Here is a 72,089-nt window from a genome sequence, read left to right as displayed (position 1 = left end):
TTTCCAAGCTGGCCTACCGGAGTTCAATCTTGTGATGAGATGTGCATTGTCCTGGTGAATAGAGAGAACGTTATTGTTCAGCATCCTTGACCGTAGCCAAAAGAGAGCTTGTTATCTTTTAATGTGGGGCGGTATGATATTGCTAAGTACTAGTAACCAGTGCACAGGAGTGTGGTGCAATGTGTCAGAGATCTGGATACGCATTGTCTGGAGGAATTGGACATCGACCCTATGGGCGTGGGTGCTATTAGGCCACAAGCAGACACAATAGTCAGCTGTAGAATAAACCTAAGCCAGGGGTGTTCAAACTTGGCCCTTTTATGACTTGTGGACTTCAACTCCCAGAATTCCTCAGCCAGCGTGTCTGGCTGAGGAATTCTGGGTGTTGAAGTTCACAAGTCATAAAAGGGCCAAGTTTGAATACCCCTGACCTAAGTCAAGGCTGTTGTACCTAGGGTGTTAGCATCAGCACCCCAAGATAGTCCAATCAGGCTGTTCAGTAAATTGTTGCGGCTTTTCAATTTTGCAGCTGTTTTTTCCAGATGTTGCCAAACGTTTAGTGATCTGTCCAGTGTAAACCCCAGGTACTTTGGAGAGTGATTACATTGTAAAATGCAATTCCGGAACTTCACTGGAGACTGGTAATTTGCACACCTGTTGCTGAGGTGGAATGAGGCTACTTCTGTTTTTGTTAGGCTTGTGTGGAGGCACCATTTTTTGAAGTAGTCATCCAACTTCTTGAGATCTTGAGAGAGGATGTCCTTTCATGCATCCCTGAAGTTAGTTCTTAGGACTGTGAGATTGATATCATCGGCATAAATACATTTCTGAGAAACAGTTTCAGTGTTGCAGCTAGCTGAATATTTTAAAATGAGCTTCCTTATACATATTTATTAAGACTTTCAGATAGAAATGCACATTCTGGGATAGTGTTATAACTGGAATTGTTGCCACCATTACAACAGCTGCAATCTGATTATTCAGCAACACAATTTGTTTATTCTTAGTGAAGTATTCGTAATACCAGAAAACCTTTCTTTTTCCTTTTTTCTCAATGATATAAATGCCACGATAAGTCTTTTCCCACTCATATTTTACATATGTAATAAAAATTAATAGCTCTCATATCCTTCCAAACTTTTGTCTGCTTATGGCTCATACAACCTCAATGGCTCAAAGAAAATGATAACCTTTGGGATATGAGTTTAGTTTGCCTTCTTGTAGTATAAAGTTTTTTCTTTTGCTTCTCACCAATAACCTCATTTAAAATTATTACCCAGAGGAAACTGGAATATAGTTTCCTTTCCAAAATACTCTTAAAGCTTGTGTAAAAAAAAAAAAAAAAGGAAGCTGACATATTCTAGAATGCCATAAATGTTCATGCACTGATACAGGATTACATCTAATCAGCAATTAAACATATTGCAATTCCCCACTTGGGAAACACTTTTTTTGCAGACTCCCTGCATCATGTACATTATGTAGAACACATATAAGCCTCTCTTAATCAGAAGCATTGAACTATGTAACTTCCATCCTTTCATTGGGACTGCCTTGACTAGGCATAACGGATACTGTATATGCAGTTTTACATACATTTATTTTGCTTTGCAAATCACAGGAGAGGGGAAGAAAAGCAAGCACAAACCTTCAGCTAGTAGAAATTAATTTATTTATGCACTTCTCATTGTTCAGACTCTATTCAGTTGGGATATGACTTAAGAATAGACTTCAACTTCGTTAGAAAGTTGAGGGAGAAGGACATAACATTATTCCTAGAAACACTAGAAACTCAGCGTTCCAATATCTCAGGGGCTGCCACAAAGAAGAGGGAGTCAAGCTATTTTCCAAAGCACCTGAAGGGAGGACAAGAAGTAACAGATGGAAACTAACCAAAGAGAGAAGCAACCTAGAACTAAGGAGAAACTTCCTGACAGTTAGAATAATTAACCAGTGGAACAACCTGCCTCCAGAAGCGGTGAATGCTCCAACACTGGAAGTTTTTAAGAAGAAACTGGACAGCCATTTGTCCGAAATGGTATAGGGTAGGGGATTGGACTTGATGACCTCGAAGGTCCCTTCCAACTTTATTATTATTATTACTTTCTGCCCCCACCTGTGAAAGTCCACCTTCCTATTTGCTTTTCTCCACTGTTGATTTCCTGATGCAGGTTGGCAGAATAAATCTGAAAAAGAGCAGCAAAAGCAATAAAATGGGTGTTTTAACAAAGATAGAAAGCCAGTCATAATGGGATCTCTCCACTGCAGCTCAGCTGTCAAAGCTGTAACTAATCAATCCTGCTTTTCTTTTTAAAAAAAGAAAAAAGAAATATCCTCCTTAGGAACAGTATTAAACTTGTTAGCATCTAACATGTATTTTTCCCCTTACAGATTTGCAAAATAAAAACAAACAAAAATAAACATATTAAAAATGTTGATTTATTCAAATATTCCTCTAAGGCTCATTAAACAGAGACTCTCCATTTTGTTGAACCCAACTCCTGGTAAGCACATAGACATGTCTGTATTATTTTCTTGGCAACGAGACATTTGCCACTGCTGTTTTTCAGGATGTTTTTGACTTCCCAGCCTAACACACAGCCCTGGGATTTCTTAGCCCTCTCTCATCAAAGTATTAACCAGCCCAGTATTGTTCATCTATTTGAAGAAAACTCAGGATCCGTGACATTTTTACGGGGACAGGGGTGGGGTGGGTGGGTGGGTGGCAAACACACTGACCCTGTTTTAGATGTTTCACAAGACCCTGCACATGTATGTAAGTGTGAAGCTTGCATTGCAAGATCACAACTCTAATTTTGCTACTTTAACAAAATATCAGAATTCAACAAATACTTCTGTTCTGGTTCAGCTAGAAGCTGGTGCTTAGTGTGATCTAAAGCCATTTAAAGCTTTCCCCAGTGCCTCTATCTCCTTTGTAATTGGGAAATTCAGCCATAATTTCCATTCTTTCACTTATCGCAGGGGTCCCCAACCCCAACTTGTGGACCGGCACTGGTCCGCAGCTTGCCAGAAACTGGTCCGTACAAACGAGCAAAGCCCCATTTGCTGGATGCAGGCAGCACACAAAACCACACCCCCTCTGGTCCATGGAAAAACCTCTCTCCACAGAACGGTTCCTGGTGCCCAAAAAGTTGGGGACCTCTGACTTATGGGGAGTTGAACATTCAGCGTGAATAAAGATACTACCTTCACGGTGAATGCTTGCACTCATTAAATAGTTTGAAAACAACTTATAGTTATCTTCACTTTCAACAACCTCAACGTTCAGAAAATAGACAGAGGGTATCATGATCCCATAAGTCAGGGGTATCAAACTTCCAGTCCGCAGGCCTGACGCATCATCCGGAAGCCGCGCCCACCCCATTGCAATGGCAAAACCATCCCAATATGTTGCGCGACGTTGCGAGTTTGACAAGTCTGCCGTAAGTGAGTATCCTCCAGTTAACTAATAGCAAAAAAATAGCCTTTGATCAGTGGCAGAAATAAAAACCACATCATCACCCCCATTCCATGTATTTATTGGAATAACACAGTTTTTACCATTACTGTGAAAGACAGTAACATGGGTGTCCACTGAACCTCTAGGGCAGGTTATTTAAAGTGGATCCAGTGCCCATGAAACTAGTGCTGTAGGGCTTTAGCACCTCATACCAGCCAGGAGATGGAGAGCTGTATTTCCCATCAATAGTAGTTTCTGCGTAATTTTCAAAGACAGACCCATGAAAAGTGCCTTGCAGTAAAATAACATGTGGTTGATAAAGTCATGAATTACTGAGACCAAAGCCTCCAGCATCAGCATCAGCATAATTCTATTCAGATTCTTTTTTCTTTTTCTTTTTTAAGGAGCTGCTAGAGGACCTTCATCTCCTATTTGGCTCAGGGTAGAGTCATCATATTGATGGTACCTTCTTTCAAATCCATGGATGAGCTTTTCCACCATTTTGACATAGATGTTAAAAAGCAGGAAAATGCCAGCTGGGCCCTGTAGCATCCTACAAGGAAGGTTGACCTTTCCTCCACCACAAACACCAGCTGGAATTGAGAAAGATGCAGAACTACTAAAAAAAACCAGTGGCTCCTGACACTAATACTTGTAGGCATCCCCATTACTGATCGTATCAAATGCATCTAAATGGATCAGAAAGCTGCATTCCTTCCTTCCAAGTTCCTATGGAGATCAAATGCCAATGCTATCAATGCAATTTCCTTTCCATGTCTGGACCTCAACCCTGACTGAAAAGGATCGAGATAAAAAGGTAATTTAGAAATTGCTGGTGCCTATCCCACTCAACTTTTCGAAATGAAACTGGGTACATTTGTCTGATCCTTTGCAAAAACACAGTTAGCCATACCACAAAGAGACAGTTGCAAATTCACAAGCTTCCACTCCTCTGTTGCATTTAAGAGCTTCTTCTTGCTAACTGTTATGGTGAAATAATAGAATGCTGGCAGCTTTGTAGTCAGGCACTTTGCCCAATAGCTGCATACCCATGGCTGCATATTGCTGAGATAACTGGAGTGATGGAGAAAGAGAGATGCAATTACTACTGAAAGAAACCAGGATCAGGATGCCAAAAGGGGGCAATTAAATTCTCTTTACCGCCTTCCACTCCCCACAAAAGAGAAATAAAAAGAAATTGCTAGCATCCCCCTTTTCCCAATCCACAAAGCAGTTGCTGAAACAAACAAAACTAGAAGTAAATAGATGTCCCCTATTGAAGATAGTCAATACTCTTTTCAGCTTTATATTCACACCCTTGACCTTGGTTGTTCGGCGAGGGAGAACAGTTGCAAAGAGTTGCAAAATCAAAATATTCATGATCATTTTAAAATGGAATCCACAGGATAAAACACAATTTCTGTTCAAATGTGGAGAAAAAAATAAGCAGGGAGGGTGGCATTAGGTGCTCTCATAAGCCCAATACATTTCTGAATGCCTTTGTTGGCCAATGATGTATCCCATTTTCAAGGAGGCTGGCACAGTCACCCCAGTGTGAATTTACAACAGGAAACCAAATTACTGGGAACAATGAACTGAAGCTTTTTGCTTTCCTCACCTCTGAAGCAGATAAGAATTCCTGCTTTGATGTCCTGCTGATAACACTTAAATTGGCAAGCCTATTTCTGAAATTCAGTTTTTCCCTATTGTGTCAAGATTTTCAGGTCTCACCCTATTCTTGTACTGCCTTCCTTGCATCTTATTTGGGAAATCATTTGTTTTCCTTTTCTGTCTTTTCTTGCTTGGTTATTGGTTATCATGTAGCATTTGTTTATTTACAATTAAAATATTTTTTCATGCTAAGTTTTATCAGTGTTTTTAAGTAATTCTCCCACTAAAACTGCCACGGTATATAATTTATCATGCTTCTCCCCAATATACTGATACCATCTTGGTAACATCCAAAGCACAATATTATATATTGGTTTCTGAAATCTCAAAGCAGCTGCCAACACAATTTCAAGTGTCTTTTCACAGCTTTAAAAATGATATGCATTTGAGGTTTATATATAAGCAGTCATTTTACTTGTTCCACTCATGTTATCCCTATATTTCCCACAGCCTCCCCAATCAGAAAAATACTTTTGCCTTTGTGCACAGTAAAAAATTGTTTTGATGAGTATGTGTGTGTAAGAGGGAGGGGGAGGGAGAGGGAGAGAGAGGGAGAGAGACAATATACCTGAGTACTGCGCCTGGTATTAAATTCCATCTTTATGTGATCCAAATTGGAATTGACAACACCCTGCTTTGTGGAAACTGCTTCTGTGCTAATACTTCTCACTTTGTTTTCTTATAGTTATTTAGCCGAGATTAATTATTTAATGAGCATAATTCTTTGGAAAAGGGCCCTTTAATTATTAAAAGACAAATGCTGTCTTGGGTAAATGTCACATGGCTCATTCACTTATATACATCTCAGCCATTTTGAAACAAATACATTTGGGTGTCCTTGTTCAAATAGCCAAGAGCAATTCATAAACTTACAAATCCTTGCCCAACAATTGGCAAGTTCTGAATACCATTTTAAAAAATCCTACTCTCCTTCTGTTATGAAACACAGATTTTGATAGGCAGCCAATTTTTTACATAGCGCTGTGGAAACAGAGGCATGGCTGCCTTGTGTAAGCCAAGCTTCTTGTTACATAAACCTTTCCTAGCAACTAAAATTGATCATCCCTACCTACATTCATTCATACAGGCGTACATACTCTCTCCATCCACAAAATAAGCACTGGATTTCCCCAGTGGCTGGAAAAGTTTAAAAAATGCAGCAAAAAATAAATAAGCTACTGAATCAGTCCTGTTTTCCAGGAATAACCAATGAAAAACAAAGAAGGATAGCAAAATGCTTCATTTGCATGCAGTGTTCAGTACAGGACTATAAACTAGATGCTTTCATGCTCAGAAATGAGAGAGAGAGAGAGAGAGAGAGAGAGAGAGAGAGAGAGAGAGAGAGAGAGAGAGAGAGAGAGAGAGAGTGAGAGAGAGAGAGAGAGAGAGAGAGAGATTCACTCATTTTAAATGTCCTGAGACTGCAGTGCATCTCTAGCACATAAAAACAGATCCCTTTCTCCTGGCCTCTCCCTCTGCTTCTAGTAGTACACTGATAAAAGGAAGTAAACACCACAGCAGGAAATATGTGCCAAAATGAAACAAACATGAAAATGGCAAGGAAAAGAAGATCTAAATGCTGCCAAAAAAAACCCCCTCCAAAATAAAATGTTACATTCACACATGGACGTGCACACACAAAAATACTTTGTTATATATAACCTGCATTCTATTTATACCTATTGATGGAAGCGATTTTTTCTTTTTCTTTTCTTTTTTCTTTTTTGTAGAAGAGGGAGGAATGAATATTTATTGCCAAAAGAAAGGGTTCTGGCAGTTGGAGTAAAGGCTCATTTTTCTCCTCCCACAGAGACCCACTGTGCCTTGCAGGGAGTGAAAAAAAATCCTCCTAAATAAAACTGTTTGATCAATAGGCTGCTTAAGGTCAGGCAAGCTTGCCGCAATTCCATCGGTGTTGCCAAATCTCCATGGAGGGGAACTTCAGCCTATGCCATGGGGTCTTTCTTTCTTTCTTTCTTTTTTCTTGCAGTAACAAAACAAATACCAAAGCCTCTGTCTTCTGAAGGAATACTATTCTTTCAAAACATGGACATATCCTGCTCTGCAAAGAAAATCAATCATAGGATCAGGTTTTATTGATAGTCTTTGTACACTGCCGCTGAGATTCCTGTTCCTTCCTTCTTACTGAATGGTGGGAGGGGGAATGGGATGTCCTGTTATGAGCATGACTTGCAAAAAAAAAAAAAAAAAAAATCCCTCAGCTGGCTTGCGCCTCTGGCCTCTGACTAATTTGTGTGACTCTGAAGCTGATGAAATCAAAACCTTAAAGCTGGCCATAGGTTTTCCATATTGATTAGGTTCTGGAGAAAAAAGGACCACAAATGAATCAGAAGCAGTTAAGCGCAGAGAGGACAAATGCTGGCATGTCTCATTTTCTCTTTTAAAACTGCAATGCTGTTGTAATGATATATCCTGAAAGAAAATCGATAAGGAAGAAGACCGGCATCCTCCTGCTAATTTCATTTCAGCAGACATTTGGATCAGACCTTGAACATGGGGGGGAAAGGGGGGGGAAGTAGATTACGTAAAGAAAAGGAGCAATTATCTTTTGAATACTGCAGGAATGGACTATATGTTCTCTTAGGCTATAAACAGAAGATACTGAGGTACTTAACCCTGTGGAGAAATAAGGAAAGGGTAGAAATTAATGTGTAAAAGGAAAGGCAGAATTATGCCATTTAGCACTGCCACTCAATTTTGTCCTACAGAACAGAATATGTGGATCAAGGCCCATCTCAGCTTATTGCAACTTGGGAATGCTCTGTGCATTGGTCTTGTTAGGTACATTTGCAGCCTTTCCAAATAGGCTATTTCATATGCAGGTCTACATGATTAAGAGATGACGTAAGCAAGGATGACTACTCCCTTAATCCACACATCTGCTTGCACCTTGCTTGACAAAGTGTCCTAACCTTTGGCAGGCCACAATGCAACAAAAAGTTGCAAATATCAGGGAAGGATATTTTCCAGCCACACATACGTCGGAGCATTAAATGCGGCCTTCCCCAACCTGATGAATCCCAGGTATGCTGGGGAGCTACACAGATATGGAATAAAGTCTATGCAATGTGAGTAGCTGCTTATTAAACCTCTATGAACAAGGTTCAGCTTCTGGCATATGCATCAGAAGGGGCCTTTTTCTCCTGTAAACTAAATCTTATTGCATGAAGTTTCTTCCAAATGGATTGCTTCAGATAGTCTTCTCATTTTAATTCTGGCATAATATTTGCCCTGACCACTCTTTTACATTTAACAGGGTCTTGATCTGCAAAAAAATAAACACGTTAAGATGTTCGGAAAAGAAATACATTTTTTTCTAATAACTACTGCACAGAGTCAATGGCAGGAGGAAGTTGATAACTGTAACCCTTGGCATTTGGCTCACGTTGTGTCCCTCTGTGCAATCCTCCAGCTTCCTGACATCTCTGCAAACAGTGAAATAACAATTCCTGGCTGTCTACTGAAAAGATCAATGCCATGGCCCTCCCTACTCCAAAATGCAAAGTGATTCATTAATCTCAAGGCTCGTTTGTGAATCTGAAGGAAGGAAAAAAAGAGAAAAGGAAGAAGATAAAAAGATCGGCAGAAAACCTCCTTCTCTTTCTCAGAAATGCGGGCATTCGCCGCAGGTTTGTTCCTGACTCATACAGAGAGAAGCCAAGAAAAATTGAGGGAAGAGGGATGCTTTCTTAAAGAATGTGCTTGTCCAAGGTTTAAATTTCCTTTCAGCAACAGTAGCCTTACTCTCACTTCATCCACATCTCCTCTCAAGAATGTACAAGGAATTGGAACCGTATCAGCTTGCAAGCACAAATGTGCTTGTGTATGTTGGCCATACAAAAGGGGCCATGATAAAAGTATGAGTATATTCTCACATTCACAAACACAAGAGGAGGCTGTTAAAACCTGGCAGAGCTCAGTCTCCCTCCTGCCTACAAACGTTGTTGCCATACCTGTTTGCAAACATCCCCTGACTGGCACCCAAGGGGGCAAAGCAGCCAGGAGCTCTTCTATGCCACTACTTCAGGGGCAGATCTGCACCTAGAGAGTGCTGGGTGTGCCGATTTGTTTACCTCAGCCCACAAATTGGCTCTTTATATCTGGACCAAAGCTGAGATGATTTCTTTGTTAAGCTTCAACAGAAAGCACGCAGCGAGGCAATTGGAAGCCCCTGTTCTTCTGGGACTTATTACGGGCTGTTGAGGAAAATGAATTTCCTATATGTGTTTGTGTGTGTGTGTGTGTGTGTGTGTGTGTGTAGATAGAAAGGCAGATAGATATAGATAGATATACACAAACACACCAATCCTTCCTTGTGTAGGTGTAGAAATGCCCCATCCCCATTTGATTCCCCCTTTGTTTGACACCTGGGGGTTTTCTCTAAGTTTTCCATTAGCTGAGAGGAAATAAGCTAAAATACTAAAGGGCTTAGAGGAGGAGGAGGAGGAGGAGATGTCAAAGAGTGTAAAGGGAGCCAGAGTCACTCTGCTGGCAAATGAATGCAGCAGGGATGATGTCATTGGAACAGTTGGTGGAGAAAAGAGAAAAACAAGTCTGTGTGTGCTAATCCTGTTTGCTGCCCTAAAGGGAATGGAAAGCAGCCAAGGCAAGGAGTTCTGGGAAACCATATAAGGGTGCCAAACAAGCTTTGCCGCCAACATTAGGAACTGACATCTTTGTTCTTTGTAACTTGGCTGGCGGCCAGAGGCCTCATTTCAGCTCTGCAGCCTGATTACACTGGATGCCTGCCAGCTGAGCGCTCTGAGTTCCTTTTCTTCTTTGGGAGCTTTTTGCCAAACATGCGGCAGTTTCCATGGCACTGGGAAGGAAAGTTTAAAATTATACCTAACATGCACACTATATATATAATGTGCACATTTGGGAAGGCAGCCAGAGAGTTTGCATACACTGGGGTGTTTTATTCAGATGTACTCCTTTTCCTTGTCAACTACACAATTTACAGATTTATCCAAAAAACACATCCATGGCATTTAAGCAGAAAAGGGAGGATAGGAGATATGCATGTGTGTGTGTGTGTGTACATGTGACGTGCACACACACACACACACACACACACACATCAAAGGGCTGCGGCAACAAACGGCTTCCTTTTCTGCTAAATTAATTTAAAACAATGGGGTCTCTAGTTAAAAGCTAACTTCTAGATTTTCTGAAACAGTTAAGAGGCGAAAGAGTTATTTTTAAAATTGCCATGGAAGGTTGTTTAGGAAAGGGGAGTAGCGAGATATGATTGGGAGAAATAATACTATATGCCTGTGAAATTGCATAAGGCAACAACATTATTTTATGAGGGGGGTATGATTCACACATTCATAACAAATGGTTTGATTAACTAGGAAAGGGCTGCCAGAACCTGAATGGCCATTTTTATTTCTCACATAATAGGGAGAGGTGTGGTCCATCTCTGCTTCCTTCCTTTCTTTTACCCAGAAAAAACATACCCTAGTTTTAATTTTTGAATAGGAAAAGTTCTTTACTCAGGGATTTCAAACTGAGCCTGCAGCTATTTTTAACCAGCTACATTTTTCACCTGTTTAGAAAGTAGATCATCTGGGAGGCAGTAGAAATCTCAAAAAACAATTTCTTGACGTGCATACAATCAGCATGTTTTTGCAGTCAAGGTTATTTGAATCATTTTTGCCACTTGCAAGATCCAGTTTTCCTGAAATTCAATACCAGCCCAATGGAATCCCTGCCCTCTTTCTGCGTTGCCTTGCAATATGGGTATGAATTTCATAGCATTATGTCTCCATACACTGTATGGATATAAAATATGCAAGGAACTATTGCTGGGTAAGAGAAGGATGTGGCCCATAATGGTCATGAGGATGCATTTCAAAAGAGACATTTTTTAAATTCTCTTGATTTCAATAGAAAAGTTAAGTGCTTGTGTATCTTATCCAGTAACATCTGTGGGAAGCCTGAGGATGCTTTATGTGCAGTGTAATCATGATGTAATAAGTTATTCACAATCCCAGCTACTGGGGCTGGTCCAGAATGATACCATGGTCAATATTGAAAGCCATGGAGAGATACACCTCCTTCAAAAGCCTTCCAAAGGTTATCAGGAAGCATAACCAATGTGGTCTCACTGCCACACCCTGGCCTGAACCTAGACTGAAAAAGGTCAGATAATCCACTTCACCCAGGGCCCTTGGCAGCTAAGGACCAACTGCCTTTTCTTTCTGGACCGAAATTATCCAGTGCCTCTGGGTCCAAACATGACTTCTTGACCAGGCGGCACAGCAGTGCTCCTTTAAAGAGAGTGATACTATCCCCTCCAACAATGAGGCATTCGTATCACCACTCAGCTCCAACCACATGCGGTCTCCTGAGAGGCCTTGACTAACCAGGAGAGGCATGGGTCTGAGGTGGCTGAGTTGACAGCCAAGAGGACTCTATCCACTTCTTCATGATGAACCAACACAAACTATTTCCAGATAACAGAACTCAGATAGATCTCTGAAGAATCACACTCTTGAAATTGTGAAAACTTGGACTAGAATGTGCACGTTTATAAATCAGTTTTACAAGTATCTATTTAGAAATCATATTGCAGTGATTTGCAGTGGTTTTGTCCCCCACACCTTTTAAAATTAAAAGGAGAACCTCTTTTGCAGAACCTCAGTCCCCAAAAAATACTTGGTCCAGAACAGAATTATGGACTTTCCTGCTGAAAATCTTCCTTGGGCCCCATACTTTGTCATTCTTCCCAAAAGGGTAGAGGCAATTAATAGAAAACATTTAATCTATCTAACAGTCAGCCATTTTAAAAGAACCTAGAGCACAACAAGGATTAAAATACTGGGAAGACTTAGATAGATTCCAACTCTCTTTTCTCTAAAACACAGTCCTGATGCCACACACCCATAACAGGTCATTTGACTTCATTTCCAGTAATAGGTAGCAAACTGTAACAGATTTTGCACAACTTATGGACAGTGTCAGAATGATGGAAATTGCTTCTTCATTACTATGGCAACTTAAGCCTAGGCATTTAAGGCAATATTGTGAAAACAAGGCAGAAAATCTGTGCTATCAACATGCTATGCTAAAAGGCAAGTAGGGATGTGGCCTTAGAGATGAAGTAGCAGAAGAGCTCAAGAGGGATCAATAAAATAAAGCGAACCAGTAATATTGCCAATAATAATATAATTTCAGTGGTTATCAAATTTAAAACAAACTCCCTGCAATGTGAGGTTGAAAAGGGGGTCAACTTCTCCAAGCACCTGAGATACAAGAAGCAATGGGTGGAAGTTGGTTAAAGAGAGATTCAACCTGGAACTAAGGAGACATTTCCTGACAATGAGAACAATTAATCAATAGAACAGCTTGCATCTCAGAGTTTTGGGTGCTCCATTACTGGAGGTTTTCAGAAATAAACTGGATAGCTGTTTGTCCAGGATGGTATAAGGCAGGGATCTCCAAACTTGGCAACTTTAAGACTTGTGGACTTCAACTCCCAGAATTCCTCAGCCAGTGGGAGTTGAAGTCCACAAGTCTTAAAGTTGCCAAGTTTGGAGACCACTGGTATAAGGTGTCCTGCTTTGGGCAGGGGATTGGACTAGAATAGCAATCCCCAACCATTCTGGCTTGGCAGATGCATGGAAAAGAGGTACGTTGGTGCCCTTAATGTTTATGCAGAAAAAACAAACGTTGGCAGGTATTATTTGTCATCACCTAATACAGTATTGCAAGGATAAGAAAACCTGCACCTGCCATAATCCCCTCTTCTCTCTGACTGTTAAACATAGGATTTTTATTTTATTTTTTTTTGCACTAGGTCACCATCTTAAATATTCTGGCATAATCACTGAAGGACATTTGAGCTCCATTTCCTCTTGAGGAAAGAGGGGGACGTTATGGCCCTTGCTCATAGCAGGAAATGAATACAGCCTTCCAGATTCTTAGGGCCGCCCCATTTCCCTCCTAGGCTGCTCCTGGCTGTTTCTGAAGCTGATTTTAAAACTCCCAATTCCGTGCTTTGGCAACCAGTTGGGACTCGTTTGGACTATGGCCACCACAGATTCCGACTGCGTGTTCCTCTGCTTCTTGCCCTTCCCATCTGTGCAGGGAACATGAGCCCTGCTGTCTGGCCTCTGTGCTTGCTTTTTCCTTTTAGGGATTGTTCCATCCTCCCTTGTCCCCATCCTTTTCCTTTGCTTTCCCAGAAGTGTGTACACATGGATGCCTTCCCACCCTCTTCTTACACTGACAATAATGCAGCTCTCTTTCCCCCCCCTTCCTTTTATTGTACCCTCGTTGCTTTGATACTGTAATGATTAAAGCCAAAGGGAACAGGTTGCTGCTTTGTTCTTTTGTTCCAGTAGATCTGCGGACACTTTGTAGCGAGGTTCAAGCTTCACAGAAGCAAAGAGCCTTTTGTTAAACTTTGTACTCTCACTGCAGTTTAAAGATTTAGTTGTAGAGCATGTTTCAACTTAGTTGGGGATAAGAGAGACAAAAGAATCTTTGAATTTTTTTGGGGGGGGGAGGAGAAGGGGAATAAGAGGAGCATGTTTCATCCAAACTGAAATAATGTCTACCAGGGGATGTAAGGAGCAATAAACATGGAAAATGGGCATAGAAAGACACAGGGTGAAGAACAGGGATGCCTGTGGGGGGAGTCAAAAATTGTAAAGATTTATCTGCCCAGAAATGTTTGCAGAGAGAGGGGTAAAAAAAATCAAGATGTGCAGCCAAAACCATGCAACTGGAACCCCACCACTTCTGTACATGCATTGCCACACAGGTAAAAAGGGGGCGGACTTTGGTTGTGGCTACTCTCCATAGATCCCCCTGGCAGGAAAAGTTCATTGACTTAATGGGCCATCAATGGATCAAGCTCAAAAGAGTGGAAAATAGTAGCTGCTATCCATCAGAAAACAGGAATCAAGCAGCCCAAGAAGTGGCTGATCAGACCAGCGACCATCCAGAGGAGGGAAGACAACATGCCAGGCATTGTAGCCAATGCCACTAAATGAAAGGAAGCACTTCAGACCCTCTATCTGGAAGAGTTTAAGCTGACCCCTAAAATGTCAGTACACGTGGTCCTCAACTTACAACCGCCAATGGGACTGGAACTTAGTCGCTTAAGCAAAGTGATCCTTAAGTGAGTCCCCTCCAATTTTATGACCTTTTTTGCTGCAGTTGTTAAATGAATTATGCAGTTGTTTCCCACATTGACTTTGCTTGTTGAAAGACACTGGGGAAGGTTACAAATTGTAATCACATGACCACAGGATGCTGCAACCACTGTAAATATATGCTGGGTGCCAAGTGCCCAAATTTTGATCATATGATCATGAGGATGTTGAAACAGTCATACATCGTAAGTCTGAAAACTGGTTGTAAGCTACTTTTTCCTGCTTTGGTGTAACTTTGAATGATTGTTAAATGAATGATTGTAAGTCAAGGACTATCTGTAATTTTGAAGTGGAGCAAAGTTTCAAAACATTTGCAAAGGACTTCGAGTGGGTGTTGGATAACATAAATCTATTTCTGCATTTAAGTATGGAGGGTTGTCCGTATTGCAATGGAATGAGTAGAAAGTGCAGATCTACTCTTGGTTTGAAATCAGTTTCCAGCTAATTTTATAATGTGCTGGTCTTTGCCTTTGAAAAGAACTTGAGGTTCAGCCACTACCTAATTTAGATTTTCCTCCTTTCTTCCATCAGGGAAATCAAGGCAATTTCCATGGGATACAAAAGGGATCTCCCATTTGGGCGTGCAGAATCATGAAGATACCTTGATTTCTAGAAAGTGGCTTTGTCAGGTTTTGTCATGATGTGCATTGTTCATGCTTGGCAATGCATTAATCACTGGCTTTTGCATGATGTTCTGCACTTTAAGGAGCAGGAAAAAGCCAGGCTGTCATTGTGGTTGTATAACAACAAGTTGGGGAAGGGAGGAAGTGACTGGTTACCAAGGCAAGAAATCCATAGTGAACAATATTCAAATTAGACTCTTTATCAAGTGCTGACATTTCAGATTTCTTCCACGTCCCCTTTTCTGCTTCATTTTCTATTTTACTTGATACAGAGTTTCTGAGAACTGAAAAAAAGGATATATTACTTTTTGACCCCGAGCTGACCCAATAAAGGGATTATTTTAATAAAGTGCTATTGTTTTTTCTTACAGCCATTATGGTTATCCTTTTTCTTCTTGTTTATAACTGTTATGTTATGTTGTGTTTTGAAAGACAGATTGTATCACTTTCTGTGATTCACTTAAAGATGGCAAAAACTATTTTTTAAATAAAACCTGAGATCATTAATAAAAATATGCATTATTAATTTTCAAGGAGAGGCACACTTCAAGCCAGGGGAAGGAGAATTTTCTATTAACAAAAGGTAATTTAATAAGATCTTTCCTAACTTCAGATCCAAAAGTCCCATTACTAAGGTGATCAACTTTTTTACAATGAAAAGGAGGACACAAATAAATTGAAGAAAAAAATATTGTAAATAAAAGAAACATTTTATTCATTGCAACAATAATACAGACAACCTGCATGTGCAAAGTTTGCCAGCCGGGTGTTTTGGCACGCTCAGCAGCAATTCCTATTGGCTTTCGAAAGCCAATAGTGGGAGTAGCAAGCTCATGCAAAAGTTGAAAAAAAAAAACCATCAAAAAAAGGTGCCAGAATGCCGTTCTGAGCGTTCTATGAGGGGAAAAAAGCCCTGCAGATTAGTCTTCAAATATCGAAAAGGAGGACATGAAGGAGGACACTTTTTGAGGGAGGAAGAACTTACAAAAGGAGGACTGTCCTCCCTAAAGGAGGTCGGTTGGTCACCTTACCGTTACTATCTGAATACCACCCAAAAAATATATATCTCATTATAAATCTTGTTATACTCCAAAATGAATATAAATAGAACTGTGACACTACATTGGCAGGCCTCATATTTCTCTTGGTGCTTATTAAATGAGCCACTAAATTAGAACGTCCTTCTTTATAATCATCTTCTCAGGAGCTTAGCATTTCATATATTATGAAAGGACTATTACGGCATTGGAAAATTAACATGGGTGTTTTATTATGGAATAAGCACTTAGCTGCACATTAGTGTTAGAGGAGAGTGTGTTACAACAGAGAGAAAGTGGGCAATTTCATTATCCTTTCAATAATCTGTCATGGGAACTGGAAAGATCAACCAGGATTTTACAGTGTATTGTGCTGATGGAAGAGTTGCAAAAAGGAAAACAACAACAATGGCTAAGAACAGGAAAGTTGAAGAAAAAGACTCTAATTCTGGCTACACAAGACCAGGCCTTAAGAACAAATACACATAAAACCAGAAATGAGAAGACAGCAATGGATAGCAAGTGCTGACTCTGCAAAGAAGCTGAAGATACAGTGGACTGTCTCTAGTTAGCTACTGCAAGAAGATCACACAGATTTGTTACAAACAATGGCATGACAAAGTAGCAACAATGGTGCACTGAAATATCTGCAAGAAATGCCACTTGCCTGCAAGCAAGAACTGGTGGGACTATAAAAATAGGCAAAGTATAATAATAAAAAATGAAAAAGCAAAAATGCTCTGGCACTTTAGAATTCAAACAGACAAGCACCTGCCACATAACATTCCAGACTTAACAATTGTGAACAAGAAACACAAAAAAGTTTGGGTACTGGACACGGCTGTACCTGAGACAGTCGAATAGAAGAGAAAGAGTTGGAGAAAATAACAATATATAAAGACCTGCGAATAGAAGTAGAGCAACTATGATAAAATGAAAGATAATACCAATAATAAAAGGCTCCTTGGGTGCAATCCCAAAATATCTAGAGCACCACAAATACCATCAATATTAAACTCCTGAAAGAGATCTTAAGGTAAGGCCAAGATTGTATGAATCAAAAATAATCCTTCAAATCTGGGGACATGCTGGCACTTAGAACAGCCAGAGCAAATCTGAAAAGTGCAAAGCAAGCCCACTGCCAGAAAATTCAGACCCCAAAAATACCAGGTGAATGTGGCAAGGGATCCAGGACATTACGGATTACAAGGTGACTCCATCGAGATGCAAGGATGACACACACTTCCTAAACAAACTGAATACATTTTTTGGTAGATTTGAGGCATCAAATAGCACTCCTGCTAGGAAAGCTGTTCCCCATCCTGATGAGCAAGTGCTAAACTTTGATGTCACCTCTGTCCGGAAAACACTGCAGAAAGTTAACATTCAGAAAGCAGCAGGCCCAGATAACATCCCTGGACATGTCCTCAGGGAATGCGCAGAGCAGCTGGCTTGTATTCTCACAGATATTTTCAATCTCTCATTGCAGCAGGAAGTGGTCCCGTCGTGTTTTAAGACGGCCATCATCTTGCCAGTGCCAAAAAAGTCCACAATTACAGGCCTCAATGATTACCATCCGGTTGCACTGACATCCACCATTATGAAATGCTTTGAGAAGCTGATAAATGACATTATTGTATCTAGCTTCCCGCCAGCATTTGACCCGCTTCAGTTTGCCTACCGACCAAATCGTTCTATGGAGGATGCTATTTCTTCTGTTCTCCATCTGAGCTTGAAGCACTTAGAGACAAGAAATACTCACGTGTCTTTGTTGTTTGTCGACTTCAGTTTGGTGTTTAACACAATCATTCCCCAGCATCTATTAGAGAAACTGGGCCTTTTAGGCTTAAACACTCCTTTGTGCAACTGGATTCTTGGTTTGCTTACCAACAGGCCCCCATATGTGCAAGTTGAAACAAATACCTCTAATACCATTTTCTTAAGCACAGGCTCTCCTCAGGGCTGTGTCTTAAGTCACTGCTGTTCACACTGTTGACCCATGACTGTTGTGCTAGGTTTGCCACCAACCATATTGTGAAGTTCGCAGATGATACAACAGTAGTGGACCTTATTCAGGATGACAAAGTGGAAGCTTACAGCAGGGAGGTTGAGGGGTTGGTGAACTGGTGTAAGGAAAACAGCCTAGGTTTAAATACTGGAAAAAACAAAAAGAGATCATTGTTGATTTCAGAAAAGGCAGGCATAGCCACACTTCTCTGTGCATTAATGATTCACCTGTGGAGATGGTTACCAGCATCAAATTCCTGGGTGTGCAGCTAACGAGTAGGCTGGCTTGGTCGCTCAACAGTGAGAAACTGGTGAAGCGGGCACAGCAGTGCCTGCATTTTCTGCGTCACATGAGAAAAGCACATCTTCCTTCCCCTGTCCTGACCTCTTTCTACAGGGGGACAATCAAGAGCATCCTGTCTTACAGCATCACAGTCTGGTTTGGAAGCATCACTGCTTCAGATAGGAAGGCAGTGCAGAGAGTGGTGAGGATGGCCGAAAAGATCATTGGCAGTTCCCTCCCTCCCATCCAGGACATAGCACAGAAGTGTTGCTTGAGCAGGGTCCGTAAGATTATCTGGGACACTACACATCCTCTTCACGGCCTGTTTTCCTTGTTACCTTCTGGGAGGAGGCTTCGTGGTATCCATAGCAGAACATCCAGATTCAGCCATAGTTTCATTTCATACAGCATTAACCTTGTGAACTCTCAAGCTTTCTCTTTCCATTATATATTCAAGATGGATAGTATTTAATATTTATGTGTTATGTATATGTAGGGGTGTAGGTCTATACTCTATACATATGTTGTATATAGTATGTTTAGGTGTGTGTCATGTATGTATTTCACTTTGAGAGCGGGCAACTAAATTTCATTTTTGATGTGTGCTGTTCTGCCCACAGTAAACAAAAATGGCAATAAAGATTATCTTATCTTATCTAACTAACCTCATCACAATCCATTTAGGAACTTAAAGGTTAACATCAGACCTTTGAATATCATCCAGAAACTTACTATTAGCTTTTGCATATAATATAAAACTGTAGCTATCAGATCTCACCAACCTCTGGTTTCTAGGCTGGTTGTATGTTTCCAGAGTCCCTTTAAGGAAAATTTCCTGCCCTTTCAATTAAGAGGATCAGTTCTTGGGAATAGGAAGAATCCTCTTGCCAGGATCAGTTAAATCACTTTAACTCAAACTAAATAGCTGAAATCGTTTAATTTGATTATACTTGTGTACATTATCCACTACCACAATCTAAGTGGGGGACTCTAACCAGTTATCCTCTGCCTTAATATGAGACAATTTTCATATTACAACAACCCTTTTCTAAATGTAATATTCAACACCATGTACCAGTTTTTAAAACTGTGGAAAGAAAGAAAGAAAGAAAGAAAGAAAGAAAGAAAGAAAGAAAGAAAGAAAGAAAGAAAGAAAGAAAGAAAGAAAGAAAGACGGCATAATTTTGCAGAGATAAATTAAACTGAACATTTTATTTTGTTCAATTCTTTAAGATTTTAATTTATAAAGAGTAAATCCTGAGGCAGAATGGATGTAGTTCATGCTGCTAATAATATTCTCACTGCTTAGGGCAAACTGAAGTTCTTAAAATGTAAAGAGCAGCTTGAGAGAAAAGATTTAGCCCTGACAGTTTCAGATACTAGAAATATTTTAACTGTAAAACTGCATAGGCTTTGCCTTTTTCTAAAAAAAATAAATAAATTACTATTTATTTCATTTAGACATGCATAACAATCTTTATTCTTAAAGAACAAGAAAATTAAACAAAGAAAAATACAAAGAAAAGAAAAAATCTACCAATCTATTTATCATTAATCATTGTTTTACTAATGAATTCATCACTATAATATCAACAATACAAAATATTCTAAGATGTCACAAAATCTCTGCCATAATAATATATACCGTTGCATCCTTTGATTAATAGAAAATACTGCCTTTGTTTTGAAATCATACCTCTGGAATCTCTGTTTACAGCCGGTTAACTTATATTAACTTCAAACATTACATTAGCAGTTGCTCTGCTATAAAATGAGTTGGCCAATAATTGCATTCCTAAAAGAACAGACCTCTGCTGAGTATCCTAGGGAGGTAGATTTGTTAAAACCCTTCGCTACCTTACATTTTGTTTTGCTACTCTCATTTGGTCTTGTAAAAGGAGTGGATGCCTCTTTAAATGTTCTAGAAGGGCAATCTCCCTGCAATTTCTACAAATAATGAACCGGCTTGAATAATCCATGAAAACTAAGGGCTGTCAGTATTGTACTTTCCATGCTTTTGAAACAATGAAAGATGATGTAAAACAGCAAACCAAGGAGCCTTAAATAAATGGAAGAAAACTTCTACTGTCCAATGCTTGGCATCAGCCTCTTGGCCTAGTAAAATTCTTAAACAAATTAGGGATGTGCAAGCTGTGAAGTGCCCAGACTGAGCAGAAAAGGGAGGGGGCTGTGGCTGGGGCTAGGCTCTGTAGCTCTCAAAAGCCTACAGCTCATCTTGGCAGTCGGAGGAGGGTGGTTATAAATTTCCTGAGGGTTAATGTACAGAATCTTCTAGCTAGCAAACATGATCATAAAGAACAAAGATGAAAGTCCCAGAGCTGCTGACCAGGAATTGCCTCAGAAGAGCAGGCGGCTGCCAGCTGCACGTCTCGAAAACCAACACTTATCATGGTGGAATCGGCAGTAGCCAGAGTATGTAATGTATAGAAAACCTCTGCCTTTAGCCCCGTTGTTAAGCCGAAAATCTAATCCTCATGAACTAATTTGCCTACATGAAATATGATGACGCCCAGTAGTCTAGTCACCGGTGCCCAGATACCTCCTTCCTTGAGGGAATGTATGTGATGATTGGCTGGCACTCTTCAGTCTTGCCTGCTTCTGAGACATCCCCAGGCTGTAGGACTTCTCATAACTAATTGTATCCTTCCATTTCCCAGCAGGGACATTCATCCTGTGCTGCTAAATCAGAAGGTTACCTAGCAACAAACAGAACTCTTGAATGTGCCAAGAGGAAAAAGGCATTAAAGGAGTAAAAAAAAAAAAAATCTGAGAGAGTCACGGGAAAACAAGGTCACCGTTTGCTTTGACAGGACTGAGGTTTTTCAGCTCTTGGCCTGTAATTTCCATCACTCCCAACCAGCACAAACAGCTGGGATGATGTAATCTAACACATCTGGAGGGCACCAGGATGGGAGGGGCAGTATTTTTCCTTTTTCAATGCAATATTGGCTTAATCTGACAATAATATTTCATTCCTATCCACATCCTTGCAGGATTTCTGTAGCAAACATGGATCAGTATTCCCAGAAAGTAGCGCTAGTCATGAAGATGAAAACAGGGAAAGAGGTGGCAACGTTTAGTCAAGTTGGGCTGAAGATCGGTTCAACATCTGCACCCAAAAAACCTGGCTGACTGGTCCAAAGAGCAGAGAAGCATGGGATGAACTGGGAGAGAGTGATCAATAATAACCAAGCTCTGCTATTGAAAGGTATTGAAAAGGAATGGCAGAGCTGGCAGTGAATTCAATTCTGTTATAATGGCCAGCAGCTCCCAGAAATAGACTGTGAATTGCATGAAGCTGTAATGGGTAACCCTCCCCTGCACCTTGCCAAGTAATAAAACAGTAAAATGCATGTATGGCCATGCAAACTCTCTTTTTACCCAAAGCAGAGGAAATCCATGCAGTAGTGACTGAACTGGCAACACAGAAGTGGCAGACTGTAACTCTCTTTCTCAGTTTAAATCAATTTTCTGTGCTTGAGAGAGCACTGGGCCTGTTTTGTAAATCCAAGTCTACCTCTCTTTTCAGAAGAGCACTAAATCCGTGTTCATAAACAGCCAGTGCAAGCGCTTCAAAAAGCACTAATCATGCTTTACTTGGGCAGAAACCAGGTGTCCAGTCTCTCCTGCAGCCCGAGTCAAAATGGCCGGAGAGTCCCTAGCTAGCAGAAGGTGGATGGCATGCCTGCAGCTTTCTAAATGGACCGGTAGTAGCCTGGCAGATACTAGCCATGTGACTGTGTTAGTAATCCACATTGTCAGTGAAATGTGCTAGTGGACTTCCATCATGAAAATCAGATGAGAGAGAGAAGGAAAATGCTACTTTATAACTGGAACAGCTAAAAAGGATTTTAAGCGGCCTTAGCTGTGGGTCGGGGAAGAGATGAAGTTCATGCCACATTTGAGCGGATCATGAAGTGAGCCCTCTGAAGCTGGTTTTGAGCTGGAATACTGCAGCTCTTTGAAGCTGGGGGAGGGGGTGGGGTGGCAAAGCATTTTTACCGGGGAGAATTTTTCCTTCACCTCTGACTCCCTCCCAGGCCTTCATCTTCTGACACCCTTCTGTTACTACTAATGTTGGTCAGCATCCCCTGTCCACTTCAGCCGCCTAGGCAAGCAAGAAAGGGTGAGATTGAGAAAATTCTGTTACTTTCACTGTTTTTCAGGAGATGAATGGGATGAGAAAACCAACAGGACTGCTTATTTTTTTAAATTGTTCCCTTTCTTTTCCTCTTATGTGGAATGCAGGTCGAGTGGATGCCTGTTACCATAAGGCCTGAAGCTCAAGACAGGATTTTGATTTTCATTCCTTGTTTTGCATGTTTCTGAATTGGAGGAAATGAAAAACAAAAACAAAAACACCAAGAGCTGTTTTCAAAGTATTTTTGAAGGATTGAAGCTTAGAAACAATGGGGAGATGGAAGCCCCTTAGACTGGAAAGCCATTGCCAATCAAAGTGACAGTACTAGACTAGATGGATGTGAACATTACAAAGCAGATTCCTATGAAAACTAGGCTGCTTTTTTAGCAAGAATCTGACAACAGGCTGTTTCCAAAACAGTAACAGCTTTACTTTACTTAGTGAAGGTTGGAAAAACAGAAGCTACTTGATATCCATTGTCTCCTTCTTTCTAATGGCTGAGATTCCGCAAGATAGGCAAAGTTCCCAAGATCTGTCTTTTCACATAAGATGTTATTATACTTGGCCTATGTTTAACTTTTAAATTAAAAAAGAAAATGAAGGAAGCCTATATTGATACCTGTAACATCCTGAAAAATTGCAGTTGCCACCCCCTGGTACCACAGGTTCCTGTATCTGTCATGAGAACGCCCCCTCTGCAACAAAATTGATCCGGCTGTACAAGGAGGAGAGTGGAAAATTCAACCTTGATGAAATTTCACCTGGTATTCACACACCCTCATGACAATAATGTAGTATCATTTGCAGACAGAAGCTGCTCCACTCAATGAGAGACACGGTCTCCGAGTTGATAGATATCTTCAAACAGTGCTGGGTTGAATGTTCATGATTCTGTTGCCATGGGAATATTCACAGCCTAGCCATAGCTCTGAGGCGTAAAAAAGTGCAGAAAAACCACACACATAAACACACACACACACACACACACACACACACACACAGAGTGTACTTTGATGACATATTGCTTGACTGGAGTCACAAAAAAGTCAATCTTTGGGGAGGAAAATCCCCCAAAGTTGAGATTTATGGTATTAGTTGTGGTTGTGGGTGTTCCACCCCCCTCTTCCCCTCCCCACAAGCTTATCTGGCATTACATCCTAAATTCAACAAAATGATAATAAATTGCTGAAGAGAGATTGATTTTTCCAACAAACATTGTCATAGCCATTACATGTGACATATACACAATTGTTTTCTCCAAGATCGAATGGATTAATACATAGGTTAGATCAGTGGTTCTCAACCTTTCTAATGCCGCGACCCCATAATACAGTTCCCCATGTTGTGGTGACCCCCAACCACTTATACATCACTGGGTGCCAGGGGCGTGGCCAAAGAAAAGGGGGAAAAATGGCGGACAGCCTTGTTTGGCGACCCCTGTGAAATGGTCGTTCGACCCCAAATGGGGTCCCGACCCACAGGTTGAGAACCACTGGGTTAGATGAAGGTCTCCTTTGCATTCTGTCTTCTACAGCATATGTAGAAAGATCTTTATTGTCCTGATCACTGGCAGTTCAGCCAATACATGGCAGTCATGCCTTGATGATTATGGAACATTGCCAAGGACATATTGCAATGAGATGTTCTTGGTTCTTCCATTTTTGTCTGCAGCAATTGCATTGATAACTTTGCTCCATCATAGGGTTTATTTGTGACTATCCCAGCCTCATGAATGCCTTGGGCAAATGTGAAGAAAGCATCAAGCTGATAGGTAGGTATCAATCACAGAGAGGCTTCTTATGTGAGAAGGAGCAATGCAGACATCATGTAGCAGTGCTTTTGTGATTTGTGCTATCACAATAAGCTATTTATGGAATCCTACTGATGACCCCTAAGCATAACAGCTTAAAGCACTACCTACCAGGAAATGGTGAAGTTTCCCATTTATCATTTGGGGAATATGTAAAGGTAAAGCAATAAAACATCCTAAAGCAGTGATTCTCAACCTTTTTAATGCCGCGACCCCCAACTGGTCGTAAGTCGAGGACTACTCAACTGGTGCAGCACCGTTTGCAGAATGGGATTTTTGGCGGGCTCAGCAGGGCAGAGACAGCCTGGACAATTCCTATTGGCTTTTGAAAGCCAATAGAATTAGACTCTGTTCAAGAGAGTCTATTCTATTGGCTTTCAAAAACCAATAGAATAAAAGGGAGTAGCACAGCTAAGGAAAAGGGGGAGGAAATGGCAGACTGCGTTGTTTGGCGACCCCCGTGAAATGGTCGTTTGACCCCAAATGGGGTCCCGACCACTGTCCTAAAGTAAAGCCCAGTTTCTGAGGACTAAGTGGACAAATCCATGTAAATCCATAATTTACCATTGTCATCTTCTGGGATGGTTTCCTAACTTTTCAATTTAATTTACAAAGCCTGGGGTTCCTTCGTGTCATCCAAATACTGAGCAGGTTTGAGCTTGCTTAGCTTTTCAAAATCAGCCGATTTTAGGCAGGAATGCATCCTTTTAATATGCATTAGCTATAAACAGGTAGCTGTCACTATAGTATATGATGTCAAGATTGCAATAAACGAGAGCCATCAGAACAGTATACATTGTATTAATATATTGGACACCTTAATATACAGTAGTTGCAAAATCTGGATTCTTTTTCAGGCATATATTACTTAGCATTAAAATGAATCACTTTTTCTGTTCTTTTAAATGTTTATTTATATTTGTACTGAGATTTAAATGAGTAAGAATTTTCTATTTTACACTCAGCTCTATTCATAGGCTCAGAAACAAAACAAAATCTGCTTGTGATCCAAGGAAGCCCCCAGAGTTATCTTATCCTGAGCGGCATATAAATTTAATAAATAAATAAGCAATGAGAGTCGATTTACCAACAATTATCTATCTAGTGTGATCAAGCTATCTTTCTGATAAAAAAAGTTGTAATTACAGAAGAATTATTGTTTGTTCTAGTACATGTGTCAAATTTAATTTCTGATATCTAATATCTTAAGAGGATGTCAGAGTTGAAAAGACTGTTCCTGACATGGCAGAAAATTATTACCAGTCAATTGATAGTCTGCATGACTGCCAGGCAGCGTCTTATGAATATGTCATAATGAAATCTGAAATTATGTCAGTGGTGCTTTAGTAGTTTAAAAAGCAAGTCCAGGGTTAGAGTTCAACATATTAAATCTTGATAGATCTAGACTGAAATCCCCACTCAGCCATGCAGATGATGGAACTCCAGTGGACCAACGGGTTCCCTTTTGCTAACCTCACAAAGATGTAACTTTTTTTCTTTTTTTGTGAAAATAAATTAACATGTCTATCTGACTAGGTTTATGGTCTGCACTTGCAAATTATTTAAAGATTCCAGTTGACTTTTCAACAGTTACCATATTTTGGATTTCACTGATTTTTGTTCACAAGGTTATGTCAGACCTCATTTGCACCCACGGGGAAGTCGTAGCTGTTGTAGTCTTTATATACTGAAGAATGCTCTGTGTAAATGGTGCAGACTGGTGCTATTCTGAGGCCAAATGCATATTCGGGTAATCCTTGGTTAATGACTGCTCTGACTGTTTAATGAATATTTAAACTTACAACATGACTGAAAAAGTAACTTTATGACTAGTCCTCAAAATTACAGCTCTCATGTGTCCCTGCGATTACCTGATTGCCATTTGGGCACTTCACAACCAGCTTCCCACAAGCAAAGTCAATGGGCAACCCAGCAGTTAAGTCCCAAGTCATGGTTGTGTGATGTTGCACCTACTGATTGCAATGGAAGGGATGCCATAAATCTGGCATTGTCATGTGATGTTTCACTTAACAACCAGATTGTTTAGGAATGAAATTGCCTGTCCCAATTGCAGGCTTTAAGACTATCTGTAACTCTGATTATTTGCATGAAAAGTCAATATGAAAGGGTATGACTTTAAGCAAAGAAACAATAGAACAGGGAACTTAATTATTTCTCTGTGTGTCATCTTCCTTCTCCAGACTGCCCTAAGGACTTTGTCTCCTTTGCTCTCAAATGATTTCATTGAGATAAAAAGCCTTGAAAACAGCAGTTGAGAGCACTGAAATAATGAGCAAGGAAAAAGTTCAGTTCTCCTCCCTATTTTTTTTCTCCATTCCAAATCATATTCTCCTGAGCCAACTTTTCATGCTGAAAAGGAAAAAAGAAAGCAACAACTTTAAGTGAGCATTGAAAATTCCATGATATTTGGGGACATAAGGAAGCTCCTCAAAGGAAAGTTACTAAAGGCTGCAAAAATATCATCAGCCCATCAGTATGGGAAGGAATGACTTAGTCTCAAGTCTTTGCGGTTTTCCAGGCTAACTTTTCCTCCTTATGCCCAAAATAGATTAAAAGGTAACATTTCTCTTGAGTTGAGTTAAATTTGACTCCTAATGATTACATGACCATAGCAAGTTGTTATGTTTCATATGCAAGTGATTTGCCATTGTCTTCTTCTTCCAACACATCCTACATACACCTTTGGAAATGCCTAGTGGTCCAACCCCATTTAGCTTACAGTAGCTTCTTGAGACCCAAGAAAGTTGGTACCATTCTGCCAGGCAGTTAAAGCTCTAAAATGTAATTAGAACTGCAATTAAAATAACAACCCCATTGATCCTGTATGCATCCAACCAGTAAGTCTGAAGAACACTGTTGAGATTGCTTCATTTACTTTCACATTTAAGCCAATGGAAAACATATTCTGTCCCTAAAATTTTGACAGGATGAAGTATTGCTCTGAGGAATAGCAGAACATGAACTTCAGAGCAACTGGCAAATGCAGACTTCCTCCTCCAAGCCACTCAGTGTAGATCCATCAAAGGAAAACATTCTTCAAGCAACATCTGGATCCTGTAATAATACATGCATTTGTTATTAATTCATAAAAGCAGGAAAGTATGGCCTGCGCCATTTAAAGATACAACCAGAATCTTGGCTGTGTCTCGGATTCAGCCCATATTCGACCAAGAGGAAAACTTTTGGCTTGGAATTCAAATGTACATGGCTTTATTTAACTTGGCTTTGATTTCAGATTCAATAGTTTTATCCAGAGCTTACTAGTTTTTAATAGACTTGTTTGTTTCCAATTGTCATGTATCTTGGACTATAAGAACAAAAGAAGATGCAAGTATTACTGAATGCAGAGTAAACAGATCAAAACTACTTTGCTAGTAAAAAAAATCCTCTTCACAGGTTTTGATGTGCAGGTATTCATAGGTTAAATTGCTTCTACTCAAATTAAAATGTGAAAATGTGACACTTAATTGTTTGTTCAAATTTCAGCCTAATACTATGGAGAAGATACTTCTGCTGATATTAGAGGACCTTCCCGGGCTCTAATCTGGGAGCACAATCATACATAAACAACCCTCTTACTGCCTGCTTCTAAGCTTGTTTACTCTCTAAACCAGGGGTGTCAAGCCGGATGGGTCACGAGGAAACCGCATCCGCCCCATTGCCGGCAATGAGGAAAAAGTTCCGATATGTCGCATGACGTCACGTGATGTCGCGAGTTTGACATGTCTGCTCTAAACAATGTCCCACAAAAACCAGTAAGATTTATAATGAGAAAAGTTCTGTTTAGAACTTCAGGGGTTTGTGTGTGTGTGTGTGTGTGTGTGTGTGTGTGTGTGTGTGTGTGTGTGTGTTAAATGGTTTCTTAGTTTGAGCTTCATAATTATTCTCTATGTTGCAAGACAAGTATTTACTTTATTGAAAATTGGAAAAGCAGGGCTGTAAAAACCCATTTTTCCAAATCTTTCCAAATAGCTTATAGTCGTTGACATAGAATTTAAAGGCAGGACTTTCTAATAAAACTGGCATGTCTTCAGCTTACCACTTCATACTGTATAGCAGGAGAAAGCTCTTTAGGGATCTATCCAGCTGGATTGTACTCCACTTTGGGAAAGAGAAAGGGACAGATGCAGTAGTGGGATTCAGCTAGTTCGCACCAGTTCAGCAGAACCGATAGCTAATTTTTTGTTGCCCAGGCCCAGAATGGACTTCTGGAAGCGGCATCCCCACAGAAAACTGATTGTTCACATATTTGAATCCCACCACTGGACAGATGAGAGGTGCTGCCTTAATGGCTTGTTGCAAGACAAGTTAAGGTACAACAATGAATGAATTGAAAAAGTTGCCCAGAATCAACAGTGAGATGAGGGGCATATAACTTTAATAAATAGAAATAAAGAAAATAAAACAAAACCTACCCTCATTCCTGTTATTTGGACACAACATTAGTTAGCATGCTTAAAATGCTATAAATCACTAGTGGGGAAATAAGCTATAAAGCCACAATCCTACTGTGTGTCATGAATTTAGGAGGTTATAAATACTTTATAAATATGTCCTGTAAGCAGCGTTGGATCGTCATGTGCGAGTAGGCGGCAATATAAATTTTCTAAATAAATAAATAAAGAAGCTTATAAATACTGTGAAACAACCCCATAGCTAACCACTTCTTGCTTTCTTGGGCCAATGTTTGGCACAACTCTAAACTTATATATATTATATCTGGCTTTGTTATCCATGCTTTCCCAAACAATTATGAATTTCTCCTGGAAAATATGGCTTAACTATAATTGGGGACACATTTTTAATTTAATTATGTAAAACTGTATTGCTGGCCATTCAATGCATATACCGACATACATATTTTATGGAGGGCAGAAGGTCAGCGCAGCTATTTCCACAGTATAAAAAAATCTGAAACCTACCAGCAACAGTTAGTGAAATCAGCTAATTGTGCATGAGATGATGAAACAGCTGGTCAGCTTTGATGTGCATTCTAATGGAACAGCACAGTGTTAATAATAAGACCAATATCAGCCAAGGCTAAGGGTTAACTTTCGTGCCAGATGACAGAAGAATATGAATTACAGCAAGGTGTTGATTCTTATCTGTTCCTCAAAGTATTCCTCTGATCTTCATAAGAACAACCTGTCTGATGCAACCCTCTAGTCCTTCTTACCAAGCCAGCAAAACTACAAGAGCTGGATATGTGTCTATTTTCTTTCCCTTAAGTATGTTCATTTTCAACCTAATTTTACAGCCCTAAGGATGAAACATGCAAATGTTTTGCCTTTATGTTCGAAAATGGAAATCCTGCTGGCCTAGCCCTACTTTTGACATACAGTACTTTTGGGGGGGGGGGAGGGGAGGAGAAATATTCTTCATCAAAAATGTTGTCATATCCCAAATTCTATGAATGTGTAATGATGATACCAATTTAGATACAGAGTTCACTCAAACAGTGGAGTGCTTAAAAATGGCATGCTGGGGAAATGATTCTTAAAAATGGCAATGAAATGCCTGGTCAGGTGATAAACAAATGACTCCCCGATTTCTACATTCACATATAAGCTGATGGGATTTAAGTCTAGCCCCCAAAGTGGCTTTTGGAGAGAGATATAAGAAGAGCTTAGCTCTAACCTGCTGCAATTTTGATTACATTTAAGGTTTTGCATTTGACTACGGCAAGGAGAATTTTTACTCCAAGATATCAAGAATTTTAACAGCAGTCATCATAAGCAAGCATTCAAGTAGCATAAGACCTTAGAATTTTGGTTTCGTCTGGAAGAACCATTTCATTCCAATTCCAAAAGAATTACATAGTTTACCTACTCCATTCTTCACTCTACCAGTGGGTCAGGGGTCTTCAAAATTGGCAACTTTAAGACTTGTGGACTTCAACTCCCAGAATTCCCCAGCCAGCAAGTCTGAAAGCTGTCAAGTTTGGAGACCTTGCTCTAGGTCAGCGGTTCTCAACCTGTGGGTCGTGACCCCATTTGGGGTCAAATGACCATTTCACAGGGGTCGCCAAACAACGCAGTCCGCCATTTTTTTCCCCTTTTCCTTAGCTGTGCTCTTGAATAGAGTCTAATTCTATTGGCTTTCAAAAGGCAATAGGAATTGTCCAGGCTGTCTCTGCCCTGCTGAGCCCATTCTGCAAACGGTGCTGCAAGTTGTCTGCAGCGAAGGCGAGCTGTCTGAAAGTTTCCACCCCTCCCTGTTGAGCAACTACTAAAAATGGAAGTAAAAGAGGCCCGGGGTGAGAGGTGGGAGGCCAGCAGGTGCAGGGAGGGTTGCTCGCATGTGTGGGGCCCAGTGTGTACCTTACCTCCCTTGGGCTGGGCCAGCTGGTGGCCAGCCGGTGGTAGCCCTGCGCCGTCGTTGCCCCTTGCCAACTACACCTCGGCCAGCGCAGGGGGCGGCACCATGCATGCGCAGTGCTCCTGGGCAGGGAAAGTCCTCGACTTACGACCGGTTGGGTAGTCCTTGACTTACGACCGGTTGAGTAGTCCTCGACTTACGACCGGTTGGGGGTCGCGGCATTAAAAAGGTTGAGAACCACTGCTCTAGGTGATATAAACTACAACTCCCCAGAATGATCATCTGCAGTTTTGTTGGCTTCAGCAGTAATCAAGGTATGGTAATATGATGAATTAAACTATGTTTACTGCATCACTACAAGAACTTCCTGCAACTAAGCTGTGGTCTGTTTACTGTCTTGAATTCCTACACCAGTTCCTGCTCCTCTTTCAGAATCCAAAGAGAATGGCCTGAGAATCACCAAGGACTAAACTGAAATCTGGCATTGATCCTGGGAACCTAGCACATTACACCAGCTAGCATTTTCTTTAGTCATGTGACCATCATTTGTATCAGCTGAATTTCAACATGATTGTGAGGGCTCCAAGTTGGAGAAGACAGATCTATTTGCTTCTAAGTCTAATTTAGAGCACTTGGTAGTTTAAAAGTTCTGAACAGTTGAGAAGCAATTCCTTATCTTGAAATAAGGACATTGTCCAGATTCTTTTGGCAGGTGATGTACCTATGGTATGTATGTATATATGTATGTACATATGTCTCTATCTGAAAAAAAGTTTTTTTTTTCTCATGGAATTCCAACTTTGAAGCATACCCTCCTCCTAGTTTAATTGGCCCAACATTACAGTTTTTATCAAGACAGAACATGTTAGGCTCAGGGATTTAAAATTGCCAAGTTACCTCTTTCTCTATTATACTTTTTTAAGTTTCAGTTTTCTGCAGTGCTGCTGTTTCTTTAAACTGTATTATATTTGTTGTTACAAGTGTCTTTGTTGCAATGCCTTGGAAGAGCACTTTCAAAATCATATAAATAAATAAAATGAGAATCATGTGCCATATGAAGAGATAATTATATAACCTGTAATGTATATTATATATTATATTAGGAGGGATTATATTATATTAGACCATTAGCATTTTTGTCTACATACTAGTTAAGCCATCGCTTAATACAAGAACAATTTAGGGGGTCTCCTAGACTTAGTGCATCAACAACCTGGCACTTTGGCAAGATAAAAAAATTGAGCCAGTACCTCAATGTAATATGAATAATCAGGAATAAAGCTAATATTTGATCAGGAAATTTGCCCTCCCACCCTTTTTCCCTATTAAAGTATTTTGAAATTGTTGTTGTACGGCCTTGCTATAGAACAGGGCTTTTCAACCTTTTCACCCATTGTACCACTTTTAGGATATGGCAACATATAAGTACCACCAGTCGCCCACTAAGGTGTCAAAAACTTGATGACCAAAAAAAAAAAAAAAAGGAAAAAAGTGATAAAGTACAGGTAGTCCTTGACTTACAACAGTTTGCTTAGTGACTGTTCGAAGTTACAATAGCACTGAAAAAAGTGCCCCCCAAGCCACAGCCAAGCAAGACACCTGCCGGCCCGCCCGGTGGCACTCTTCCTCCTGTCCAAAGTTTTCATTGTTGTGAGCATTTCTGTTGAGGATTGGCAGCGGGAGTGGGGTGAGGGACGTTTGGTTTTTATTCCCCCCCCCCACTGTCTGCTGGGTGGTTGCAGCAGGTTTTGGTCACTTCACATGACCCTGGGACACTGTGACCGTCATAAATACGAATCAGTTGCCAAGCATCTGAATGTAAATCACAAGACCCTGGAGATGCTGCAACATTCCAGCTGATCAGTGCTTCTTCTGGGCTCAGCAGAAGCACCAGGATCAGCGCCGAGCTCCAGCTGGAGTCTGGCACTGATCCTGATGCTTCCCCTGAGCCCTGACAGTCCTGAAGAAGCGCTGATCCTGGCGCTCCCACTGAGCCCGGACACCCCTGCAGCTCCAGACATCTTTCGCTCAGGCTTGTGTGGTGCTGCCACCGGTTCAGCTCATTCCCCTCCCCCACTACCACTTTTCTAGGGTGCTCGCGTACCACCTGCCAGGTGCCAATGTACCACAGGTGGTACCCATACCACTGGTTGAAAAGCCCTGCTATAGAAAACCTGTCGGATGATTTTTTAAAAAAATATGTGAAGTGTGTGCATGTGTGCCTGTACACAATTTCTATTTTCTGTTAATCTTTGTGTTTTCCAAAATAAAATTTCTCTTTGCCTTGGCACTCTTGACTCACTTAGAATAGGATCCTTCAGGATGTAGTTCTTTTATTTTTTTCCCCTGAAATCTCATTAAAAAAATTCAGCCACTGTAACATTTTCCAGTAGTACTTACTGTTGAGCAATTTCCTTTTGGAGTCTTCCCTGTTTAGTGACTTAGTAAAATAAAAGAGGCCCAGTGAAAGTCTCACTTATGTTTCTGTAAATCTGTAAAAACATGGTATGTTTGGAGAATTATATATTGGATCCAAGCCCTCTTTCACAGGATTAATTCCCTCAGGAGTGTATTTCAGGATGGAGAAAGTGAATTCCTTAGAACATTTTCATTAATTAGATAATTTATAATAATGTATAAAAAGTCCTACTGGGTCATATAATTCTCTATCCAACATACTCTCCTGCCCTGAACTATGACTGGCCTCAGTTAAGTCCATTAGGTTTAACAGCATTCATGTACTTAAAAAAAAAAAAACTTGTAGTATATAATTAATAAGGTGCACAAGTCTGGATCAATGCCATAATGGCTCCTTAGGGTAATTCCACCAGTCCCCCAAATGCACACATAAAAGCCCATCCATCGTTTCAAATTGGATATGTTCCTACCTAATCTTAGCAGCCATTCATGGAGTCCAAAGATTGGGTTAAAAATCCACAGAGCTTTAGCTCTTTTCCTGGATCACTGCCTCACCCTGTTGATCACATGGTCCTATTCTTTTTTGGATGCCAAATGCAATTTTCTTCCGGCTTGGCTGCACTTCAGCTCAGCTCATATTATGAAACTTCTTTTCTATTATTTGAGGTGCTGGAATTTGATAGGGCTTGGGAAGAGACCAAATCTACATTAATGGGAGTTTACATCCATATCAACCTTCACCTCCCAACCTGGTGGGCCTTCCCTGTCCTCGCAGCTTTAATATCTCCAGAGTTCCTCAGAGCAACCAAGTCAATGTCTAATTTTTTCCTGCAGTGAAAAATATAAGATATTTTTTTTATTGGAGTTTTCTATCTTTCCCCTATGTAGTTATCATTCCTATATCCTCCCATGGCAAAATTCAGATCTGTAAATTCTAATTAGGTGTTGATTACGACTCTTGGGTTATGACTAATTGGTCCAAGGTTATGCCAACACTTCTGGCCTTTTGTTTCTACCCTTGAGTGCCCTTTTCTGTTCAGCAGATCACTTGACTGCCCTCTGCTGTTTTGTAGGAACACTTGAGGAAGAGTTTTCTAAAAATAAGGCACAGTTGATATGCTGATGGTGCAGGTGTTTAAACAAGTTAAAGGAGGAAAAAAACTCTTTAATTTCAGCTGTTGGGTGTTTTTTTTTTCAAAGCCTCCTGGGGAATGGAAAGTCAATAGGAAGACACATATCAGTAGGAAAATAAATGCTATTTTCAGTTTTCTGAAATGGTATGGCTAACAAAAAACAGAGAAAGCGTGGTCATAGAATTGTTCTTAATGGAGCCCTTTTGAGACGAGATAACAGTGTTTTCTCTCTTGCTGTTGTGTGCATTTTTCACTCTGTCTTTGTCCAGCTGGGTTTAGTGATTGAGGTCTGGGTGTGCAATTGTGTATTTGTTCCACCAGATACTGAAAGCTGTTTGCTTTAAACAATGCAACTTTGTTCTCGCCCTCTCTTTTTTTCTCCTTTCTTTTCAAGATTGGAAGAAGCATTGCAATCCCTGGGAAAAGGGAGGGGGGAATAGATTCAGTCGCATTAGGAAAGTATCAAAAATAAAAACTCTTTTCTACTTGCAATAACATAGAATGATTAAAAAAAACACATCTGGATTTCTTAACTTCATCTGCCAACATGGCTTTAAGAAAAGCCAGTTTACCAATATACCGCATGATATGTGAGACTACGTGCATTTCCTTTATTTCCTTTCATTGTTTCATATCTGACCTGGGACATAGTCCAACAGGAAATTAGATTGAGGTTGTGCCATATCTAGGACACCTAGTAACATCAACTGTATATTTTATGGCATGTGTCCCTTAAGCCCAAAGTGCAACCCTTGGAATCTTACTCATTTTTTCCAGTATCTTGATCTAATGTTACTAGATTTCCAGCTGCCACTATTATCAAATAAGCAAGCAGTCTGGCTGCTTCCAGCCTTGCCATTGCTATCCAGCTGCTAGAAGTAGCAGAAAACCAACTATCTGTATGAGAGGCATAACTATGTGATGCATGTTTACATGTACACATATAAGGGATGCCCATGCACATACAACCTTGATCTAGCTGTTGAAGACCAAATGATTGTCCATCCTTGCTCAAAGCCACATGATAAAAGAAAGCAATTCAACAGCTGGAAAAGCTGTACTGCTGAACTACCACTGCTACAGTTATTAGAAGCAGGGGGAATATTAACAATGGAAAAAAAATGAGTATCTATGCAATCATCTTCTGTTTTGCTTGCATTTGGGCTTTTTGGTTCATTGAGAAATTTGATCTCAGTTTGTGTCTATCTCTGCATGTGGTTGGGTATGTGATATCTGATAACAAAAATCCAGAATCCCTCTCAATCAGGACTGATCCATTAATTACTGTGGAAAATGCAGATCCAGATTTGCATTCTTTTGCATGGGCTAAACTTTCCCTTTATAGCTATAAATGAAATGCCTGGAAATATTTATATCCAGGGCCCTGTTAATGAGGGAGAAGTTTGTGAGATGAGTAAGTTTGTTGCTGAACTTCAAGACTGTAACCACTAATTTAAATATTCCGAGAGAAACCAAACATGCTTCTAGAATGAGGACATAAGCCTGAATTAAAAATTCCAGAGGGGGGATGAAGGGAAAGTTTCAAAGAGCTTCCTTTCAAGGATGATGGTATCACTTTCTAGCAGTTCATGAAGTTCACTCGGTGCCTGTTCCGCTGCATTTTTGTTCTGCCAAAAAGATGTTCTGCCTGATCTGCCCTCCTCTTTCTAGGGCTTGCAGGTGGTGTTATCTTTGTTGCTTTGCAAAAATCTGTGGGCCTGTCTTGTCCTTCAGATATGCGGGAATCTGAAAGAGCATCGTATAATTACTGAAGGACACCGTTTGGCCTGATGCCCAGACCCTGAGGTTCATTGTATCCTCTCAGAATGATAACTCTCTGACAAAATGAAAATATATATTTCAAGGTAACATTGACAATCCTCACTCCCAAGGTTTTAGCTGTCCAAAATAGTAACTTTAAGGCTCTTGGAATGGTTTTCAGGGCTCTGATAATCAGAAGATGCATTTATCTGGGACTTGCACCTAACAAAAAAATATTTTAGAGCTCTAAACAGGTTCTGAGCGCATGGAGAGAAGGATCACTTAATGTTTGTTTTTTTTATCCCTGAGAGAAAGAACCACTTATAGGCAAACAAGAGAAATAATATGAGCCATATAATAAGGTTGAAATAAGGGCAGTTTTTTCTTTATTAATCAGAAACTGCCATCGACCTTAAATAACATAGCACAGAGGTCTACACGGTAAAGGTTGCATTTAAAAACAAACAAACCCTGTCGATCAGCAGAATTCTATAAAACTGCCTGATTTAGACCACAGTTTGTCCTCTGATCTGGTAGAGGGCCCAGCTTATGTAAGACTACCCTGTATACCGTATATGCTGCTGAATTGATTCCACCTTTTTTCAGGTTGCTCAGATTATTTTTAAAAGTTTCAAAAGATTTTTATGTCTTCATGAATGAAACAGAAAATAACTTAAGAGAAAAACAAAATAAAAAAGGAGATGAAATTTAGCAAAACAGCCCAATTGTTCTAGTGATATATCTCTGTGTATGTGATGAGAATAGAGCAAGAAATTAAATGAAAATTATTCTTGCCAGGATATCAACAGATCTATTACACATGTTTGGATCTATGGGGAGGGAGGGGAGAGAATTAGCTCAGATTAGATCAGCCACTACTTCCATCACAATCTCAATATGATGTCCAGTATAGTGCAATGGTTAAGATGAAGGACAGCCACATTCAAGTCTATCCTCAGCTACAAGTGCTCATTGGACATTCTCTCTCAGTCCGACCAGCCTGATAAAAATCTGTTAATATCCTGACAAGAATAATTTTGTGAGGGAAAATAAGAGGCAGTGCTATCTGTGCAGACTTGAGGTTTGTAAGAAAAGAAATCCAATCATCAAACATCTATGGAGGTTCTCTGAATGATTTAAATTAAAGCTCTATCTGCTTAGGTTAGTTGCAGGACCTGAGTGTATCTGCTCATACCACCAGATTGGATAGAGTTGGCACACTCCAGATACCTTCCTTGAAATAATAATAGGATAATAATGCTGATATGTTGCTAGGTAGCACTGATCTTAATATCTGTATCTGGGTATGATGCTTACATGACTTTATGGTGCTCCATTTTAATAGTTAAAGTTTGATTGTTTTTAAATGACTATCTTTAATTATTAGCCACATTGGAAACTGTTCAAGATTTAAGAACATAAATATATGTCTAAGCTAACACACTGTAAATAGCTATTTAGTTGTGCTATGCTTCATCCATCTACATCCTGGAATTTATCAAACTTGTTCTTCCTTGCTATCTTCCCCAAGATGAGGCCACAACTTCTGTAAGATAAGCAATACATCTGCTTAACCTCTCTACCCAATCCCCAAAATTCTCACTGTAAAGAAATGTCTTGCTCTGATTTCCCTCAGGACTTGCTTCCCAGAATTATGTGATTTTTCCAGTACTAAGCCCACCTTACCGGATGCTGCACTAATTCTGCCTCAGAGGTCCTTTTTTGCATTGGTTCTTTCTGCCTGAACTTTAGGTCCTGTCCACATAGGATGTAAATATTTCTGAAATCAGAAAGTGGAATTTCTATTTTAGAATCATGACTAGCAGGAAATGTATATACATAAGCTGACCAACTTTTTTACAATGAAAAGGAGGACACAAATAAATTGAAGAAAAAAATATTGTAAATAAAAGAAACATTTTATTCATTGCAACAATAATACAGACAACTTGCATATGCAAAGTTTGCCAGCCGGGTGCTTTGGCGCGCTCAGCAACAATTCCTATTGGCTTTCAAAAGCCAATAGTGGAAGTAGCACAGCTCATGCAAAAGTTGAAAAAAAAAACATCAAAAAAAGGTGCCGGAATGCCATTTTGAGCATTCTATGAAGAAAAAAAAGCCCATATCAAAAAGGACGACATGTAGGAGGACACTTTTCAAGGGAGGACAGAACTTACAAAAGGAGGACTGTCCTCCCTAAAGGAGGACAGTTGATCACCTTAATATACACTATATAAAAAAGCACATGCAAGACATAAGGAATTGTTCTATTTGGGTGGCAATGCCAAGAAGTATCCACAAATAGTATGTTTCTTGGGGATATCTATGAAAATCAGTAAGATTATGGTTTAACTCATATAAATATACTGCATAACTAAAGATATCTGAAAGCAGTGTGTGCAAATACACAATGTTTAGCTTTGTCATTATTTTTCTTCCATTCAGTTGTGTCAAAATCTTGGAGACAGCCTGGACAAGTTCCCGCAGTTGTCTTGGCACAACTGAGAAATGGTTTGCCCTCACCTTCTTCCTAGGGGGTGAAAGAAGGTGACTGGCTCAAGATCACCCAGCTGGCTTTATGCCCAAGGTAGGACTAGAATTCACAGTCACCCAGTTTCTAGTCTGATGCCTTAACCACTACACCAAAGTGGCTATATTATGAATCTGTGTTTATTTCCATTCATTTAAGATTCAAAGTCCTATAGGGGCGTAACTTTTTTACAATTCTTTAAATTTCTTTAAAATTGTTTTATAACTGACTGAATAACCTCAGCTCTCCCAAAGAATTCTAGGAATTGTAGTATGATTACAATGCTAAGAAATGTAGTGCAATTCACAAGTGCTTAGAACCTCAAGGACTCTTGGGAAGAAAGAATACTATTTACCAATGGAAATCTGCAAAGAGGCTCTTAGTTGTCTCCAAAATTGGCTCTTAGTCACTTCTGTAAGAGACATTATTGCTGATCTGAGGTCAATTCATCTTCCAGACCCCATTTCAAGCAAAAAGAGTAGAACAGTGGTTCTCAACCTGTGGGTCGCGACCCCATTTGGGGTCGAATGACCATTTCACGGGGGTCGCCAAACAAGCCTGTCCGCCATTTTTTCCCCTTTTCCTTAGCTGTGCTACTCCCTTTTATTCTATTGGCTTTTGAAAGCCAATAGAATAGACTCTCTTGAATAGAGTCTAATTCTATTGGCTTTCAAAAGCCAATAGGAATTGTCCAGGCTGTCTCTGCCCTGCTGAGCCCGCCAAAAGTTCCATTCTGCAAACGGTGCTGCAAGTTGTCTGCAGCGAAGGCGAGCTGTCTGGAAGGTTCCACCCCTCCCTGCTGAGCAACTACTAAAAATGTAAGTAAAAGAGGGCCAGGGGTGAGAAGTGGGAGGCCGGTGGGCGCAGGGAGGGTTGCTGGTGCGCGTGGGGCCCGGCAGGTGCCTTACCTTCCTTGGGCTGGGCCAGCTGGTGGCCCAGCCAGTGGTCGGCCTGCTCTGTCTCTGCCGCTTGCCAGCTACGCCTCGGCCGGCGCAGGGGGCGGCACCACACATACACGGCGCTCCCTGGCAGGGAAAGTCCTCAACTTACGACTGGTTGGGTAGTCCTCGACTTATGACCGGTTTAGTCCTCGACGTACGACTGGTTGAGTAGTCTTCGACTTACGACCGGTTGGGGGTCGCAGCATTAAAAAGGTTGAGAACCACTGGAATAGGAAGAGTAGTTATAAGAGATTTTAAAAAGATCTTGGTAACCAAGTACTAAGCACTAATGGTTGAAGGATGTTGGGTGTGCTAGCAGCTTTCCATTTTGTTTGGGAGACATGCAGCTTATTTTCTCATCAAACTCTGTGTCACCTAACACGTAAAAGTGCTTTTCTGTACCATGTGTGGGCACAGGTTTTCCTCCTATTCTGTAACATTACCTTGATTCTGATTGGTTTGATCCTTCTGATCATTAGAAATGGCCAGTCATGTTACTGCTGATATATGAGAGTCTACCCCAGTAAAGCATGTCTGAACTATGTCATTCTCTTTGACAGATCTTTTTGTGAACAGTTTGTGTCACCTCTTTTCTCATTACATTAAGAGTTGTGAAGGTACCATCTGGGCTGCTGATAAATCTGACAGACCCATTCAGCATGGCCTTTTCTCCAAATCTCATTATTCTCTTAAAAAACTATCTAGTTTGGCATATAATGGAACTGAGCACCATTCATTTTAAGCTTGATGCTGAATACTGTAGTATGAAAGTCCTTTTGTTAAGAAAAAAAATAAGAACCATTTGACATGTTAAAATTAGCTGGGAATTCAATGGGAAAGCATTAGGTTGACTGTCTCATTGAAATCCACAAGCCCTAAATATATTCAGTGTTGGTTGAAGCACAACTTTATTTACAAAACTGTGTGTGTGTATGTATGCATAAGAGAGATGGAGGGAGGGAGAGAGGGAGAGAGAGAGAGAGAGAGAGAGAGAGAGAGAGAGAGAGAGAGAGAGAGAACAAATAAATCAGGAAAATAATTAAACCATCCAAAGCACATATCATTTACAGTATTGTATATCCTTGAATAAGCAGTATTCATATCTGAGATTTATATTCAGACTTATATGACTCTATGCTTTTCAGGCCAGATTGGATCATAGCAACTGGTTGAGTTGGGTTGGGTTGTTTTCTATGCACACTGGTGTCAGATTGGTAACTGTCCATAGGCAGAATTGCAGTACAAATTAAAACACAAGTGGGTACTCATATTCACTTGAATATTCGACACATCCCAGGGATCAGCAGGCATAATCAGAAACAGTGACAAGGCATTTGACAATGGACCCTGCAGAGGAGCCAAGCCATCAGCCATTGTTCCATGATGCCAACTGCAGTCACTGCCTTGGACAGTCTGTCTGAATACTTGTCTCAAGTTAGAGTATTTAATATCAAAGCAGCCCTTCCCAACTTGAGACTTTTTTGATGTATTGGCCATGCTGTGTGTGGATGATGGGAATTGTAATCCAATATATCTAGAAGGCTATTGAAAGTTGATTTAAAACTTCTGGACATAAACCTAAATGTGTTTTTTCTTAATTAAGAAAGGATAGCTTTTAGAATTACACACAGCAATTTTTCCAGTGAAGGTCATTATTGTGAAAAGTGACTATAACAAAGAGAAATCATGCTCTGGGCTTGACAAAAACATACCCACGCACTGGCCTCCAAACTGATGCCTTTGCCTAGTTTGAATAGTTAGTGACCATTTTTATACTCTGCTGGCAAGATATTTTCTAATATATCAACTCCACAAATGTTTTGAGACAGGAATCCATATCGTTGATGACACAAGCATAAGTCTAGACCAGGGGTAGGCAACCTTGGCTCTTTTATGACTCGTGGACTTCAACTCTCAGAATTCCTGAGCCAGCAATTCTGGGAGTTGAAGTCCACGAGTCATAAAAGCCAAGGTTGCCTACCCCTGGTCTAGAAGAATTCAAAGTAGCTAAAGGCAGATTTGGTGAAATGGTATCCTTTGAGTCACAAAGATTTGGAAGCAACTGAATGCCTGAACAAAAAAACAGAATATAGCAAAGAATATCTCTGCTTAAGATTACAATTATATTGTATATGCAATAATGTGACTTAGCTTCTGTAATATTTTGCTATTCTGTGTTTACTGGGTTTGCTTCGTTCCATCTTATATTATATAGTTTATTTAAATTTAAAATCTTTAAAAAGAAAAAAAATAGAGATAGACTTTAGCTTTGATTGCATCCTGCTAGCTTGCTTCTGACAGCTTTCCTCTCAAGAAGTAAATGAAACCTAAAATATGGGCCTTTTTTATTTGTTTGTTTCATTTGGTACAGTCTCAGTGTACCCACTTTGCTTCTCCAGATCCTGAACTCCTCTTCCAAACAGAGCATTGTCCCTTCCAACTTTTGGAGTACTAACATTAATATACCATGCAAAGTTTGATGCAGTCCACATAATGAGGGAACTTGCTCAGCCCTGCTTTATACAGTTGCTTAAGCTTGCTCAGAGGCCTGTGTGATCCATCAGCTAGGATTTATCCATTTGCTAAGCCAAGTAGAGCCTTGCGCTTAGATTTCCCTGCCCCCATCCAAACCAAATATTGTCTGTATCACATTGGCCTTTCCGTGGGAAAGTGGCAATGTGATACTTACATTATGGTACCTTGGACTATATCACAAAGGGTTACTTCAGAAGGAAGTGGCTCGTTGGCTCTTTGCTACTTCAGCAAAGGAGCAGTCCAACACTGGCTGGAATGAAAGGATTCAAGGCACAGTGGGCCTCTCTACTCTGTTCCCCCATCTTTTGTCTGAAGTAATTAAATCCTTATGAACAAACTGTTCAGATTTATTTTCTTAACTTTTTGTTTGTGCGCTCCCACCCCTCCCCCCTCCCTACGCACACAGGCAAAAAAACAAAAGGAGAAAAACACTATCGCATTGTTCTGGGCTACTTTAGAACTCCAGGGCACTCTCTGAGGAGTGTGTAATAATATCCCCCCATGGATAGTCTAAAAATAGGTGGGTGAACAGAGTGCTTGTCAATGGATGGGCTATAAAGCCTTATTAGGACAGAAGTTTCTCAGCTATTGAGTGAGGAGCCCTAGCCCAAGCAAGACATTGCCAATCTCATCTGCAAGTTTCCACATAGCTTCCTGCCTCTGTGCCTACAAGAGAAATTCTTACATCTTGCAGGGAGTTTGTCATTCACGTTCATCGAATTTTTGGCAGCTCACTCAATTCAAGCCGTCCGGAGGTGTGTTGATCAGGTGGTTGGGTGATGTGTTCTTGCTTTTTAAATTTGTGGTGTGAAAGCAATTGCATAATAAAGCAGCTCAGTGACGGACCTAAGTAAATAGTGCACACATTTTTTTTTTCAAAGGAAGTGAGCCTGACATTAATCATAATTTTCTGAGAAGAGTTTCGGAGCTCTGCACTGCTAGTAGCAACATGTGGGTGAGGTCTGAACTTTTCTCATCATCGAAACTCCAAGTTCCTGTTTACTAAGGTGGTTTGTTTTTTATACTCTGAAGTAAGTGAAGCACTAGAATAGCGTGAAGGGTGGTTCCCAAAGTCATTTCTTATACTGAAAAAAAAAAGGAAGAAATGCTTCACTTTCACTGCCTGTGAAAATGAATAACTATTCTATCTTTAATTCAGAATAAGGGGTGAAACATGCCCAAGCACAGGGAGAGATGCTTTCAGGTTGAGAGAAATAAAACAACTTAGTTCTTCAAATAACTACCAGGCTTCCTGTCAATGTTCAGAAGGGGCCTTATTATTTTTTACATGATAACTTGCTATCTTTTTTCTTCTATATGTACTTGTGCATGCACATGGTAATCCAAAAGCACTATAATGGACTCCTTTTCGTGCAGAGAATGATGTCATCATTGTAATGGGAGACAAAAGGAGTAGATGCCACAGGCATATATTCAATGCAGAGCAACGCCCTCTTCAAACTGCCCCAAAAACCTATGTTCTGAATCTTGGGAACAATTTAGCAGTAAGTGTGAGATGCTACATTTCTGTATACTTCACCACCACACGCCGAATGGAAACTAACACTTCGATAATAATTGAAAGGAATACAGAGACAGTTCTTGACTTACGACCACAAGTGAGCTCAAATTTTTTGTTGCTAAGGGAGACAGTTGTTAAGTGAGCTTTCTCCCATTTTACGACCTTTCTTGCCGCAGTTGTTAAGTGAATCACTGCAGCTGTTAAGTTAGAGACATGGCTGTTAACTGCATCTGGCTTCTCTGTTGACTTTGCTTATCAGAAAATCCCCAAAAGTAATCACATGACTTCCTGGACACTGCAGCCATCACAAATATGAGCCAGTTGTCAAGTGTCCAAATTCTGATCCGGTGACTGGAGAGGTTGCAACAGTCGAAAGTGTGAAAAATGGTCATAAGTCACTTTTTTTCAGTGCCGTTGTGACTTTGAATAGTCAATAAATGAATGGTTGTAAGTTGAGAACTACCTGTAGTAATTTCAAATAGTTAAAAAAAACAAATATTTTTATTCTAATATTTGTACCCAATAGAATATATTGTAATCTGGGTCAATCACCGGAACCAGAAGTTTTGTCTTCCGGGCTTTCAGACTCGTGTTGAGGTCCATCTTCAGGGAACTTAGACTAGGTATTAAATAGACCCCATAAAGACTTTTGCAAAATTAAAACAAACACAACTCCCCAATGTCTTGAGTATTGTCTCTAGAATGCCCTCAAAGTTATTTCTGAAATCTAGTTTTTAATTGACCCAAGTGGAAAGCTATAAAGATTATGTTACAAAGGTAGGCAGTTTGAATGGCACATGTATCATTATTTTAAAAACTATTATGTTTTTCCACTCCCTAGGTCAAAAAGGGCCTCGACAAGATCATCCTCTAGTTCAGACATGTCAAACACAAGGCCCAGGGGCCGGATGCAGCCCGTGACATAGTTTCATGTGGCCCACAAAGCCATTCTGGAAACAGTGAGGGAATGGCCCCTGCTGCCTTGGCCCTGGCCCAGGCCTCCCAGGAGCCAATGTACAATTTTGTGGTGGCCATCTATGCTGAAATGCATTCAGTCTTGGCTCCATAAGGCTGTCTGGAAACAGCAAGGGACCAGTCCTTGCCGCATTGCCCTGCCCCCTGGGCACACGCTGGGGAGGTGTCACCCTTTGTGAGGAATGAAGAAATGCACCATTGCCTGGAAGTGGCCAGCAAATGGTCCTCGCTTACTTCACATATCCAGCTTGATGGGCTCCAGGGGAGGTTGTTTCAGCAGACTCTTCCAGTAGACCAGCGGTTCTCAACCTGTGGGTCGCGACCTCATTTGAGGCAGCGCTCCCGGGTGCGGCGCTCCCGGGCAGGGAAAGTCCTCAACTTACGACCTGTTTAGTCCTCGACTTACGACCAGTTGTGTAGTCCTCGACTTATGACCGGTTGGGGGGGGTCGCGGCATTAAAAAGGTTGAGAACCACTGCAGTAGACCATGCCTTGGCACTTGCCTTGGTCCCACCCCCTTCTGCCAAACACCCTCAGATCTGTCCCACTCCTGCCCAGGTCCCCACAGGCACCCTTGATGCAAATGATGTAGAGCTGGCCATGCCCACCCAGTAGGCCATACCTACCCGCCCCCCAAAAAACAACCACAATGTTGATGCAGCCCTCAATGAAATTGAGTTTGAAACCCCTGCTCTAGTTTCTGGACATTTTCCCAGAGTATCTCATGAATGAAGGTGTGTGTGTCCCAGGATAATGTTGCAGGATCAAATCTGGGTCAGCACCGGGACCAGAGTTTTGTCTTCCCAGCTTTTGGACTGGTGCTACAGCCCCTGGCTAAAGAGATGTTCCCTGAGGATGAGCTTCAACATCCTGGGACATGTATGTTCGCCTTCATTCGTGAGAATATACTGTTCCTGAACAGATGGATGATCTAAATCAGGGGTAGGCAACCTTGGTTCTTTTATGACTTGTGGACCTCAATTCCCAGAATTCCTGAGCCAGTATGGCTGGTTCAGGAATTCTGGGAGTTGAAGTCTACGAGTCATAAAAGAGCCAAGGTTGCCTACCCCTGGTCTAAATAAATCCTATGTAGAGAAGAAAGCAGCTCTGGAGAAGGGAAGCATACGCTTAGCTTAACTTGCAAGACTGTAGGGAGAATCTCCTTCCCTTGCATTTTAATCCTTGTGTGCCCATGAGATAACTCCTTTTGGAATTGATCAGGCAATCTCCTCTGATTCCACCTGATTTGACTGTGCTTTGATTTTAATATTTTAATTTAAAAAAAGAACTGGAAATACTACAAAGCAAACCACAGATAGAGATAAGGAGCAGAAGTACAATTTCAAGCACGAAGGCAGTATATAAAGCAGAGTGATGACCACAATCATCACTGGGTCACAAATATAAGTGCCATTCTCTTCACTTCCAGTTGCATGGGGATGGGACCTATAGGGATGCTGTATCCTCAAATTGTATGCATTCTGAATGCTCTGGGACAATGTCCAGCAACTAGATGTCCAACCCTTTTTGACCTAGGGAATGGAAAAACAGAATAGTTTTTAAAATAACGATATCTGTGCCATTCAAACTGCCTACCTTTGTAACATAATCTTTATAGCTTTCCACTTGGGTCAATCAAAAATTAGATTTCGGAAACAACTTTGAAGGCATTCTGGAGACAATACTCAAGACTTTGGGGAGCTGTGTTTGCTTTAATTTGCAAGAGTCTTTATGGGGCCTACCTAATCCTGTAGACATTATTAGAAAGTAGAGATGTTGAATGAATAGCCTCATATGATGTTTTGAAGTGTGGCCACTTACCCATCAGAAAGACCAGTGGTGGGATTCAGATATGTGAACAACCAGTTCTCTGTGTGGATGCCGCTTCCGGAAGTCCATTCTGGGCCTGGGCAACAAAAAATTAGCTATCGGTTCTGCCAAAGTGGTGCAAACCAACTGAATCCCACCACTGAAAAAGATAGAGTTGATGGATGATACAGAAGCTTTTTTGGAAGCAGGTGGGGCTGCTCATTTGCCTATTGGTAAATGGTTGATGTGTGATTGGTCATAGCCATCATAGCATTACCAGTACTTTATGAAGAAGCATGCCTCTCTCACGGCAGCCATGTTAAAGTGCAATTATTGCACCCTCTCAAAATTCCAAATGTTCCAGTTTTAGCATAAGTTGATCTGGGACCAAAGCATTTTCAGAGGTTAGAGGACATGACGTGGAATAACCTCACCCATGACTTTTGGAAAATAAATGCTTTGGACAGGTGTTGCCCAGCATGGAGCATTTTTGTGAATGAACAAGCTTCCCTCATGGTGCCATTTTGAAAAAGCATCCACAACATGCTCCCCCCTTCCCCCACTGATTCCAAAGTATATATTAACTTGACTTGTGCCCACAGGATTTTTATAATATTGAGATTACAATCCAGTGTAACTACATTCACATATTGTGTTATATTTGGAATACACTGAGCTATGATTCACAGCAGATCATTTGACCTAAGTTGCAACCAGGTTGTTGGTCCTCAAAAGCAACAAGGTGGCAAAGCAAAGCTTCTAAAATGAAAACAGAAATGCAAGAGGAGTTAGAAAAGTTTCCTTTCAATTTAAAGCAGCCCTAGGGGAGGTAGAGAACACATGTTTAGTTGCTCAAATGAATCTGGATGGAAATTCGCTAGAGCATACTGTAAAATATGATAACCAGAGAGAGAGGTCAAAGGTGGAATGCACACACCAGAGACATTTAGAGTACAACACTGTGTGTCTGAAAAGCTTTGAAAAGTAGACTCTGATTGATGAAGAATGGGGTCAGAAAAGGAGGCACAGCAGCCTATTTAGTTTGTCTGTCATGATTCAATTGCAGTTCACAAAACCTCATGGCATCCATCATTCTATGATACAACTTCCCCTGCTGCACCAAGTAATTATTCTGATTAGATTTTCTCCGCTTTCTTATAAGGAAACAAGAGTTGATATGCATATAACGTTATGTTTTTGAAAGCTGAGTAACTGTTTTACTCCGCCTCTCTGCAGTAAATAATTGAGTTATTGTATGATGCCTTGAAAGCTTGTCCAGACAAGGGGCATTTTTGAGCTAACCAGCGTTAAGGCTGTTGACATAAGTTTCTCGCAAGTCAGAGTGGAGGAGGAGGAGGGTTACTAAGGCAGCCCAGCTGTTTTTTTCTCCAGTAGTTCCCATCGCTCAAAGGTCAATTTCCTATTTTTAAAACACCCTCTTTTCATACTGTTCAAAAGATCTTAACCCCTTCGATTCCCTGCTGGAATCCAGATTTCTTATCTCTTATCACAGTGCTTATGGTAATTTTCCAGAGTCATGCTTCTGTACATGCTCAGGCATTAGAAATTCCTGAAACCAGAGTGAAGCAGACTGAGACCCAGACTTACATCTGTTCCCCTAAAGTCGTGTTTCCCAATCTTGGCAAATTTAAGATGTGTGGACTTCAACTCCCAGAATTCCTGAGCCAGCAAGACTGATTAGGGAATTCTGGGAATTGAAATCCAAATATCTTAAGGTAGCCAAGGCTGAGAAGCACTGCCCTAAAGCCTTTTGTATAGCCCTCAGAGCCTTTCCAAAATTTGTCACTGAATGGTAGTTGTCGAACATGATGGAAGGGGGAAAAAAAACACAATTGGATAGGAAGTCATCATAGGAATCGTATTTAATTCACTTTTAATTTATTTATTTCTTCATTTTTCCTACCTTTCTTATTTTTATAAATAACTCTAGGTGACGAACATACTCACTAGACCTTCCTCCTTCTATTTTCCCCACAACAGCCCTGTGCGGAGGGTTGGGTGAAAGAAAGTAACTGGCCCAAGATCACCTTACCTGGCTTTCATGCCTAAGGCACGACAAGAACTCACCGTCTCCTGCTTTCTAGCTTGATAGCTTAACCACTAAACCAAACTGAAATTCAACATTTCAATTCATTCCTTTTTCTCTTGCTGCACTACAAGACGTTCAAAGGCAAGAAAAGGAACGTATTCCTACTATATATAAACAGTTCGTGCTGAGGAAAATAAAACTATTTCTGGACTGCAAGGGAAGCTATCAGAGCATGATGGGGCATCTCCTGGATGGTCAAAGAAAGCCAAGATGGCGGCAGCAGCCACATGATCAAAACCATGGCTCTTTCTTATGCGTCACCTCCATGGGTACCCTTGAGTGCTCTCTGGGTTTTATAAACTCCATGCACACAAAAGATCCAAAGAAATGTATCCCCTTTCCTAAACTGCTAGCTTTTCACACATGAAAGATATTTAGTGAAAGATTCACAGCCATGTGCAACTTTGGCTATCATCTTAGTCTGAAATATAATTCAATAATTAAATTCCCCTCCCTTTGAGTTTGCTTGCCTAGAGACCTTGAGGCAGAGAAGACAAGGTGATGGGAAGGTACATAGCTGCATGTCCGGAAACCATAAAACAACTAATTAAGCAGCAGTAATTTATGCTTCTCGGTGCACAAGGTAAAAACTGCATTTACTGTGATTAACAGCATACCAATGTTTCTGAATAGGAGAATTACCAAGGAATTTAAAAATCTGAATGGAAAAAGAAGAAAGTTATTCTGTTTACTTTTGTTCATTCAGAAAAATTTCTCCACCTCCTAATCGAAGTTCTATTCAGAGCCCGAAGCAAGCTTCCTCATCAAAGTAAGAGCCATTATTAGGGAGTCCCATACTTAATGGAAGTTGGAAAGGAAAGGAGTAGGAACTAACAAAGCTAAGGAGTGTTGGAAAAAACAGAGAACATAAAATGAAAATGAAATAATGTAAACTCTCTGTGAACACTCAGGTATTATATTTTGGTAGTGCCTTTGAGAATTGAATTTCAATGTATGTATTTCAATAAAAACCCAAATAAAATAGTTTATGAAATATAAAGTTAGCTATGGGGCAAGATAAAGAAGATAACAGGTGGATTCCATCATATCACTGTCTTTAATAAAAGATTCAACTTAAATTCAATCTACCCACCCAAGTCCAAAGAACTTAATCTGACAGCAGCCTCCCAGCTGACCCTAACAAGTGTAAGACCTACATGAGTGGGAGCTACGTGGCAGACCTTTTCTGAATGGTCCCCATGTTCCTCCCCTGTTATTCCCAAGTTATATCTAATCCTTTCCCACATTTCATCTTTTAAGGCAGAAAAAACAGTCTAAATTATCATACTGGAAGACAAAATGATTGTGGGCACTTATCATGGTTCTGCTTGATTTGTTCATTGCTATGCTTTCTTTTAGGTTCAGTCAATTGCTGTTGTTGTTCAGTCTTGCTGACGGCAGTAGTTTACAAATGTTGCAAATAATAAATAAATGTGGAAGGCTGAGACTGTACAAATATAGGTGGTACTTTGAATGGAAATTTGAATCACCTATCTAGTTGCTCTAACTAAACAGGGAACAATGCAGAGGGAAATGAGGAGCATCAGGGGTGCTTGCCTCCCACCTCACCCTGCATTGGTCCTCCAAATTGTGATCTAGGAGACCAACAGGCACTAGGGAGAAACATGGGGTGAAATGGGATGGAGCAGTCAATAGTGAATCAGCTTTGTTCTGGGCTTGTGTTGCTGCAAAGAAATGATGACGCTAGCCACCCCCAGATGGGCCCTCCAGAGTAGACAAAATGGCATAGAAATGAGCAAGATGATGACATATACCCTTCCTATCCATAACAATTATAGTAAAAAGTATGGTCCCAAGAAGGTACTAAAAAGTATGGGCACAAGAAGCTATTGCCACCAGCAGAGGAAAACCTGCAATGTACTCATTGGTGTTGCCATTATCAACCGTCAGTAGAACCAGCTGAGGATTCTGCTATTTAACAGAGATCTAGCACTATTTCCAAAGAGCACTAAACTGCATGTATACGGAGAGAAACCCCCCCCCCCATTAGTCAGACATTATATCAGCAGATGCCACAATGTGTTCTTCTCCTGCACTACAAGACAAAATGGCAGCGGAAGGCACTGCTGAGCGATTGGAGCTTGCCCACAGCAGTCTAAAAGTAGACACTGGGATGTAGGCGGATTCTGGACTGTGAAGGTGTAAAACCATGCCTGTGGCAAAAGAAAAAAAAAAAAAAAGCAGAGCCTGGATAATTCTAATTTGAAACTGCAACAGCTAAAGGTGACTCTTGATGGCTGGAGAGAATAAACTGAGACGATGTGATAAAATAACAGTTACCAAGGCAGGGCATGTTCAACCTATGTGAAACTGTATCCTTTGATGATAGATGCAGGAAACAAAAAAACAGATCATTTGAAGACTACAATCTTGTATTCTCCTCCTATGAAGCAAGAAAGTCCAGTTCCCATAGTTCGACTTGGAAGCAAACTTCTGCATGAGATAGGCAGCGCTATAATTTAAATCAGTATTTTTAACACATTTGCCAACAATAATGATTTTAGATATTTATTGCTTTTGTTTTGTTGCGTGCCACCTACAGCCACTTGCTCGTGAGATGGGCAGCTCTATAAATGAGATCAATAGCTAAAAATAAAATAAAATAAACTGCACCTCGACCTTCCTTGCAAGTAATTCTCTTGATTGGATGCCCCACAAAATGGTATCACGGTAAAAAGATCCATTGGCTGCCCTCCTGACTGCATGAGGAGAAAACCCCCCCCTTCCCAGAGCTGCCATTCATTTCCTGGGTCATGATCAGGGAGCACATCAAGTGCTGATATTTATGACTGTGGCCTACCCAGAGACTGGCAGTGGGCAGAACAAAGGCAGCTTTCGGCTCTCTGCCTTTCATCACCATTTGATCAAGGCAGCTATAAACCCTCGTGATTCTTTGACTCCTTTTGATTATTGGAAGCAGAGTACACAAGGATGTAACAGATCTGGGTAATCCCAGAAGCAGGTGAGAGAGAGAGCATTGTGCAATCATCGTTGCTCCTTAACAAAAATAAGGAGGTGCCCTTTGTCCCTTACTCTGCTGAAGCATGTTTGCTTTCCTGTGGTTAAGCCCATTGTCGGCTGGGAGCGTTAGAATTTCAAAGGCAAGAAGCTGGCTTTCTAAAGTGTAAATGAGATGGTCTGAGGCTGAGCTTCTCTCTCTCTCTCTCTCTCTCTCTCTCTCTCTCTCTCTCTCTCTCTCTCTCTCTCGCTCCCTCCCTCCCTCCCTGGATGTGAAATGTTCACAGGATTAGCCTCATCTGGTATGCCACACATGCTCTGTGACACTGCCAAGCAGCAGGAATCCTCAGGAGGCCGTTGGTTCCTGTCTACTGCAGAGAAAAAGATGGATTAACATTTTGTGGAGCTCCCCGGCTCCCAATGACAAATGCCAGGTTATCTTACAACCTGTAAATTTGAAAAAGAAGCTTCTGAAAACAATAAATATCTCTTAGCACAGGGGTCCCCAACCCCCGGTCCGTGGACCAGTACCAGGCCATAGCATGCCAGCAACCAGTCTGCACAAACAAGCAAAGCCCCATCTATGGGATGCAGGCAGCACACAAAACCATGCACTCTCCAGTCTGTGGAAAAACCTTTCTCTGCAGGACAGGTCCCTGGTGCCCCAAAAGTTAGGGATCTCTGTCTTAGCAGACTCAAAAAATTAATGCTACAAATCTATTGTAGCACTTTAACCTTGTGGCTGGACTTGTGCTTGTCAGTGTTTTTGCTTTCTACCTCAATGCAAACCATTGCATAGCTACTCAGAAATAAGTTCCAGGGAGCTCAGTCAGACTTACTCCAGGTAAACGTGCACATCATTGCTGACGTCATTTTTAATCTAACCCTTCACTGTGACCAACATTTCGTTTAATTTTCATTTTTAGAGCCTCTCATGTCAAATTTGGGGGCTGCAAATTTGTTTAAAAAACATATTTAAAAAATTGAAAAGCAAGGTCTGATAAACCATCTTTTTACACCCTGCATCAGTATCAAATGAATTTAAAAAGTGATTGATGTAAATGCTATTATGGCAGAAAAATAAGGCAAACAAGTCGTAACTGTCCCCACATCTTAATTTTTAGTGAATCACTTGAGTCATTTTTTTTTTTTTAAATGCTTGTGTGCTTTCTGGACTGTAAGGCTGAGAATAATGGTGTCATAATGGCAGGGTTACTGAAGGCAAGCTACTTAGCCGGAGCCATCTGTGCCATAGTTACTGCCACCATGCGTTAGATTTCTCCACACTTTTTTTTGAAGTTCCGCAGAACTGTTTCTCCACCACTAGAACTAGACAGCATCCACCCATTTGTCTGATGGATGTCAGTGGCCATGCTTCAGAAGCCGCTCTTCACATCTACATAGGTACATGTATAGGTTTGCCACATTTCATAAGGAATCTTGACTGAGCAAGACATCTCTTATGTTACTCACAAAATATTAGCAGATACTGTTCAGAAGAGGAAGAGGGCAGGGATGTGGAATATTCATTGAATGCACAGAGGGATTTTGCTATTTATTTACTCACCCCAGCTGCAGCTGGGAGGGCTCAAAATGTGATCATGAAACACTGCTATACAAGTAGTCCTCGACTTAACAATAGTTCATTCAAAATTACAATGGCACTGAAAAAAAGTGACTTATAACCATTTTTCACATTTCATATTTTCACATTTATGACCGTTGCAGCCTTTCCATGCTCTCAGGATCAAAATTCAGATGCTTGGTACTGACTCTTTTTTTTTTTATGTTGGTTGCAGTGTCCTGGGGGTCACATGATCACCTTTTTGCAACCTTCCAATGCAAAAAGTCAATGAGGAAGGCAGTTTCGCCTAACAACCATGTTACTAATGTAACAACGGCAGTGGTTCACTGAACAGCTGTGGCGAGAAAGATCATAAAAAGGGGCAAAACTCACTTGACACTGCCTCGCTTAGCAACAAAAAATTTAGACTCAGTTGTGGCCATAAGTCAAGAGCTACTTGAACCAGGGCTTTTTTTCTCATAGAACACCCAGAATGGAGTTCTGGCACCTTTTTTGGATGGAGCCTTGTAGGATAGGCAAGGCGGATTGTATGATATGTGTGAGTTCCGGCACCTTTTTTTTTTTTTTTTTAGAAAACAAGCACTGACCTGAACTGTACCATCTGCAATGGATTCCCAGTTTTTAAATGCAATTCCAGGTGCTTGGTTGTTGTTGTAAATGGGATGCCAATCCCACCAGATCTGGCAGGAAGGTTATGCTCCAAATCTCCTTAGTGTTTCCTGGTGGTACCTAGGAAGCTTGCCTTTTCCGTCACGACACCTGCCTTATGGAACAAACACCCCCATCCCTTTGACTTAGATATTTCCAATTCTGTAAGGACATTTGTGGACTCTGATACAGATCACCCAATACTCACACACACACACACACACACACACACACACACACACACACACACACACACTTTCCCCTGCTCTCTCCCCTTCAACCCTTGCTTCAAGCCATTTAATCAAATCCAACAGTAATGTCTCTTCTGAAAGCAGAGTGTGTACAAAGACAATTACAATGGTTCTTCTCGGTGGATATGGCCTCAGATTCTGATTCAGAAAGTCAAAAGCAGAGGAAAAGAAAGGCTAGCACTCCTAATTATATACAGTAAGGGCTCTGTCCAGTTTTCCGTATCAACCTTAATTTGTAAAATTTGTTGGACATCATGATTTCGTCTTTCTTTTGTCATTCCAGTTTCAGCTGATTACGATAAAGAAAGCAGAGGAATGAGGAAGAAAGGTAGAAGTAAAAAGATAAATTTGTTTTGTAGTGGTTTTTGGCTTCAGGCCTGGCCACCTGGAATTATATCTCTAAATTATTACTTATTTCTCTTTAGTTGGATTCCACCCCTACCCCTTTCCTCCACTTCGCAAAAGCTATTCATTACAATGAATGAATAGCAGGTTTGAATATTCTCATACTGGTAGGTTGCCCAGGAAGTAGAGTGTAATACAGAGATCTGATTTCATGAGGCTTTTAACTAATACAAATGTTAAATACTAATAAAGGAAAGTATTTACTAGGTAATACAAACTTTGGTGCAGTTGTACTGTACTTATCAATATTCATACAGTTCAGTTGTGATACTTTAATGGCAAAAGGTTAACGAGAATATATTCCAACCTGAATAATATATATGTATGTGTGTAAACAAAACAAATTTATATTTTGAAGATAATTATTAACATTGCAATCCTATTCAGAAGTAGTCAAAATAAGTTGTATTGAGTTCAAAGGTCCTTGTGCCAAGATAATTATGAAAAAAATGAAACCTCATAACAAAAGAAAAGCAAAAACATAGAAGACATACTTTATAACAGGGGTCCTCAAACTTGGCCATTTTGTGGATTTCAACTCCCAGTTTGAGGACCCTTGCTTTATAATCTTATGGGAGACGTAATGATTTTGTAATGAAAGCTAGCTTGGAGTGCCCGATAGATTACTTTCAAACGAGCAACATTTTCCTTGTACATGTTTGGGCTGGCCTTAGGTGTAATTAAGGCCTAGCTTTGGTAAACAGTTCTTCTCCAAAATGAATCACAAGTATTGCAAAACAATCATTTTACTTTTTTTAAGGGTTTTTTTGGGGGGGGTTGGGTTTTTTGTTTTTTGTTTTGTAAGCACATGAGTCTTACAGTGTGGGTCAGGATAAGCCACCTCCAGGGTATAAAAACTACTCTGTGGGTGGGCCATCAACATTTTAGCCAAGTCTTTGCTTAGCTGAGCTGTAGCTTGAGCAATACAGCTTGAATGTCTTTGTTGAGGTTTGATCTTTTGCAGGAACATTGTGGTAATTTGATGTTGGTAAAATATGTCATTCTTTCAGAAGAGGAGAACGCTTGAATTTCCATAATCTGGAGAATTCTTATTCATTTTTTTTTCTCTTTTAGGCTAATTCCACACCTCCTACAACAGAAGCTTATCTGTAGCAGCCATGCTGAAATAACACATCGTACATGCAGACCATGTTCACACAACATGCTTAAATGAATTAAGAGGGCGGTAGTGTATCATGCGAAATACCATAGTTGTAACTGAGTTTGAAAGGGTTACAGCAATTTTAACCTCAAGCAGCCCAAGATTGTTTACTGACAAAAATATCCCAGCAAGAACATTAACCTTCTCTTTCCACTGCTGGCATAGAAACGTGTATTACGACTTGACCCTTCATAAATGACTTTTCTAGGGAGGTCTCTCTGATTGTTTTTATTTTAGTTCTTCCCTGCTCTGGGGCTAAAGAAGGAGATGAAAGGTTGCAGAAAGTAGTGGAGAGGTTCAGCTCTGACTCCAGTCAGACTCCAATAGATTCTTTCCCATTCTTTTTCAGGCAATAATCAGGAAAGGGGAAAACCCAATGGTCTATGTGCCAAACTCTCTTTCTTCCCAATCCACATCCTGTTTGGAGACATAACTGGAGAAACATCTTCAGAGTGAGACCAGGGTTTGGTAACTGCATGTATGCTTTGCATACAAAAGGCTCTGGGATTAATCCTTGGCATCTCTGGGTAGGCCTATTCCTGTCTGAAATCCTGGAGAAACCCTGCTGTGAGGTGGGTAATCTGATTTCGTGAAGCCAAAGTCCTACACAAGCTTAAACTGTTAATAATCTGTTAACATGGTTTATTGTTCATAAGACCAGCCCTATCATGTATAAAAATAACATAATACTAATACACCAATACGTGTAAAAATACATTGGGGTGGTCCAGAGTATGACTTTCATGAGCCTGCAGCTCAGTGGTTCTGAACCTTTTTAATGCCGCGACCCCCCCAACTGGTTGTAAGTCAAGGACTACTCAACCGGTCGTAAGTCGAGGACTACTCAACTGGTGCAGCATCGTTTGCAGAATGGGACTTTTGGCGGGCTCAGCAGGGCAGAGACAGCCTGGACAATTCCTATTGGCTTTTGAATGCCAATAGAATTAGACTCTATTCAAGAGTCTAATTCAAAAGCCAATAGAATAAAAGGAAGTAGCACAGCTAAGGAAAAGGGGGAAAAAATGGTGGACTGCATTGTTTGGTGACCCCTGTGAAATGGTCGTTCGACCCCAAATGGGGTCCCGACCCACAGGTTGAGAACCACTGACTTAGGCGTTATACCCATAAAGCTTGGTACTCAACATGCCTTGATTCCCCTGGCCCTCTTTTACTTACATTTTTAGTAGTTGCTCAGCAGGGAGGGGTGGAACCTTCCAGACAGCTCGCCTTCGCTGCAGACAACTTGCAGCACCATTTGCAGAATGGAACTTTTGGCAGGCTCAGCAGGGCAGAGACAGCTTGGACAATTCCTATTGGCTTTTGAATGCCAATAGAATTAGACTCTATTCAAGAGTCTAATTCAAAAGCCAATAGAATAAAAGGGAGTAGCACAGCTAAGGAAAAGGGGAAAAAAATGGTGGACTGCATTGTTTGGCGACCCCTGTGAAATGGTCGTTCGACCCCAAATGGGGTCCCGACCCACAGGTTGAGAACCACTGACTTAGGCGTTATACCCATAAAGCTTGGTACTCAACATGCCTTGATTCCCCTGACCCTCTTTTACTTACATTTTTAGTAGTTGCTCAGCAGGGAGGGGTGGAACCTTCCAGACAGCTCGCCTTCGCTGCAGACAACTTGCAGCACCGTTTTCAGAATGGAACTTTTGGCAGGCTCAGCAGGGCAGAGACAGCCTGGACAATTCCTATTGGCTTTTGCAAGCCAATAGAATTAGACTCTATTCAAGAGAATCTATTCTATTGGCTTTCAAAAGCCAATAGAATAAAAGGGAGTAGCACAGCTAAGGAAAAGGGGGAAAAATGGCAGGCTGCGTTGTTTGGCGACCCCCGTGAAATGGTCGTTCGACCCCAAATGGGGTCCTGACCCACAGGTTGAGAACCACTGGTATAGCTGGTCTTCCTGACTTTTCTGATGCAACTGTTCAGCCACAAGCACATGACTCTTTTACATACAGTCATAGCAATCCTTGTAACTTTTTTGACCTACCCCTGTAGATGACCCTGGAGGGAAGGTCTGTCATGGCAAAAGGCCATTTCCTTCTTTTCTGTAATTCCCTGCCAGCTTCTCCCACAGCCTTCCCAGCAGTCATTCTCAGAAAAGTCACCGGAGGAAGAATATCCCCATAGAAGGACATGTAGGGAAGCTGGTAATTAATAATCAATCTGCCAGAAAGCAGCAGGCAAATCTGAAATGTCATTTTCTCTCCCGCAAAAGATGGATGTTTTGGCAACATGCAGAGGAACCTTTGTTAGGGGATTTGGGGGGGGGGGAGCCAATATATTTAAACAATCACAAAATACTGCTTTATAAATATAGCCATTGGTTTTAGACAGAAGCATCAAAGAAACAATGACCCTTTTTCATGAAAACTCTTGCTCCCACAGCAAAACAGTACATTTGCATAAATGTATTTATTTCCATCCCACCTTTATTATTTTTATAAATAACTCAAGGCAGTGAACATACCTAATATTCCTTCGTCCTCCTATTTTCCCCAAAACAATAACCCTATTAGGTGGGGTTGGGCTGAGACAATGACTGGCCCAAAGTCACCCAACCATCTTTCATGGCTAAGGCGGGACAAGAACTCATAGGCTCCTGACTTCTAGCCTGGTGCCTTAACCACTATTCTGGCTCTAAAAAAAATTATAAATCAGAGATAATGTTTGGAAAGCATCTACTGCCATTTTAAACTATCTAGTAATCAAGTAACCCCACTCTTTCCTAGGGAAATAATATATTTATTTGCTCACAGGTATAATCTTTGGAAATCTAGTCATAATAGAATGACTGGATATTATAAAAGTGACCTGCTTCAACAGCAGTTATTTGCACATGAAATCCAGATTATTGGTTCACATAGATCACTGTTCTTTCCAATCAATGACTCAAAGCTTAATGTACTTATAAAAGGTGATCACATTGTACATGTGTTTATGCATGTATACATTATACATGCAGTATACATTAATAGCAATAGTGCTTAGACTTATATACTGTTTCACACTGCTTTATAGCCCTCTCTAAGCGATTTACAGAGTCAGCATATTGGACCTCAACAATCTGAGTCCTCATTTTATCAACCTTGGAAGGATGAAAGTCTGAATCAACCTGGAGCTGGTTAGGATTGAACTGCTGGCAGTCATCAGAGTTAGCCTGCAATATTGCATTCTAACCACTGGGCCACCATGGCTCTGTGGTGTAACATTGTCTGTGTAACATTCTCTGATGATAAAGACATATGTGGCGGATGTGGGGATGTGGGTCTGTGTGTGTTTGTGTGTTTTGCTACCAACATCTTTTTTATTTTCAGAGACCTTTTAAAATGCACGTGATATCATAGTTTTAGTCCATGGTTGTAACTGTGAACATGACCCAGTCTATTGTTCCATCTTCTCAGATTGCATTAAACCCTATTTTGGATCATCAGAAAAGAAATTAAAATCTGCCAGTCTTGGTTCAGTTTTGGAGACTCTTAATGTTGTGTACTTCAGTGGATTCTGCACCACACTTTTCTACCATCTTCTGGTAACTCCACAGTAATCAATATCAATATTATAGATATTATCCCCCCCCCACATCTAGATGTCTCCCATTTTGCTCATGTTCAGGGAGTTATTAAAGACTTGACTATTCTCCCAGGTTTTGGGCAGGACAATACTTGCATCCCTGTTGATGGACATTTTATTTAGATATCAATCTTTGAGCTGCTTGTGAACTATTTCTTCCTTTGTTTGTTTGTCTCTTTATTTTTTGGTATTTTTCTAAGCCGTGAGCTGCCCAGAATTACTGGGAGTCAGGTGAACTCAAAACTGCACAAATAAATATTTACCCTCTGCACTCAGGAACTCAGACAGAAGCAACAACTTGTTATCTTTTACTTTCTTTTTTGTATGCCAGTCTACTAATTATAGTGCAATCTGTAACATGTTCATGTTACTCTAGGCTTAGTGAGGCTTACTCACTAGTAAGTTTATTTCAGAGTGATTTCTCAATTAAGTGCTGATATGAAGAAATTCTGCTACATTTTTCTCACTTACGTTAATGTTTTGATCTTTTCAAAACTTTGTTATTTTGGAAAAGTATGAGAACATTTGGGGAGTAGGATGCTAGTTAAAATAGGCTAAAACTATGTCTCACCCAAATATTATATTTCTCATTATTGTAAATTAATGGTCTGTAATTCAGAGAATAATTGGAACTGAGTTCTATAGAAGCAAATCTTCTTTCCATGTAAACTCAACTCTTGGTGATTTCAAGGATGCATCCATGTAGTTTTCATGTCAATAACTTAAAAATGCTTTTGTCATTGCTTTTTTCTGATGCCTTGCAGGAGAAGGGGACAGCCTTGGGCTATCCAGATATTATTTTAATACAACTTATTTTTAATAAAGAAATTTTAACAAGGTGTTTTTCAGGTATCTCAACATATAACTCAGCATAGTTATGTAATATAGAAATAGTTTAGTGAGATTAAATAGTACCAAAGTATCTTCTTTTTCTGAGATGTACTAAGTTTATATGATTTACCATGATGCTTTGTTATACCATATATTATAAGAAAAATTGGAAACTGTAGGTAGTCCTCGTACCTGGAGATAGCTAGGTGATTCCAAATAGTCCATTTGTGGTCACACCATGTAGCTTTTATCTGGAGGCAGAAATAGATTTTTTTTTTTTTAAAAAAAAAGGATGAATAAGCATGCACAAATGACAGGCTTAAAATAGGTGATTCGGTTAGAGCTTGCCTATATGCGGATGTTGCAGTCTTCTGATTCTGGAAATCCCCTTTCTCTCCAGTCACCAGTCTGAAAATGTGAAGAGACAAGGCAACTTTGAAGACAAGGGAACTTCCACAGCCCAACATTCTGTCTTATCTGATGTTTGCCTTGCTTTGCAATGGAATGGAAGTCTCTATGATGATTCCGTGACATGCCCCAAGCTCTGCATGCTAAGTGAGAAAAAAACTCACTTTTTCAAACATTTTCTAATTTCAAGTTTGTTTTGACAATGTATATACTGAAACTCAGTTTTCAAGACGGCTTACAAGGGTCATAACATTTGAAAACATATTTTCTATCCTCAGTTTTGAGTAAGATGCATTCCTAAGGGTATTTTTGGTGACTGCTATATCTAATGCACATAATTTCCAAACTTCATTGTCAGAAGTTGCTGAATCATTCATGTTAAGTGGCATAATTTGAGGAAGAAAGGCAAAAATGTCATTATTTGGATTTTGGTTAGTTGTAGTATGGTAATAGGGGTTGTTTTATATGTATTGAATTCTGGATTTAGTTTACTAAAATAAACTTCACTGGTCTATGACCATAACACAGATTTGATTTCATTTCATTTGAAACCTCACAATTTCTTCATCACATTAATGAGTAGGCCAAATTAAGGCTAATAGAAAATGAAGATATACAACAGCTTCAGACCTTTGGAGAATCAGACTTTTGTGGCCAAGCTAGGCCACTACTGTCTCTGTAAAATAAATTTTATATGTATTTTCGGATTCTGTTCAACATAATCACTTGAGGATCAGAAACCATATATAATCACTGATATATACATACCAATTTAGTTTACTGCTGAGTCCCACCTATTTTTCCTCCAAAATTTCTTTCACATATTACATTTACAGGAATATTTCCCCAAGCTCCCCAAAAGACGTTGAGACTCTAGAAAGAGTACAGAGAAGAGCAACAAAGATGATTAAGGGACTGGAGGCTAAAACGTATAAGGAACAATCATTGGAATTGGGTATGTCTAGTTTAATGAAAAGAAGGACGAGGGGGGACATGATAGCAGTGTTCCAATATCTCAGGGATTGCCACAAGGAAGAGGGAGTCAAGCTATTCTCCAAAGCACCTGAAGCAGTGGTGGGATTCAGCTGGTTTGCACCAGTTGGGCAGAACCGGTAGCTAACTTTTTGTTGCCCAGGCCCAGAACAGATTTCCAGAAGTGGCATCCACACAGAGAACCGGTTGTTCACATATTTGAATCCCACCACTGACCTGAAGGCAGGACAAGAAGCAATGTATGGAAACTAATCAAGGAGAGAAGCAACCTAGAACTAAGGAGAAACTTCCTGACAGTTAGAACAAATTAATCAATCCAGAACTTGTGAGTGCTCTAATAGTGGAAGTTTTAAAGAAGAGATTGGACAACCATTTGTCTGAAAGGGTGTAAGGTTTCCTGCTTGAGCAGGGGGTTGGAGTAGAAGGACTTTCAAGGTCCCTTCCAACTCTGTTATGCTGTAGTCTGTATAACTAGAGTGGTTATTGGGGTATTATTAAAAGAGGGAGAGGGAGAGGGGGAAAGGGAGAGGGAGAGAGAGAGGGAGAGAGAGAGAGAGAGAGAGAGAGAGAGAGAGAGAGAGATGACCCAGATTTGTATAACATGTGCCCACATACATTCACAGATACACTTAGAAATAATTCTTGTAATTTAAATAGGAATGCATGACATCTTATCCATCCTGGGAAAAACTATGTACATTGATGATCTGTGGGCTATAAGGCAATTGATTATCATCTTGATGTAGTTCTTCAGATACAGGACTTCACTGAAGAACATATTGTTCTCTAGAAAAGATAAATACTATTTAATATGTAATATGTGGACACAGCTGTATATTTATAATGAATGTACGTTATTTAACCATACATTTTTTTAAAAAAAAAGTCACAGTATCAACAGCTGTAGTCAGATGTTAACAAACGGATGCTCCCTTGGATTGAGACTCAACTCACAGATACATTCCAGAAGCATCTTCTTTCTCTTCTTCTTCCTCCTCCTCCTCTTCTTCTTCTTCTTCTTCTTCTTTTTCATTGCAATTATGAGCTACTATACAAAAATGCCATTGCCATTCTTGGCTTTTTCTGACATTGTTTTCTTCTGGGACAGTTTTTCACTTTCCCAGCCAAATCTACAGCCAAATCTCTCATTTAAGTACCAACCAGGATTGACCCTGCTTAGTTTCTGAGGCCAGCTAAGGCCAACTAGATGCTGTACTTTAAAAATAACAATTATACCCACTATGCAAAGAGGGATAAAAAGCCTCTCCAAGGCAGTGCACACATGTCATTGATAGCTGCAATAAGGAGATTGTCACATATACAATTGAACATGCATTACTAAACATGCCATACCTTCCTGTCAAGTCGAAACCCTATTCATGAAGATTCCTGTTATAAATCGGGGAGGGGGGGGATGTTGACAGGTTAATTGTCATCAGTGTTGTAACAGGTTTTTTTCATTCTATAACACTTGGATAAGGCTTTTCTGGCAAAATGGCTATTTGTAGGTGGGTGCATTCTCTTGGTTTTATGGATATTGATGCTGGAACACACTATGATCATCCATTCATCAAATTTGGGAATACCTGTATGACCCTGTTCCTGCTAGTGACAACTCTGGATTCATCTCTCCATAATGCTTGGAGTAGCCCTAATTAGCATAAGTAGCAGACATTCCCTGTTACCATACCACCATTTGAGATATGTTTTAAAGAAAACATACTGAGTAAGGGACCTTATATACCACGCATAGGAATTTTCCATAATAAACGGCTCTTCTAACTATTGCTGTGTGGATTACAATAGAATGACAACAGAATTGTACTCCAGGCTTTGATCTGTCCAATAACTAATAAAATTTACCAATGCACAATTTTGTCCCTATTTTATTTTCTGTTTAGCAGCTTCAGTTCAAAAAGTGTGAACATAAAAATTTGTTTTGTTTGCTTTTTCAGCTGCAAAATCCATCTTGGTTCTCTTTGTTCACAGCTGTAGTTTCATTTCCAATCTCAATTACAGATTTCCATATAAGAAAGGTAATACATTTTCAAAAAAAAAATGGTTGGCTACTATGTTTTGACAGTTTGGCTTCAGTTAAAGTAATAATTAAATGTTTCAGAAACAAAGGTTTGGAAATTCAATCACCCCACTTGTACTTGGGAAAGAGGCTGTTTTGTTTTTACTTTGAGAAGAAGTATTAATTTGTCCTTCACTTTCCATCCTAAAAGCAAACAGTTGGATTAAGCATTCCACTATTATAAGCAATGCATAGCTAACACTGGGGAGAAAATAAAAATAACATCTGAAACAGAGTAAGCTTTGATCCTGGCTATGTCTGAGCGACAGGATTTTTAAAAAAAAAAAAAAAAAAAGAACAAGAAGAAAGGAAAGGAGGGGTAACCTCTCTGGTTAGTGACTTGAATTCTGTGCATGCCCCCTCCCACCCTCCACAACAGCAGGAAGTGTGGGCATGTGTTGCATATAAAATACCCAGAGGCCAAACGTTTTCAAGTATGTTCAAATGGCACTCCCCTCCTTCCACCCATCATCCAACCCACATACCACATCCCATTCTAATTATGGCCTATAACACATCTGTGAGTCCTGAATTATGTGCCTAAGGACTATTTGTCTGGTTTGGAGCAAAAATACCTTTTGTTTTTCCTAGTAACTTAGGATTTCCTTGAATACAAAGAAGCATGCTGCTTAAAAAAATATATAGAGAGGGAGCAAACTAGTGCAGTCAAAGGAGATTGTTCTCAATGTGTTAATGGAAGACAGGGCAGAAGTTGCCACCTCTAAGGAAGGGAAGTCAGGATACTGGAAACTTTCTCTTTTAGAGACAATTATCGGCCAGCAGTTGCTTAGAAAGGAGAAGAGCTTTTTTGTTGATGTGGGAAAGGAGGGCTCTGAAACTCCTGAGTTTACAACTCAGAGAAAAAAAGTGTGTGTGTGGGGGGGGGGGAATGAAACAAGCCAGATATCTGCAACAAAGGATTTTATAAATCCTCCAAACCTTGTTTGGCTATAATCTACAGAAGGAATGCTCCATTGTAGCCACTGCGTCTGAAGTTTATGCCAAGCAAAAGAATGGGAGTGGAAGTTTCTCCTTATAAACTAAAGGCACAACACTACAAGAGTAATGAAGAACAAAATGGAAGACTTGGCCCAGATCACCTTTCCTTCAATCTTAGACTAATGACAGCAAGTACATATCTATGTTAGCAGAACTTATCTGACTTCTGATGCTGCCCCTACTAATATAATCAGGTTATCCCTCCCCTTTTTAAAAATTCCCAATTACCGTGTTTTTCTTGTTTTGCTCTCCATCCCCTTTTCATATAATTGTTCTGCTTTATTTGGTTCTTGTTTTGTTTTGAAGCTCCTTAGAGACAAGCAGGCAGTTGTTTCAACTTTAAACTTTAATGAGCAAATAAAATGGTAAAGGACAATCTCAAACCGACCTGCTTTTGACATAAAGAGGATCTGTGTTGCAATACAGAAACAAAACAAAACAAAAATTCAATGAAACCAAAATAGGTAACAAAATAAGAACATTTATTTGGAATTCATGTGAGTGCTGAATATCCATATACAAATATAAAAACTTTAGAGAGAAAAAAATGTAGTGTACCATATCCTGCAACAGTCCATCAATGGGAGGTTGACTTATTGTCCCAGTAAGCATGAAGATAAATTGTAGCATATATTAATATTACCGTAAATAGAATTAGGATTCTATTTTGTGACAACTTTTATGCCTATGATACAGTAACAGTCTCTACATCTGGTCTTTCAGCAAACTTCAAAAGGAAGCATTTGATATGGAATTACACTGCAGCATGACAGATATTATTGGAGAGAAACTCAGACATGCTGGCTCTCAGTAAATGTGAAATTGTGCTTTGTATTTCTGTTGACATTACCTTGCCACCTTGGCTCAATATGCCATTTTATTCTAGAAAAAACAGCACAGTCAGATTTTTTTTAACACTGCCAGTAATAAAAAAAGAGAAATACTTAGGCTGTTCACTGCATAACAGTCCATACATTTACTCCATTGATTAAATTAAAGAGGAGATAACTAAACTGTAAATATGGTTCTTTCCACTTCTAATATGCAGAAATATTCAAACCAGACCATGGTTGTCTTCACTACAGCCAATCCTTAAATACAGGGGGAAAAAAATCACTATATTCTCCAGCTGCACAAAAGGAAGACACAGAAGCAAAGAGCATTTAACCAGTGCCTTCCCCTTCTCCGTGATCTGCTTCATAAACTCATAGTCAGAAGGTATTTCAGAGGTCATGCACAGTTTGAAAATCTCCAGTGAAGAAGAAGGTAATTTTTTCCACTGGTCAACAGCTCTTGGCATCAGGAAATATTTCATAATGTCTAGCCACAATCTACTTCCTTCTAGTTTCAGCCCATTCGTTCTGGTTCTGCCCTTTTGAGCAACAAGAAACAGGTATATTTCCTCCTACAAATGAAGCTGAATTCTTTAGACATCATGTCTCTACACTATACATTCAGTGTAGTTACATTATAGAATTTTGTTCAGTTTTTGCATTTCGACCTAATTACACGGTACAAGAGCTCTATCTCTTTCACGTATCACATTTAGGGCTTGGACACCAGGAGAGAAGATAGGTGGCAGCAACAGGAACTACCAAACCATTATTCCAAAGTAAGAAGCCAAGCTAGAGTATAGCTAGATTAGAGATCTTCTGGGAGAGAAGAAACCTGGAATTAAGGAGAAACTTCCTAAGAGTGAGAACAACTAATCGGTGGGATGGCTCGCCTTCAGAAGTTGTGGGTGCTTCATCATTGGAAGTTTTCAAGAACTTCAAGCCACTTGTCTGAAATGGTATAGGGTTGGGGTTAGGGTTAGGGTTAGGGTTAGGGTTAGGGTTGAGCAGGGGGTTGGACTAGAAGACATCCAAGGTCCCTTCCAGCTCTATTCTTATTGATTGGAGATGATGAACCTCTAGCCTTTCACAGCCTTAACTGTCCACTATAACTGCCTTGACCTCTAGGGAGAAGAAAGAAAGAAGAAAGGAAGTTCCATCACTTCTACTAGAAAACTAAATTCAGAGTGCCAAACAACAGCAAAACCAGAAATAAATCCTCTGAGATACTGAAGATGGATAATTTTATGGGATGACCTAGCATACATGACATCATGGGATCACTGTGAAGTAATTCTGGGCACACAACTCCCATGCGAAAATGCTGTATGTACAGATGTATAGGTAGTCCTTGATTTACAAGAGTTCATTTAGTGACAGTTCAAAGTTACAAAGGCACTGAAAAAAGTGACTTATGACCATTTTTTTTTCATTTATGACCATTGCAGTATCTCCATGGCCAGGTGATCAAAATTTAGATGTTTGGTAACTGGTTCATATTTATGACAGTTGCAATGTCCCAGGGTGATGTGATTAGCTTTTGCAACCTTCTGATAAGCAAAGTCAATGGGGGAGCCAAATTCACATAACAACCCCTTGTTACTAACTCAACAACTGCAGCAATTCTTTTAACAACTGTGACAAGAAAGGTACTAAAATGGGGCAAAACTCACTTAACAAATGTCTTGCTTAACAGCAGAAATTTTGGGCTCAATTGTGGTCATAAGTTGAGGACTACCTGTATTTCTGATATCAAGCTATTGTCTAGCCAGCTAATTCACAAAGATGTCTACTGGCTAATCTTGGAAGAAAGACACTGCCCAGTCTTGAAGGGTTCCTATTATATGCCTCCTTGATAGATACTTGCCACACAGCTACTTGGTTCTGTAACTTCAGAATACAATTTGTTAATCACTGACATTATAGACATCTAAAATGAAAATACTTCTAAGAATGTGATTAGTTGTTAATCTGATAACATAAAGATACTCTATTCTATAAAGGTAACACAAACAAAAATCTAAGGCGCAAGATAGCAATTCTGGTTTATCTACATTTCAATATTTTGGGGTATGAGCTCTTTTCCTGTTGGTGTCCAAACAAATAACTGAACATCTTGGGTTTGAATGCATGCTGGAGAGAATATAACCAGCTGCAACTTTAAATCTTCTCCTTTGCTACCCTGGGCATATAATAAAATCTGACTTCTGATTGTCATATGCTTCAGCTTTGAAACATTGGAACCATTTTTCAAGAGAGACTGCTGAATACTGAACAGGCCCTTTATGGATTTTACCAGGGGTTACTGCCATTGGCATTGACCTCACCAGACTTCTCTCAGCTGGCAAATAGCTATTGTCTTTCAACCTAGCCAAATGACTCAGAAAGTTTCTAGTAGACTTAAAAATATTTAAAAAGAAATAGAAACATACATTATCACAGATAAATGCAAACAACCCATGGATTATAATTAATAAAAAATATATAACAATAAATCTTTGTTTGTGAAAAGCAATTATTTTATTAACTTCAGGCCCTGTGTTTCAAAGAAAAAAAGAAGGGTCAGATAAGTTAAAATAAGGTCCTATGCAAAAACAAACCCCCAAAGTTTCCTCTTCCAAATAAAGTACACTGTCTTTTCATACGCTTCTAACAAGAATCTTGCTTAGAAGACTTATGTTCTCATCTAAAAGCTACCTGTAGAAACTCACAAAAGGTCAAGTCTTGAATCTCTTCCAAATGCCAGAAAAAGATACTTTCTTTTTTCAGGTGATTTTTGGATCTTTAAAGTTTTAACAGGGAGTCTATTTCAATGCAGCCTTTATACTTTATTATAAGCTTTTGCAACACAACTTGCCCTGAGTGAAGAAATAACAAAGGCTGTGTTCATCAGGAAATTGGTCAGCTAGAATTCAATAAGAGGGTGAACATTTTCTCATGGATTAAACCAAAACTAAGGACAACTATTATCATAGTACCTATTTTAATCACCAATACAAGACAGTATCCTATTATATAATTATTTTGTGAATGGCACCTTTCAGCAATTATCACTTCTGCATCTCTTTCATTTTGTTTCTCTCTTACAATACAACTATGAGTGAATAAGTGTGGGCATCTGCAGGCACACAGAGACACACAAACAGAATCTTCATCCATTATACCAGAAGTCCCCAACCTTTTGGGCACCAGGGATTGGTTCCATGGAGAAAGGTTTTTCCACAGACCGGAGAATGTGTGGTTTTGTGTGCTACCTGCATCCCACGGATGGGATTCGCTTGTTTCTGTGGACCAGTTGCTGGCATGCTGCAACCGGTACTGGTCCATGGATCGGGGATTGGGAACCCCTGCATTATATTATTACAACATCTTTCAAAAAGCTTTCCCCAGAATCAATTGTTAAGGCTTTGAGATATCAGAAGACTTCATTATTTATCCTCAATGAATCATTGCTGATCAAGTTACCGGTAAATATTGACTAGAGGCACAGTTCTAAATTTGAAGCATGATGGTGAAAAGTTAGCATGGAATAGTATGAAAAGTCTGCCTCCAATGAATTTCTTCATCTTTTGCTGTCAAATGACAGCTCAAATATTGGTGTTGTGCAATGAACAACTGAAGTTCATCCCCTCTTTTAGGCTTACAGTGTCTTGGAGGCCACCTTAATAAGGAGATTAAGAGAATGAGCTATGAATTGTGGACACAATATTGTAGATAGAAGGGATTCTACTGAGAACAAAACATGGCCATTTTTGGCAAATTGGGTGTATATATAAGATTACAGCCAAAGCAGTGGAGTAGTATTGATTAGAAGACATTTGATAAGCAAATATGATTTATCTGGAAAAAGCACAGAGAAATGTATTAAAGGTTAATGTCGAAGGGAAGCAGAAAAGACCCAACTCAAAGAGACCGTCTTAACAAGAGTTTCTCTGAGGTTTAATTATTTGCAAACTAGTGTACCACAAAGAAAAACACTGCTTCTCGGAATGACCCATTTACTTTGTGCCTGTTCCTTTCTTGCTTAGTGGACCATCATTTGTTTTTGCCAAACAGACTCAATGTCACCACTGTAAATCTAGTCCCCCCCCCCTTGTTTCTTGGAAAGCACCACTCAGTCCCATGTCAAGAAAAACAAACAGAGAGGGTTTGCTTGGGTTCTATTTAAGGCAAATCACCAGTGGCAGTTCCAATAACAAACCCAAAACCAATAGTGATACTTGTTACAAGACTGAGACTACTGTGCAGAAAGGATCACACAGCAGCTTCGCCTAATGCAGCTTCTTTTCCTTTATTTTTTTTGTCCCCCCCCCACCCCAATCTAGGAGCTTTAGCAGTAGAAATATGGTAGAAATCACTCTTAAATCTTAGTTCACTTGGCATGCAAGCATGCTTACAGACGTCTACATCTGTAGGCTATTTAAGGCACTACACTATCAGCCCTGCCGTACAGCTCTTGGGTGATACAAACTACTGCAGCCAAAAGGAACCTAGTCCACTGATGCCCTAGGCTTGCAAATTGCATTAGAGGAGTCAGCCACTTGATAGAAAAACAAAAGGCCAGAATCCAGGATGCCAATGTGGGTTTCTCCCAAAGCAAAGAGGAAAACCCTTTTTTCAGAGAAACTGGAGTTGCTGTTTGCTTATGACAAGCTAGTACACTATGACATTGTCAATGGATGACTTTAGCAACAGGATATTCTTGTGTGATAGATCTTTGTAAATGGTCCTATGGTTTTATTGACCACAGAACTAACTGTGTGTCCAGCAGTGGCCAGTGTGTTAAATTGTTCAGGAAAGGAGCACTGTTTAGCTCAGAAATTTTATTCCATCCACTTACTCAGTGCCAGCCTGTTTCATCTGAAAAATAAATGGTTTTTACTTGGATAGCCAAGGACTTTATTATTTCCAAAATTCTTCTCGTCTTCAAAGTGCTTTTAGAAATTGGCTGTGTAAGAAGCCAGCTGATCCCAACTGGAATCTGCCAACTAGCAAAATCAGGCCACTGCATTTAGTTTTGTTTTTGTGCAGCAACAGCAGCAGCAGCAACAGCAAAAAAAAAAAAAAAAAAGCAGTTAGGAAGATCAGCTGGCTGGAGAGTTTATGCAAACAAAGCAATATATAATTCCCTGGACTAGATTTCATTGGTCCCCATATTTTCATGCTGCTACTGCTGCTGAGCACTGAATTTCCAAATGAAGAGTGGATTTGGGCCACACTTTCTCTTTTTCTAGGGGAAAAGCTTTTTCCTGGAGGACACAATAGCTGTTCTGTTTAGAAACAAGAGTTCATGTTTCCAGAGCTGAGTTACATAAATATATGGCTCAATATGTTTATATATGCAAATACCTATTGTTGAGTTGCCAGTGTCCTTCAGATGTTGACTGAAATTATGATAATTAGTTCATGGGGGAAGCTTGAAAAGATCTATTGTTGTCCTTATTTATTTATTAAATTTGTTCACCACCCATCTTGCTGCAAGCCGACTCTTAATTGCCTTGGAACCAATTTCAGTGGCTGATCCATTGGAAGAAGTCTTGGCTAGCTCCTCTGTTACCTAAGGATAACATCGGATTGTGCTAATTGGTTGTCCGTGAAATAAATTCCAGTCCAATTTTCATATACAGCTTTATTGAGGTTAGGAAAGGATGGGTGATACATAAGTTGAGCAGCTTTTACTTTCAGCAATAAACTATATCCATAACAGCCCACGTTCACGTCCAATCATTCCTACCTTACCAATTTAATCTAGAATATCCATACGCGTATTCCCCTCCCCTCCAAATCTTCTGGCATCAATGACAGACTTTCTTTGCTGGGGTTTATAAAAGAATGCTGAATGGAAACATGTTTGTATTCAGGACTCCGTGAAGTTACATTTGATTTTTAGCAGTTACAAGGGTTGTTTATTATAACACAAATCCTGAAACTATTAACTCAGCACTTGACAGTGTCCAGATTTTTCCAAGAAGCATCTACTGGGGGTAAGCCAAGATTCAGCAATACTTAATTTAGTTTGAATCTCAGTCCCAATGCATATTACCTTCTAATGAAGTTAGTATGAAGGCCATTGTTTTAAACCAAGATGCAACTTGAGCCTATATTTCAGACTGTGTATGCTATGGGACTATATCTCCTGTTTGCTCTATCTATAACCGTGCTAGCATCACTCACCATATACTGTAGATATCTATGGTTCAATTACATGTAAGTCTTGCTAATTTCAGTTTTTCTTCCTTCACTGTGGTGTGTTTGGATTATACACCTTAATGATATCTTTAGGGCTTCTGGGCTTATCCTCCTTCAATACTATTGAAATTTAGAGATACTCTGGTATTCTTTTAAAATTATTTTTCTATTTTCCCAGGGTGAGATGGAGGGGGACAAATAGGAAGCAGGATGAATACTTCTCTTCCAGTCTTTTTCTCCTGTGCTTTACAGCTAAAAGAGCTTTAAAGTCATTCATGTGTTCCAGTCCTGCGTTACTCTACCCTTGAAACACAACAACTCCTTCCTGAGCAGTGGGATTGTGGAAGTTCTTGATTTTATGACAGTTTATTAATAATTAGAGGTTCATTCTCCTAAACCAGGGGTTCTCAACCTTGGCAACTTTAAGACTTGTGGACTTCAACTCCCAGAATTCCTCAGCAAAGCTGGCTGAGGAATTCTGGGAGTTGAAGTCCACAAGTCTTAAAGTTGCCAAGGTTGAGAACCCCTGTCCTAAACAGAGGAAGGCTAGATCACAGTAGGCATCAGCTTTATTCAGAACACATTTCCACTGGCTACTGAAGGCAGAATAGGCTGTGCTGCTACATCGTGTTTCTCAGTAACACAGAACATATCACAGATTAGCTTCAGTGTGCTAAGCTTTCAGCTGAGGGGAGGAACATGCTTATTAGTCATGTTTTTTAAAGATCCTGAGCCATATCTTAGTTGGAAAAGGAGCTGGGTGTTGAAAAACATCAAGCCTCTACTAACATAATTTGTTCACATTGTTTCTGACCTTGGATAGCAGAT

At 40.1% G+C, this 72,089-nt stretch overlaps 2 long non-coding RNA genes across 2 annotated transcripts in view; both read right to left on the bottom strand.

Annotated features, from left to right (window-relative positions):
* Nucleotides 1-25,135: 25,135 nt before the first annotated feature.
* LOC120312360 lies at nucleotides 25,136-33,435 on the bottom strand. The gene is made up of 2 exons (XR_005557876.1): nucleotides 32,981-33,435; nucleotides 25,136-27,316 (listed from the first exon to the last, which is right to left on the bottom strand). It is a non-coding gene; the product is annotated as an uncharacterized LOC120312360 (long non-coding RNA).
* A 37,251-nt stretch (nucleotides 33,436-70,686) lies between these two features.
* LOC120312359 overlaps nucleotides 70,687-72,089 on the bottom strand; it is a 3,950-nt gene continuing 2,547 nt past the window's right edge. Inside the window, exons 2-3 of the long non-coding RNA XR_005557875.1 lie at nucleotides 71,799-72,089; nucleotides 70,687-71,673 (exon numbers count right to left, since the gene is read on the bottom strand). The exon at nucleotides 71,799-72,089 is cut by the window's right edge and continues 1,232 nt beyond it. This is a non-coding gene — a long non-coding RNA (uncharacterized LOC120312359). The remainder of the gene's footprint in view (nucleotides 71,674-71,798) is intronic.

The sequence above is a fragment of the Crotalus tigris genome, unplaced genomic scaffold (genome assembly GCF_016545835.1).
Source record: "Crotalus tigris isolate CLP2741 ecotype Arizona unplaced genomic scaffold, ASM1654583v1 scf7180000018486.1709376, whole genome shotgun sequence".
Lineage (NCBI taxonomy): Eukaryota > Metazoa > Chordata > Lepidosauria > Squamata > Viperidae > Crotalus > Crotalus tigris.
This window is presented reverse-complemented; position numbering and strand designations above follow the sequence as displayed.